This window comes from Ursus arctos, unplaced genomic scaffold, assembly GCF_023065955.2.
Source record: "Ursus arctos isolate Adak ecotype North America unplaced genomic scaffold, UrsArc2.0 scaffold_8, whole genome shotgun sequence".
Taxonomy (NCBI): domain Eukaryota; kingdom Metazoa; phylum Chordata; class Mammalia; order Carnivora; family Ursidae; genus Ursus; species Ursus arctos.
Window position 1 is genome coordinate 73,869,054 of NW_026623100.1, and position 71,277 is coordinate 73,940,330.

At 47.7% G+C, this 71,277-nt stretch overlaps 1 protein-coding gene and 1 long non-coding RNA gene across 2 annotated transcripts; one reads left to right on the plus strand and one right to left on the minus strand.

The window, feature by feature from the left end:
- Positions 1–7,665: 7,665 nt before the first annotated feature.
- Positions 7,666–13,687, minus strand: MYCN (MYCN proto-oncogene, bHLH transcription factor). Its single transcript, XM_048222708.2, has 3 exons — positions 13,518–13,687; positions 11,430–12,333; positions 7,666–9,226 (listed from the first exon to the last, which is right to left on the minus strand). Exons 2-3 carry the CDS (start codon positions 12,214–12,216, stop codon positions 8,622–8,624), a joined length of 1,392 nt encoding a protein of 463 aa, XP_048078665.1. The 5' UTR covers positions 12,217–12,333; positions 13,518–13,687; the 3' UTR covers positions 7,666–8,621.
- A 27,833-nt stretch (positions 13,688–41,520) lies between these two features.
- On the plus strand, positions 41,521–54,218 carry LOC130543173 (uncharacterized). The gene is made up of 3 exons (XR_008958306.1): positions 41,521–42,043; positions 53,486–53,632; positions 53,975–54,218. It is a non-coding gene; the product is annotated as an uncharacterized LOC130543173 (long non-coding RNA).
- Positions 54,219–71,277: the final 17,059 nt, after the last annotated feature.

A 71,277-nucleotide genomic window follows, 5' to 3' on the forward strand; every position in this document is an offset into this window, starting at 1 on the left:
GCCCGTCTCCGTGACAAGCCCACAACCAAAATCTTCAGGAAGGCCATTCCCTCACAGCCGGGGAAGGTTTGGTAATTTGAAAATTGCTCCTTTTGTGTCCTAGCAAAGATCTGAAGAATGGAAGAGTCTTAAGAATGCCCAGCTAGAAGACTGGGGCTAAGGTCACGGTCAGGCCTCCAACTGCTATTATCATCATGATCTAGAAGAAACTCCAGAGCCTGGGAAAAGTCAAGTGGGCAGGCCGGCAGCATGTGGGTCCCGGCATCTGTGTGGGACCCGCCACCCCTACCCTCATTGTCCCTATGGGGCAGACCGGGATTTCTCCTTCTGGGCAGCCTCAGAGTGACTCGCTCCAAGTCACCTGATCATGTTTCCAGAGCTCAAATCCGTGTGCTCCGACACCAGGACAATGTTTTTTCCAGCCCCTCCTTGCTCGCCGGGCCCTTCAACACTGCAGCACAGGTGGTGGCCTGGGAGGTGCGTGCGGTAGGAGTTCCAGCCTTGTCCCCATGCCTCCCACGGGGAGCCTTGTCAAGCTGGTCAACCTTCAGGGAGAAAAAGCAGGCCCTGAAGAGACGGAAGAGTAGGGGACCGTCCTCCCCTTACTTGCCGGAGGCTGACACAGACTTTCTGTTTTAAAACTGGGACAGGCATGAGCAAACTGGGACAAATCAGTTACCCTAGGTAAAGAGGGAAAAAGAAACCACATCTCCCCCTCAAATGCAAGAGCTGCGGGGAGAGCCCTTGAATGGCAGCGAACATCATAATAAGCATTTTATGGCGGTTTCCACTCCAATTATCCAGCCCTCGTCATCTATGCCTCCGATGAAGCCAGGGCTTAATTTGCACTTGAGTTAAATGTTGTTTCTTTGCTCCAACATTTTCATGTTGTGGTTCGTCACTGTGGGCAAGACACAAGTCCTCCCGTGGTTGCCTGGCCAGCAGAATCCATGGCCGCACCTGCCGTGGCAGCCCACACACACAGTTGGCCAAAGATGACAGAGGCTTGAACTGCGGCGACAATGACGTGTGCACATTTATTACCCAGAGGAATTTCCAAGGGAGGTAACACTCCAGGAGAAATCATCTCCCAGAAGTGTCAAAGGAAATGGATTCGCAGCCATCCCCGAAGTTTACAGTTAAAGACGTCCAAGAAAGCCTCCAACGTCATGTTTTTAATGAGATGTTTGGGGGAGAGGGTTTCTGGTAGAAAGATGATTTACCCTCAAGACAGACTATGAAATATTAGTTTGGCAAATTCAGGAGGAGGATCAACTCAGGATGGGAAAGATTTACTCTCAAACCCAAATGCAATGAAACCATTTCCGGCAGTAAACTCTGGTCTCAACCCTGCTCTCTTCACCAATGAAATGCACCCAACTACAGCTCCCGCGATGTCGTATCTCTCGGCTCTGGTATAAATTCCCTGCTCTTCTTGGCTTTGAGCCAAAGAAAAGTGGCTAAACCAACCCAAGCAAAAACTCAAGATGTTAGATGTCTGTTATCATATTCTGTTTTCACTTGAGTAACCCAATTAAAAATTGGATGTATCATAGTTTCCTCTAGTTCCAGGTGAGATGAGCCTTTGTACCCAGTTCTTCTGCACAAACTGAGAACCTCTAGCTGGCTTGGAATGATGAGTCAAGTCTTTTCACTGGTGGTAACTATTTAACAAACATTACGGAGCCGGTATTACGAGCAAAGCCCTGTTCTTGGTACACTGCCCCAACCGGAGGTATGCCTTATAAAGTAAAGGCATTGCTAAAGGCATTTACCACCTGGAGGAAATCTGCTTAGAAGTGACTCCCCGGGTGCCTGGGTGCCTCAGTCGGTTAAGCACCAGACTCCATCTCAGCTCAAGTCTTGATCTCAGGGTCATGAGTTCAAGCTCCATGTTGGGCTCCGTGCCGGGCATGCAGACTGGTTTAAAAAAAAAAAAAAGAAAGTAACTCCAGAAAACAGACGGTGAAGCCGGAGGGAAATGCTGGACAACAGCTGACTATGGTGATCAGAACTCATAGAAGGCTTACATACAGAAGTTTCCAGAGTGCTGTCCCAGCCCTCATAGACTTTCTGCCATCTGATCCTTCTTTTTTTTTTTTTTTTAAAGATTTTATTTATTTATTTGACAGAGAGAGAGAGAGCACAAGTAGGGGAAGTAGCAGGCAGAGGCAGAGAGAGAAGCAGACTCCCCACTGAGCAAGGAGTCCGACGCGGGTCTCGATCCCAGGACCTTGGGCTCATGACCTGAGCCGAAGGCAGCCTCTTAACCAACTGAGCCCCCCAGGCGCCCCTCATCTGATCCTTCTAAGCACCTTGTGGGATGGTCATTATTACTGATGTTGTAGAGATGAAGGAAGTGCAGGTCAGAGGGGAACATCTTGCCCTCAGTCACAGACTTGGGGAACGGCAGAGCCAAGATGCGTGCCCAGGCCTTTCTGACTGGAGGGTGTTCACGAACACGGCAGGCATCTGTAGCGAGTCAAGCCCTCCCTGAGGATCGCTGATTCTTTGGAATGGAAAGGGGGCCTTGGAGATTACCAGCTCCTCCTCATTGCACTTACAGACGTGACGACGGAGCGACAGGAGGTTACCTTCCCATGCCAAGGTTGAAAATAGCAAATGACTGAGCTAAGATCCGAGCTGAGGACTTCTGCCTCCAAACTAGATATCTCTGTTACCCAGGGCTGCCTCCCGGTCAGCTCGGCACCTCACTTTGTGGAGTGGAGAGGTGGCTGGAAGGCCCTCCCTCAGGAAAATGGTAGCCTATGCCAAGAAATTCAACCTCTAGCAGACTGCCAATTTATGAAGGAATGGACTTGTTTCCCCATCCCACACCACCTCCCAAAGGCTGCTGAAAATCGTGGGTCTGCTAGAAAGCAGAAGAAAGCATCGTTTTTGTGTTGCGTCTTCAGAGCGCGTCCCACAGTGAGTCGTCTGTATTTATCACGGGAGTTCGTGCTGTGTACGTTTCTCCAAAAGTGCATTGTACCAATCGGTCTGTCTGCTTCCACCATAAAAAGGCTCTGTTAACTACTCCTGGTCAAAGGTTTCAGTTTGAATGTCTTGTAGCATGATACGTCAATATCAAAAGAGATCAGGTAACCCTGGTCAGTGGCCTATGAAGAGATTTCCTTTACAAGTAAGGAAAACTAATAAACCATTGTAGAAGGGGTAGATGCTTCGAGGCCCTCGAATTCCTAGGCTCCGTCTTAAAATAGGCTTCAAAGCTCACATTCATTTGTTTCCAAGGTACCCGTTTTTAGGTTTTGTAAGGCCTCTTTTGAGAAACAAAAGTCCACAAACTTCTTGTGGAGCTCAGGCTCGAGTTTGTTCTCCAGCAAATGTTTCTTAGAGATTCTTTGCCCTAGTAACATACCGGGGGAAAGGCGAGAGGAAGGCTTCTGTCTGCAAGAAATCAGATTATTTAACAGCCGTACGTCGCACCCCATCATGGGCCAGGGGCTATCGCAGGCGCCGGACGGAAGTTCGTTTGTGATCGCCCCCCTAAACCCCTCTGTGAAATGGGGGGGACCGTCATCCCCAGTTATACAGGTGGGGGAACTGCCCAACCCGGAGCCTGTGGGTGTGGGAGTCACGTTCACACCGGGGAGTCTCACCTCAGAGCCACTCTTGCTTCCCCTTGAAGGAGTGAATGAGAGGCTGTGGAGGCATGTGCCAATGTCCAGAGGCAGATGCAGGGGGAAGAGCCCCGAAGCCTGAGGCCCGATGTCTGGTGGCCAGCCGAGCAGCCACCACAGTGCTCAGAGCTGTGTGCTGTCCTCCTGGGGCCCACGGCTCAGCCCAGGACACCTTCCCCACCATTGACTCAAAGTTGCCACCTGCCTCCCTCCCACTGTGCTTCCCTGATTCCCCCTTCCCTTCTTCGCTTTCAAAGCATCCACCAACTTACTGAATGCTGTTTCACTTACCTGCTTATTAGCTTTCTTTTCACTGTTGTCACTCTCTCCTAGACCATAAAGTCCACAAAAGCGGGAATTTGGGGGAGTTCTGCCTCTTTTTTTGTTGATGTCTCCCAAGTGCCTGAAATAGTGCTTGACACAGGATAGATGCTAAATAAATATTTGCCGTGAGAGAGCAGGAAAGAGAAGAAGGTAGGGAGGGATAAAGAGAGAGATGGAGGGAAGGAAGAAGAATGAGTGCCCATGAGCGGACTGTGTGCTCTTACGCACCTCTGAAGTGGGAGACTGAGCTAGATAGATCCTCAGCCTATTCCAAACCTAATAACCTCGGCTTCTAAAAACAACCCGAAGTAGGATTCTCCAGAGAGCCACCACAGAAATTAATGAAAGTCAAACCCGGAAACCCCAACTCCCCAAAATGGGCATATGATGAACTGGTCAACACCACTGAAGGGCGGTGAAACTCAGGTGTAAAAATCACTCGGTGATTGCTATGGTGCTACCCAGGGGTGGGAGGCCTTGTTCTGCCGTCACCACAGTGCAAACAGTCAATGGCCTCAGAGAAGTCTCCAAGACTCCTCAGGCCTTTGGTAGACCAGCAAACCAGTTTCCTCCAACCGAGAGAGAGATCCAAACCAGAGCCCACAGGTGCAGAGTCTGATTCAGCCATGGGACCCCTCTTGTGCTTTGGCTCAACACTCCCCCATCCTCCACCAGTCTCTCCTGCCTCCCCTGCTTCTACACCAAGCCTGGGGACTGGACTCCCTTCCAGACTGTGGGCTTCCTGAAGACAGGCCTCTGTGTGCATTGGCCTTCACTTCCAGCAGTCCATACCAGGCATTCAGCGATGCCTAAGGGATGTTTCCCCATTTGTATTAGACTGAGGAGCTCAAGAACCAAACGGGCTGGCAGGAGGCACGTGCATAAAGGAAATCAAATCTTTCGCTGGCTCCTTCCTCGGCTGCCTCGTCAGCCACCAGCCATTCTGCCAAGGGTCTGTCATCTTCAGTCACCAGGCAACTGGGGCTGAAGGATCAGAGGCGAAGGGGACACAGTACCTGCTTTTGGGGACCCCACAGTCTAGGAGGTCTTGGGCTGATGAGCACTCTTCCATCTCCAGCAGCGACATCAGATCAAGAGCTGGATGAGGCCCACCTGGGGGGATGAGAAAGACCACTTGAACACGACATTGGGTTTGCCATTGAGGTTGAAAAGGATTTCAATAAACAGAAACTGGATAACCTGGGAGGAGAGAAGGTGCCGAAACAAGAGGTAAGAAAGCGTGGCTCTGTCTGGTGTGGCTGGAGCAAGAGCACCTGCGGAGGGGCAGGGGTGACTGAGCTGCTGAACCAGGGGGCAAAGCAGCCTCATGCACCAGGCTGAAGGATCTGGACTTCATCTTCTATGTGGGGGAGGGCTCCTGGAAGCTTTTAATGCAGGATCGATCATCTAGAATTAATACAGACACATGCTGTGGGTGGACGGATGGCCCAGGGGGTAGGGAGGCAACAGGGTAAGCAGCGGGAAAGCCACCACCATGGAAAGAACACTGCGTCCCTCATCCCGAGATCCGACTCCAGTCCTGGGTTTGGCCACTCATTCGATATGGGATCCCACGACTCCCTTCTATAAACGAAAATAATTCAATGAGATGATCTCTGTGCTACATCGAAGTCCTATAATTTCTTGATCTAACTCCTGTAGAGCAATTCCTCAGTCTCAAAACTGCTCTTGGAACACAGAGATGGTTTCCCATGTGCTTGAAACGATTGCTTCGATTCTTCTGAATACAGCAATTACCTTATAGGTAAGCGCAGAGCTCAATTGGGTGACGATTTCCCTCAGCTGGTCCAGGAAAGGCAAATAAGTGGCATTTCACCTTAGCTGTAATATTATAATTCATAAATATGATCCACCTAATACAAAAACTTCTCTTTTATGTAACAAAATAAAGAACATAAAAAGGGTGGTTAAACTAATAATGAAAAACAAGAGATGGTGAGCTTTAGAAGAAAAGAGAGGATGGGCACCAGGTATGTAGAATGAGACCACAGAATTTGTCTCTGAGCTTCCCAGGGGCCAGAGTGAAAACAGGGCCTGGTGGGAATTATTTTAGAGCCTAATTCATCACAAGTTTTCCTCTTCTGTGGCTAGAGTTCCATCTCATCCAAAGCACCTGGTTAGGCCCCTCATGGACCCAGAAATAGAGAAATTGGGGTGATAGAGTTGAGCTTCAAGAATCTCAATGACTTTTGGGCACCTGGGTGGCTTAGTGGGTTAAGCATCCAACTCTTGGTTTTGGCTCAGGTCGTGATCTCATGGGTCTTGAAATCAAGCCCCACAGGGAGGCTCCACACTCAGCGGGGAAGTCTGCTTGAAGATTCTCTCCCTCTGCACCCCCCCCCCCCTTACAGCATTCCCGCTCGCTCGCTCTCTCTCTAAAGTAAATAAATCTTTTAAAAAAAAATCTCAATGACTTTGAGGTCACTTAACTTTGTTTTGGCTCATGGATACACAAGGTGCCGAAGCTGCAGGGTGATTGGGGACAGGAAGTCTTTTGGAATAATTCAAAAGTACTTTCAAAGAAGTTTCATGATTTTCTAGTGTGGGGATGGGGGCAAGTGGAGAGATTATTAAACAAGACTCTCATGGTTCTCAACACGCTCTGACCATCAGAGTGTCCAAGGCAATACCGCCAACCTCATTAGCTTTAGGACGTGTGGGTGTAAACCGGGATGAAGAGGACCTCGAGTCCTAATTCCCCCCTGGCTTTTACACAATAGCCGAAGCAGACAGGGACCCACAGGGTCTGGATTCTCCCATCACTGCCCCTCACAAGCCCTGTGACCAAGACAAGCATTATCATTGTTGCACCTGTCTTCTTGGCAAAGCAAAGGCCTTTTTCTGATGAATGAAACCTTAGACAAGTGACCGGAGTACTACTTTTCAGTCCGAAAAGAAATAGATTATGTGTAAGCTTTCAGTTCTGAGCTGAATGCCTCGGAGGCAAAGGTAACACCTTTCCCATCAGGGAAACTCAGAACTGCCTTCCTAGCTGAATTGTGCCTCCCTCCATTCCACTGAGCCTGGCCGTCCTCCAGAGCCCGCAAAGGTTAATCCTGCTACCACAGGGCAGCCCAAATACCTGTGTGAAGTCCACAGAGCTACACGCACCCCGGTGTGTCTCCTGAAGGTACATGGCCCTTGATTCGAGCCATACACCCGTTGCTTCATGAGGTCCTTCTGGGCACCAGGTTGAGCGCTCCTCCAGGGGAGGGACCAACATCTTTTCATTCTGCTACAGTGCCTGACGCAGAACCTCAAGTCCTAGTGCATTCTGAAGAATATTCTTGGAGACAATCTACACGAGCTTCAAAGGCCATCCATCAATGGAACAAATATTACCAATATAGCCAGGTTTCACAACCCTGTCTTGATCACACTCACTCTAAATTTAGGGTTGACCGAGACTGCTGTCTGAGTTTAATGCCATTAAATGGCCAATATACATGAAAGTGCTTTCTTTGTAAATCACTGAATGCTAGCTGTTAAGATGCACAGTCACGAATGTCTCCATTCTGTGTAATCTGGAAGAAATACCTTCACCTTCCCAAACTCCGTTCTCTCCACACCAAGTGGGGAGAGTGGCCCCTCTCCAGCCAGGGCTGCAGAGACGTAAAAGGGCTGCCTAGGGAGCCCAAGTTCCCTCCACAACGTATGTACTATTTACACTTAAGGGACAGAGTGCTTAGAGTTAAACTAGTGTTATTAAGGAAAAAAAAAAGCTGCATCATTTAATTGCTATTTATTTTCATAAACATGAGGTATTTCAAAGTGCTATAAGATGCAGCACTAAATATATACATTTTGAAGAAATTAAACACAGAACTTTGCATTTACCCAGTTCTATGCACCAAACATGAACAAATACATTAACAGGAAGAAACAGGCTAGGAAAAAGGCATATATATATAGTAAATTTCTTTACAAAAGTTTCTTAGTTCAAAAAGTGATAAAGTAATATCTACTCAAAACTTTCACAACTCATTTTCATACGAAAATATAAGTATCAAATTTAGTTATGTATCCGCATCATACTAAAGTATACAGGCAGTGTAAGAATTAGTACAGTACATAACAGAGATTAACAATATATTTGTATACAAAACATGCTCCTCAAACATTGAGGTATTACAGTACTTAGGTATGAACTTCCGGTCTAATACTGGCCGCAAAAGCCACCTCTCATTACCCAGGACGTATACAAAAGGCGGGTGTGTCCATGGTATTTACAGAAATGTTCCCCAGGGGTATCCAATGGCAAACCCCTTCTGTGACATCTGCTGGAACTTAAGCACCATTTTAAAAAGAAGGAATGACTTTCTGTTGTTTGGAAACTTGGAACAAACAAGGTGACTTCAACAGCCCAGAGGCTCCCAACTGTCACGAACTTCGACCGCGGTCTCGGAGGGGACACGGAGGACACCGCAAGGGCCACCCAGCATCCCATCACGCAGGCCCTCTGCCGAGGTCCTGGCAGAAACCCCCACGGGTCCTGCCCCCCACCCGGATCCAAACTCGACAGGGGACCGATTTGAAAGTAAACCAACATTCTTAATGTCAACACAATGTTTGTTTAAAAAAAAAAAAAATCAAAATGTGCAAAGTGGCAGAGTGACTGTCCGGTTTCGAGAACGTTTAGCAAGTCCGCGCGTGTTCGATCTTCTTTAGCAACTGCTGCTGCCTGGCCTGCAACTTCTCCTTCTCCAGCAACAGCTGGTGCTCCTCGGCCTGAAGGGAGTGGACGTACTCGGTGGCCTTTTTCAAAATGACCACCTTGGCGGCCTTCTCGTTCTTCACCAGCTCTGGCACGTGGTCCCTGAGCGTGAGGAAGCTCGAGCGCAGGTCGTTCCGGCGCTGGCGCTCCAGAATGTTGTGGTTCCGGCGGCGCTCGCTGTCCTCCGAGTCAGAGTTGCGGGGACTCAAGCTCTTCGCCTTCGGGGGGATGACGCTCTTGAGGGGGCGGGGGGAGGCTTCGCTCTTGATCTTCTTCTGGGGCGGCACATCCTCGCTCTCCACGTAGGGAGACGGGGCGGCATAGTTGTGCTGCTGGTGGATGGGGACACAGCGCTTGAGGATGAGCTCCCCCGACTGCACCCTCCCCGGGCCCAGGGCTGCGTTCTTGGGGCGCACGGTGATGGTGAAGGTGGTGACAGCCTTGCTGTGGGAGGAGGACCGCCGCTTCTCCACGGTCACCACGTCGATCTCCTCCTCCTCGTCTTCCTCTTCGTCATCCTCATCATCTAAGAACAAGATGGGAGTCATTCGCTTGGTGAGACACACAGGGACTACCCCGATCGCTACACTCGGTCTCTTCCGGCAGGTGCTGGCCCATAGCTTGCAAGGGGGATCCACCCGCACAGACGCGGACAGGATCCTACCGAACGTCTGGAAATTAAATACATCTGGAAAGGCCACCTTGCCCACACTCCTCAACCCTTCAGCCTCCACTCTGACTTCAGCAAAACACAGGTGGCAAAAATACAAACTCGGGCTTTGGGGTTGGGCAGAATCTGACTCCATCGTACACGAGCTGGGGGACCCTGGGCAAGTTAAACTTTTGAAGTCTCAGTTTCAAGGGGGCTAACCACAGGGTTCTTGAGTTGGACAGGGACTACAGAGAACCGGGCCTAGCAGGCAGATGCCAGCAGACGGTAATAAGCTTTTATCATCAGTGTTTCCCAAAGACTCGCTCATATTTCTCGCTCCACACTTAAGAAATGAGGATCCCCATTTCAGGAGCCTCTCGTTTAGCAACTGACACATAGTTGAGTTTGATTTTAAGTCCTTACGCTGAAAGGGCAATTTAATGAACCAAGGCAGAAAAAGAACCTGCCTGCCCTAAACCTGAGTTAGGCATAGTAAGCAGGTGTTCATCTAACAAAGACCATATCCAAACTACAAAGTCGGAATCCACAGGAACTCTCAACCCCAAAGTGGGGGCGCCTCTTCCCAAAGTCTCCGGCAATAACAGCAACACAAAAACATGTAGCATCGTGTCTGCATTTCCCCCTCTCTCCTCCTTTACTACCTCGCTGAGATAGAAAATTATTGTTTAAAATACAAGCATGAAAATCAAAACACATCTTCTGCTTGATCTGAAGGGGGCCGGAAAGCTGAACAATTGTGGGATTTGTTCTAAAGCCGAAATGTGAGGCTGTTCCAGTCTGTGGGTCCCTTTAAGCCAATGTTTTGGTTTTCTGCCAAGAAGACAGCTGTTGGAAGGAAGTGCTTCCTCACCGAGAGCTGTCAAGGCACAGACATTAAAGGGACAGACCCAATTCAAACTGGAGGCTTATCACCAAGTTTCCTTCCAGGAGCCTTAGAGGGATCCATCCTCGGCCCTCAAGGAAATATAGGCTTTTTATCCACCTGCATTCTGAGAGCACTGGTTTTCAAGATCCAATGGGGCCCCAGTTCCCCGCCGCCAGGACAAGGGCTATTCAAGTGTTTGGACAGAGTTCTTTACCTCCAGGGTCCCAGACAAAGTCTGGGTTTGAACCCAACCCTACAGTCTAAGGCAGACACAGGCACACAATAGAAGCAATCAATGGGTGCCTTCCCGCGCGAGTGTGCATTCCTGGAGGGCCTAAGTGCCGGCCCTCCTCACCTTGAAGGGCACTGGGTCACAAAGTAACTCCGAGCTGACATTAGTCTCAGAATTCTCGCCGGAGACTAAACGGAACCCAGTTCGCAGCGCACCCTGTAAAGAGGCAGCCCCTCGAGAATGTACACAACCGCTGCTGTCCTTGCCACCGGCTGCTGAATGAAGGGCGGGCGGGAGGGGTGCCCGGTGCCCCCGCCACCCCCTGCCTTTCCGATCCTCTGCGGGCCCGCTGGCCAGCATATCGCCGCCTGCTGGCCACGGACCAGGAGCAAATGGCCCACCACCCACCGAGGGCGGGGAAGACTACCCAGGCTTGAAAAAAATAAATAAATAAAAGCGGTAGTAGCCATCTGTGCAACCTCCCTCTACCTTCCTGCGCCCTACATAGGATTTTACACCGCCTTTGTGTCTTCTCCCGGCGCCTGCCCTCCCCCGACCCGGGAGGCAGTCCCTCTCCACCTTCGTGCTAACAGGTTTCCGCCCCGAAAACGCACCCAGCGCACCTCTACGCTCCCCCCCAGCTTTCGCCACCCAACTTTTCCTGAATTTATCCCTAGACTGGCCGCAACCGAGAGGTGGGGGACGGGTGAGGGCAGTGATCGAGTGGGGCTCCCGGACAGGGTGGAAGGAACTTCAGCGAGGGTGAGACTTTGCGGAACACCCTCCTGGCTGCTTCCACTCCCCCTCTCCTCATCCCGGGGCTCGGCTTGGAGGAGGCTGGCCCTCTGCCACCAGCACCACCTCTAAAATATCCCCCCAAAGCCACGAAGAGTAACAAAGGGAGCGCGACTCCGGCTCCAGTGCCCCCGGAGACAGCCGGCCTCTGGCACGGTCTTTACCTGAGTCGCTCAGGGTGTCCTCTCCGGAGGTGCTGAGAGCCTTGTGGTCACCGCCACTGGCCGGGCGGCCGCCGGGGCGCGGGGGGACGGCCGCCGGGGCGCCGGCCGAGGCTGCGGCACCCGCCCCCGAGGCGACCGCAGCGCCCGCCGCCGGGGCACCGGCCGGAGTGGCGGGCGCGGGCTCGCGCTTGTTCACCGGGAAGGGGAAGACCACGGCGGGATCCACGCACTCGGCGGCCGGGTGGGCGAGCTCCGCTGGCAGGGCGGCCCCGGCGCGGCCCGCCCCCGCCGCCGCGCAGTGCCCGCGGCCCGCAGGGCTGGTGGCGCCCGCTCCCGGGGCCGGGGCGGCGGGCCCGGCGGCCGGCGGCCCGCGGCCGTGCTGCAGCTTCTCGCTCACGGCGCGCTCCAGCTTCTCGCGGGCCGAGAAGCCGCTCCACATGCAGTCCTGGAGGATGACCGGATTGGGGGTGAGGCCGCCCAGGCCCCCCAGGCCGAACGCGTCCTCCTCGGCCGGGTTACCCCACAGGTCGGCCTCGGGCAGCAGCATCTCGGTGGCCCAGTTCGGGGGCTCGGGGCTGTGCTCCGGGAAGGCACGGCTGGGCGACAGCGGGGGCGTGGGCAGCAGCTCGAACTTCTTCCAGATGTCCTCCCCCGGGGGGGTCGAGTCGGGGCCGCCGAAGTAGAAGTCATCTTCGTCCGGGTAGAAGCAGGGCTGCAGAGAGTCAAACTCAAGGTCTGGGTTCTTGCAGATCATCCCCGGCATGGTGGACGCGGTGCAGCTCGGCATCGGCTCGCCTCCTGACCGGCGAATGAGGGCTTCTTTCCGCTCAGCTCTTTTTAGTTAGGGGGGTGCTTCCTTCCCGTGGGGGGCGCGGAGGGCGGGGGCCCGCGCCAATCTCCGACACTGCAACCGACAGACACACCGGGAGAGGGTTGGCAAGCGGAGCCGAATGGGGGGGCGGGCAGTGGGCGCCCCCTCTCACCCGGCTCCTCCGTCTCCCCTACGAGCCCCCCGCCACTCCGCCTGGTGCTCCCGAAGGTGGAGGAAGTTCTGGCTCTCGCTCTCTCCCTCCCTCCTTTTGTGTACAAGCTGTCTACGACAGGGGGTGGGAGGGGGCATGCAGATGCGGGGGGTGGTGGCGTGGCTCTGCAACTTTGGAAACTGCCATTTCATTCACACTCGGCAGTGCCTGGGGGAGGGGGCTGCTCCAGGCTGCAGAATCCTAGCTCTCTCCAGCTCCCCGACAACCCAGTTGCACCACGTAGGTCCAGCTGCTCAAAGGAAGCCCAGGGCTCCAACCCAGCTACTGGGCATAAGATCTGGAGTATCCTCAATCCCTCCTTTGTAAAATTGCAACCTCGGGAGTGCAAAAGATAGCGGGGGATTTAGGAAACTTTGCAAATGGAAAACGCCTTTCTCCAGACCGAGACCAACGTCGGGCACCCAAACCCACAACCCCCCCACCCCCAAATGAGAGCAGACGCCCCTCAGCAATCCGTCCGCTGCAGGGAGAGTCCTGCCAATAGCTTATTTTGAACCTCTCTAACCCCGCCCCCACTCTTCCAAAACCCCAACAACGTCGTCTTCCTGGGAGAGGGGAGCGCCTGAACCCCACTTCCCAGAAATGGTGCAGGGTCGCCAGGAGAGCCGCGTCTCCTCCGGGCTGGAGCAGTCGTGACCCAGATTACCACCGCGGCGGCCTCGCCCTGTCTAATCCCCCTCTTCTTCCTCCAGGGGCACCCTTTGGAGAACCCCAGCGTCGGGGTGGGGACGCACCGGCTCCCCGTCAGCTCGAACACTGATAAATGTTCTAGAGAAGGGCGAATTTCTTCCCGATGAAGCCATTACACCCCCCTGGCAAAGGCTGTAAAAAGGATTAGGGCGGGTCTCTTCCACCCGGGGTGCCTTCGGGGCTGGAACTGGCTTTTCAGGGAAAACCCCGAGACGGTTTTGTTTCGGAAGCAGAAACAGTCCCCCGAGGATATTCGAGCGCCCAGTGCGCTAGCCGCGATCCCGTCCAGGGCTTGCCTTCCCGCCGCGCTCCCCGCCCGGGGGGCGCGGGGCAGTTTGCAACCCCCGCTCCTTACCTCCCGCGGACTGCTGGGGATCCAGAGGCGATTCTGCGCGGGGGTCTCCGGGTGGCCCGGGGGTGGTGGTCTTCGGGTGGCTGCAGTCTGTGCGCGCTTGCGCCTGGCTAGCGCTAGCTCGGCTCCAACCCAGTTCCCAGGAGCCCCCCGCATCCACCCAGCGCGTCCAGACAGATGACTGTCACTGGCTGCGCTTTGAAGCTCGGGGGATATTATTAACTGAAAAATCTGACACACCCGGGGGGCGGGGAGAGAAGGGGGCTGCGGCACAGACAAGGGGGAGGGAGAAAGGCAGAGGAAAGCGGCTTTACCCCGCCCTCTTGATTTCCATAAAAATCAGGGGAGGCGCCAAGGCTTTCGCGCCAAAAGCCACTTGCTTTTCTTCTTTGCAGAGAGAAGGCTGCAAAGCTGGGAAAGCCCGGGGTGTGCTACTCCCTCGCTTTTAGACCCCCGGGCTTGCACCCGGTGCACTCTGCGAACCAGCTGCGCGCCGCGCGGTGCAATGCAGCACCCACCCTGCGAGCCTGGCAATTGCTTGGCATTAAAATATTTTTTTCCGGAGGGCTCCGGGGGTGTGTACTGGGGGAGTGGGGCGGGGGGTTGGGGGAGGTGGAAGCCGAGGCTCCTCACCCAGCCCCCGCCCTGACTGCGTTTGTGTTCGGCTGAGCGCTACGCCTACGTGGAGCGAGGCCTGGCGGTGGGGTTGCTTGTGTGCGATCTGGAAGGGAGGCTAGACCTCGGTGCAGAACGGGAGGAGGAGGAGGACGCGCCCGTTGAGGAACGAGACCGCAAGATGTTTCTAGTTTTAAATTGAAAGGAGAGGGGCGCCCCCCTTGTTTGAAAATAAATAAATAACTTCAGGACGCGAGGGTGGCGCCGCGGCGGTTTCTTCGGCCGAAGGCGACACCTCGCGGAGACCGAGCAGAAAGCGGAGCTGCTGGGCCGGGTCTTGGGGACGCGAGTGGGGCCCCCCCGCCGCCCCCGCGGCACTGTCACCCAGGCCTCCCCACTGCGCGGCTTCCGAGGGGAAGGGGCGTGAGACCCGTCCCCTCGGGCTCCCAAATTAGCCTTCTCAATGCTAGTATTTTCCCGAATTATGGGGGAGCTGAGCAGGTCCGCATCGAAGTTGTGGTCCACCCCTCCTGGAGACCACACCTCGGCTCAAAACCCTGACTCCAAATGGTTGGAGGCAAAAAAGAAAAGCTGCTATCGCTGCTTCGCCTCTTGGGACCTCAGTTCCCTCACGTGTGAAGTTGGGGGTTAGTAATGGTGCTTACGTCACAGGGTGGTTTTGAGAAAGGAGCGTTGTAAGAGCGCTTCGAACCCAGCCCCCGGAGTGAGTGTCAGCCTCGGACTGCTACTACCAGAATCGGAGTCTTGCGGGGAAGTGAAGACCCCCATCCGGCTGCAGGGCCCTCTCTTATCCCACCGCCCCTGTGAAATCTTCATTTCATTCTGGTCAAGGTTATTTTACAGGTGTTAAGGGTAAGGGGAGCAGAGATCATTGCCCCTACCCCAAACCTCCCCCAGGAAAACCCCGGATCCCTTGGGCAGCCCCCTTCACAACCAAATACACCGAGAGGTGGGTTTTCCCTGGGGAAACATTCCCGCGAGTGTTTGGGGTAGGGGAACCTAACCCCCCCCCCCCCCACACACACACACATTGGGGCGGGAGAGCTGCTCCACCTCCCTTTTCCCAAAGTGGGAATGCGGCTCATCCCCGCCATTCACCTAGTATTCCAACTAGTTACGGATGAGGATGCAGGGGTCAAGGGGCAGCCTGTAAAATGCTCCCATATTAGCATTTGTGAAGGGCTCTTCCAACCCTTACCCTGGATGCCTACAGAATTCTGGGGAGAGAGGCAGATTCCCAGAGTTCTAGGAAGTGGCCCATGAATGAGGATGAGCTGCCCTTCTAAGCACCTTTATTATTATTATTTCTTTCACATATGTAAAACACTTCACCTTTGCAAAAGCCTTTAACACCCTCACGTCTGCTTTCCCTAACCCCCTAATCTAAACCCAGCCCTCCTGCTGTATTCTCTGCAAGCATCCTGGATTTTCCTTCAGAGCATTTACTGCCATTTGTAACTATATATGCCTGGGAATGTTTGCTCAATGCCCGCTTCCCCCATGAGGCTGCGGGGGAAACAGGCTCTGCCTCCCTCACTAAACCTGTGAGCTCTGGAAGGAGAGGCCTTGTCTGTTTTGCTGAGGAGGGGTCCTCAAAGGCAAAGCAAGGTACCTGTGTACAGCAAGTCCTTGATGAAATCGTTCAAGGCAGAGGTCCCTGAATGAGTCCTAAGGCGGCCACCTCTTCCGAGATAGTTTCTGTTTATTGGCAACAGTGGGAGAGAGAAATGAGTGTTACTCCAGAACCTTCTTCAGGCCCTCAGCAGCAGCAGCAGGGCCCAGGAAAGACACTCAGAATAGCCTGCCCTACCATTTTACCAAAATGAGAGGACTCTTAAAACAGGCCAACGTTACGACGTTTAAAAGGCCTACCCTTGTCTTCTCTCACCAGTTGTATGCCCTCCACCAGGCCGTTAAGTCTTTCGTCCCTTGATTTAAAAAAAAAAAAACAGAAGAGGAGGGGACAGGGAGACAAGAGACCAAGTTACACCGTGTGCCTCCCAGCAAATCAGGTATCCTTCCAGGACCTCAATCTCTAATCTCCTCCTTTTAATGCAAACCAGTAATTACTGACAAGTCTGAATTTGAAGGTTAACAGAATGATAAAATTCAACAAGTATTTATTGGTGCCTTCATTTGCAAATGGAAAGATAAAAGACTTTTTCCGCCAAGAATCCTGGCTACTGCTGCTTCCTAGTCTGCTTGGAGCGAAACCTCACATTTCTTTTTAAAACGTAGAAACACTCTCAGGCTACATGAATGCACGTTAAATAAATCTTCAGGTGGTTTCTACTCTGTCTCAACTCAGAGCAGAGATGAGTCGAAGAGCTCACCGTGGATTCAGAGGGACACACTCTTGAAGTAGACGGATAACACGGAGTTTGGCACAGGATTGGGTTTATAAATAAGGAGAGTTTTGAGGAGAATGTTTTGGTCTACAAATCCCTTTCTTAAAAACAAGACAAAACAAACACACATTCAGAAGGGTCCAGCCCATGACTGGCTAGGAGATCCACAACGTCTAGGTATCCCCCTTCCCCCACCTCCTGATCACGAGTGAAGGGTCTCCTGGGTCCAGGGGCCACAGTTTCTCCTAGGAACTTCACTGGGTCCCTTCCCCCAACAACAACAAAAAATGCATCTATTTTTGCTGATTAAATCCTTTTAAATCCTTGACTCTTCATTTGGAGTAAATAAGTCTAGCTCCCTGCCTTACCCAGTTGCAAAACAAAAAGCAAACAAACAACGACGACAACAACAACAACAAAGAAAAGCCTGGATTGAGTATTTAAATAGAAGTAAGAATATAAAAGTACAAGAAGAAAACAGAGATTGGAGTATTTTCTGAGAGACACAGCCCAGAAACAAGGAAGGAAAAATGGAATATATTTGACTATAAGAAAAATTAAAATTTACAGTTAAAATACACCGTTGGCAAAGTCAAAGGACAACAGTGTGATGGAAAATACTTGCCTCTTATAGAGGAGACAAAAAGTATATCCCATGTATTCAAAGAGATCCTACACGTTGAATGGAAAAAACAGCCTGATAGTAGTAGGAGTCCAGGATAAGAGTAGGTAATTCACTGCATAGGAAATGCAAATTGTTCATAAACATATGAAAAGATGCTCAGATTCACTAGTAGTCAGGGAAATGCAAATTAAATCTCAAGGAGATTAACATTTTTTTGGTCTAGCAGATTGGCCCAAGTGTTGGCAAGGCTGGGGGTGGGGGGGCGGCTCTCCCCCAGGGCTGGTGTTCTAGCTCCAGGAGTAAAATCAATCCCACTCTTCCATCTTACAAGATATAATAAAACAAAAATATGTTTACAAGAATGCGTGCTGCGGGATTTTTCCTTATAGCAACAATACTGACAACACTCTAAATGCCCATCAGTGGGAGAATGGTTGAATCCCTTGTAATGGGTCCAAGCTGCAGAATAATAGGCAGCCACTAAAAGTAATGGATTAGCTCTCTAGGTAATAACCAGGAAAATACGTGTTCTTAAGAAGGGAAATAAGCAAGGTATAGGTCAATGTGCCTGGCATTTTAATATGCACGCCCTTGAATCTGTCTCCGCAAACCCAGAGCCAATTGGGTGGAATGTGCCACAAGTTGTTAATAGTGGTTTATTTTGAAGAATGGAATCAGACAGAGGGGGAAACTCTTCTCTTTTATGATTTTTTTTAACCAGTGGGATTAGGAGCAAATTTAATTTTTTGTTTTGGTTACTATTTTTCAAAAAATATTTTTGTTACACTCCAGGAAACTTAATCATGAAGCTAATCATTTGGGGGGGGGGGAGTAAAGAATCTTTTTGTGAAGCCTAAAGTCATTTCCCAAAGTTCTCTGTCGTTTCCCAGGCTAGTTGGCATGCTTTCAGACCAAAGTGGTGCTGAACTAAGGGAGCTGAGGGGGTTCAGAGACCAAGATGGGACAAAATGGCACTGGTTTAATTAGGATTAGAAGCAAGCCGACCAAAGCCATTTCAAGTACATGATGTTGTATGTGCCCAAGGCCGGACCGATTTTTTTTTTTTTTTTTTTTTTTTTTTTTTTGGTGACTTCTGAGGCTGGAGGATAATTTGAGATCCAGCAATGAGAGGGTTTTGGGGTGGAGAGTGTTACTGGCACAATTATGTTGAAAACAAAAATGATCCTCATTGAATGCCGATAATCTATGGATTTAGAAAAGGAGAAGTATCCGACAGGCCCTGCCCTCCCTTCACAGACTGTGATTCTGCCTTGTTTGAGGCGGGTCGAGCAGCCCCTTGCCCCAGGAAGCCTTCTCCAGGCTGAGTACATCACAGAGCCCTGGGGAAAGCGCAGAACCAGGCTGCGTGAAAATACTCTGTAAACCGCAAAGAACCATGTGGATGGAGGTGTTCTTGTTACCGTAGAACCGAAATTTCCGTTTACCTTAGGTTGTCCTGTGAAAGGCAAGCCGGAAATGCTGTCCTGGAAGGTTGCCCAGGGCCCCGGAGCCCTGGGGATGGATGAGGGCGCTAGGCTGCCCCTTTGTGAGCTCAAGGGTCTGCGCGGAGGGGAACCCAGTCTTCCAAAGAGCCCAGAGGGCTGCAAGGAATCCTCACTGCACATCCGCTCTGTGAATCCACTTGGCATTGCCCATCAGAACAAGCGAAACTGTCTACATCCCACCTTCTTTCTTGGGGACTACGCTGCCATCTCCACGACTGAATTTGGGTGTATCCTCCATCTATCACTTGAGGTTTTCAGATCCCCTCTTCAAGGGATTCGACAATAGGCGGTTGATTTGCCCATTGATTCTTGGGAATTTCAATTTCCTTCAATGCTGATGACACTCCCTAGAGCTCCCGGGACCACCCAGGCCCACCTTAACATCTGCCTGGGGGCCCTTTCAGTTTCCTTGTGTTTAAATAGTGATCAGTGATAAGCGTCTATCTGTCCATTTCCAGAAACTGCTGCTTCTGGCCTAGAAAGTCTCTTTCTTTTCTGCTTCCAGTCCTTTCCTCAGAGATCAGCTGGAGACTCCAGAAAGGAATGCTGATCTTTCCCCCAACCCTGCTTTTCCCCTCCAGCTGTCCACTGATCGCACAGACAGCCGCCAGTTTGCACAATCCACTTGTGTTCTTTATCGGGGTCCTGCTGTGGGTCACTCCCCTCACAAGGTTAGCAGATCCTGAGTGGCAGGAACCCATCCCGCCTCACCCCGGCACCTTGCACGGTGTCTGCTGCCATGAAGAATGGCAACAACCGAGCTTGGAAGCCAGCCGGGCCAGCGAGCTCTGCCAGACTGGGGAATGAGGATAGCCACTCTGAGCCTTGATGTCTTCAGCTCTAACTTAGCACTTAAGTGAGGATGACGTGGGGTAGCACCCATAAAGTCCTCGGTTTATAATGAAGGTGCAGGAATACTCGAGTTCCCTCCCTTCATTCTTGCCCCAGCCTGCCTGTGATGGGGTTCGGGGAACCCTCCATCAACAGATCACAGCATTCGGGTTCCAGGTTGAGCTCTCTGGTAGCTGATCCTCCGAGGTCCTGGGACTAGTTAGTGATCCCTTCTCCAACCAGAGCCACCCCTGGGTGGGCCCCCTACCTCTTCTTAACTTGTCCTTGACCTAAGTAACTTTGCACTTGGAGGAAGGCACTGCCAAGTCAAGGTAGCGTAAGGCAGAAACAGAGCACAAGACCACAGGGGAGAAAATGAATGTCTTCGAGCCTGGAGTTGTGAATTACTTGTTGAAGAATCTCACATTGGTCTTTTACCTCCTCTTGGCTTTACTTTCTTGGTTCATAAAATGGGAATAATGAGTCCCATTCCTGCTCTTCTTCTTCCCCTCCTCCTTCCCTCCTCCTCCCCCTCCCCCTCCTCCTCCTCCTCCTCCTCTTCTTCTTCTTCTTCTCCTTCTCCTTCTTCTTCAAGATTTATTTATTTAAGAGAGAGAGCCCCTGCAAGTGAGCAGGGGGAGGAGCAGAGAGAGAATCTCAAGCAAACTCCCCTCCGGGCTCCATCTCAGGATCCTGAGACCTTGAGATCTTGAGATCTTGATCTGAGCTGAAATCAAGAGTTGGAGGCTTAACCGACTGAGCCACCCAGGCACCCCTTCTGCTCTTCCTTAAGGGAGAGATGGTATGCATGGAGTGGTGGGTTTCAATTCAGAAGTTAGGTTTAACATCCTGACACCATATTGTTTCTGTATCTCAGGCAAGTCTACTTCCATCAGCCTGTTTTCTAATCTACTAATAGGGGTAATAATATCCCTTTTATTGCAACAGAGCAGATATGAGACCCACAATCAAAATAAGACCATGCATGTTACCTTGCGTTATATTATGAGCTCCAAGAAACCGTGGGGGTGAAGGGCTTTATTTTAATGTAGCAAGTGCTTGAGAAATGGTAAAATCTCTGCACAGGAACAGTGTGGGATTCTGTGTGAAGTTACTAAGACAGGGCTGTTTGGGATGGACGCTAGAATCATCTCCCAGTATTTATGACGGTCATACTTCCTGGTGAGTGGCATCAAATCCCAAAACCTGTCAAAGGGACAGATGGCATTCTTAGCACAAGAGAGGAGACCAATTAGAAGTTAAAATACAGAAAAATGGGAACTTGTAAATGCGAACAAATTGTTTCAGTGTGGAGGACTGTGCTATTTTCCCTGACACTTGCTAAGGAAGGTTTCCGTCTGGTTCGGCAATGCTCATGGGGCACTGGCTGTTAGCGTCTAAAGAAATCTCACAAACCCTCTCTTCTAATCCCCTTGATTTCAAACTTTCATACCTAACCCAAGCTGTCAGGCAGATGCTGACAATTGCACCTTGTCACTTGGACATCGACAGTTTCTTTGCAGCTCAGAAATGGGCACTAAGTGCTAGGCTTTAAGAAGCAATTTCGAAATACGATACTTGTATTCATTTAGTCTATCAACAAACATTTATATATGATTTATAACTTCTGCGCTCAAAGTACCAAAAGCCAGTGGGGGTGATAGACAAAGACCTTTATAGAAAAGTTCAGGTGAACTTACTTTGTGCTATCACATATTGTGTGCACAGAGGAATGAGCTTTCGCCTCGACACAGGGGAGTGGAAACATGGCTTCACAGACTGGGAGACATTTAAGCTGCAGGATGAGAAACAGGAGTTTGCCCAGGAGGTAAGGGGAGACAGAGTTGTATTGATCAGGAAGGGTGAGGGTGCGCTGCAGTAACAGACAGCCCCCAAATCTCACTGGCTTCATATAACCAAGGTTTAATTTTGGTTCCCATTACATGTGACAGCGTCCTTATTAGACAAGCAGCCCCTCATGAAAAAAGACCACGGCAAAAAATATATCCAGAGTGCAGCTGTTAAACTTTTTGTTGAAACTTCCCATTGGATTAAGATGGCCACCAGCTGGCCAAAACAGTATGGGAAAGAAAGAGGAAAAGCGTGGCTGGACCAAAGAGTCCTCACAAGCTGAAGGTACTGAAAGTAAGCTGGAGAGAAAGAGGTATTCTGAAGAGAGTTGCGTCTGTGGCTAGAGCTGATAGGAATCCGATTATTCCCGGGGGTAGAAGCCCAGGCCTGTCCCTGAGCCCACTGCACTCTCACCGTTCCTCTGAACTCCCTTGTGCCATCGACACAAAATTCACAATTGACTCAAGAGTGTCACTTATTAGACCTTTGAAGTTTTCATGATGTATAGTCATACCTGGCACAAAGGAAGTGCTCAGTAAATATCTGTGGAATGAGTGAATGAATTCTCTTCTCCTCAAGCAAGACTGACTGATCTTCTCTAAGTATGCGTGGAATGTCAGGACCAGCATCCTAATGAAAAGTGAGGCAACAGACCTGTGGTTCTCGAATTTGGTTTTAGTAGCAAAATCCTTTATTAAAAAAAATAATAAATAACGTTTACACTAAGCCCAGCTTTTTAAAGAATGAGATGAAAGTGGACTGGTTGGGGTGGATTGGGAAGAGGGGACCCTGGACCCCACGTTCTCGGCCTCCTTCTGGCTCCCTCTAGAGGAACTTCAGGGCATCTTGAGGATTTTCAAACCCAGACTGAAGGCCACTCCTTTAGATAAATCCAATCACACAAACAACAAAAGCCCAGCACTTTCTCATGAAACCAACAGACCCGTCTGGCTTCCATCTCTTCTTCCCGTTGAAAGCTGCAGTTGTCCCCATTCCCCTCTGAGGGGCTTGGGGTTGTGGTGCATTTAGCTCCACAATAAGGACTGAAATGTTCCGAAGAGCTTATGTGTGTTTTCAGGAGGAGAGGGCTGAGAGAAGCCACGGGCTGCGGCCTCCTCCTTATGGCTCGCCCTGCAGGCCCGGGGTCTGGGCCTCCTCCAGAGAACAAACTCACTAAGCAAGGCTCCCTGTGCCTCCTGAGGGCAGGAGTCCTCGTATCTGTCACCTTTCCTGCAGAGTCGACTTCAGGTCCAAAGGAAGACAGTGTTTCTCTCCATCTGAGACTCATTTCTCACAGTCCAGGCTGCAGAGAAGGGAAGGCGGCTTGCCAGGCAGCTCCCCCCGCCGGCCCACACCATTACAGACGACAGTGGCAGTCCGTTCCATGAGCAGCCTTCCAGGGCCTGCTCCCAGCACTGCCAAGGACAGCCAGACCTGCAGGGCTCTTATCATGCTCTCAGGGGGGCAAAGTCGGCTTGTCTCCTAGCCGTGGCAGCTCCCCAGACCTCTGCTGACAGGACGCGGTTCACATCTCCGTGAACTTTATGAACATCACCGTCTGTACCAGAGGGAGTCTCTCGTCCCCTCTTCCTCATTCTGCTCCATGAAAACCCCAGGTCAGCCTTAGATGATGCCAGGCTCTCCACTCACCTCTGAAACTACTAGGACGAGGGTGGGGATTTTCATGCTGGGAACTCGGGGTCGACTGAGGTTCCCTCCCCTGCTCTGCACTCACCGAGGCCCCAGCTACCCCAGTGTCACACCAGGGAGCGCTCCTCTGGCTCAGGCCACGCTCCAGGCAGCCAGGACAACAGCGTCCCACACACACGGGGGGGGGGGGGGGGGTAGGGGGGGAGAGTGGATGTGCCCAGCTTGGGACAGAAGCCCGGATGCCAGACCCGTGCAGGGTCCACTGTCCTGCATTTGGTGATTTCTAACAGGGCACTGGCACCTCAAAGGTGCTCACGAAACACTGGACCCTTTACGAACAGTGTTTGGATGAAGAGAAGCCCAGCCCTCAGCCTGATGTCCTGGACCGGCATTCCTCCGAAATAGGAAGTAGCCTCAGCTCTGCATTAGACACGAGGTCAGAGGCCAATCTACAGTCCTCATGGGTCCATTTATTGAGCACCTGCTACAACATAGGCTGAGTGCCAGGCACTTGATAGATTTTTCTCACTCAACCTGCTCTCTAACTTTGCAAGGTTAATTATTTTCATACCCATTTTCCATCTGAAGAAGCTAGGGCCGAAGGTCACCCTGTTAATAAGTGGCAGAGCCAGAATTCAAAACCCGCACAATCTGACTCCATCTGACCAAAGTACACATTTGTCTCTAAAAGCACCTCTCTGCACGTTCCCACGTGTCGTCTGAAAGACTGCATTAAACCTCATAAATATAATTAAAACTTTCTACTTTCTTTTTTTAAGATTTTCTTTTTTTAAGTAACCTCTACACGCAACGTGGGACTCAAACTCACAATCCTGAGATCCACAGCCACATGTTCCACCGACTGAGTCAGCCAGGCGCCCCTAAAAATTTTAAAATGAATATATATATGTATATATATATATATATTTGTGCATGCAACCTGATTTTTATTTTATTTTTTTAAAGGTTTTATTTCTTTATTTGAGAGAGAGAGAGAGAGATAGCAAGACAGAGCACGAGTGGGGAGGCGAGGGAGAAGCAGGCTCGACGCAGGGCTCGATCCCAGAAGCCTGGGATCACGACCTGAGCCAAAGGCAGATGCTTAACCAGCTGAGCCACCCAGGCGCCCTGCGCCCTGATTTTTGAGTGAATAATCAATATAGCATGTTAACTCTCTTCCCCAGCCATTGACCTTGTCCCCCCTAATGAGCAAGGGCAGAGGTAAATCTTAGGGTCTGCTGTCCTTTATGAAAATGACATCAAAGGGAAGGCATGGCAACTTACTTACCTGTTCAGGATGCCTTCTCAAAGATTCCTCAAAGCCTGCAAGTCTGTGGACTTCTAGCCGCACAATGTGGAAAGAAGTCTGGTAGGGAACTCCTGAGAGCCCCATCCTCATGTCATCACCGAGGGCAGAATGTAGTATCTAGAGGGTCTGTTAATTTCACTATAGGACTCAGTTCTCAAGGGACTCCTCAGATCAGAAGGGAAGTTCTCTTTCTTTCTTTTAAAGATTTATTTATCTATTTGAGAGAGAGAGAGCACGAGAGGGTGGAAGAGGGAGAGAGAATCTCAAGCAGACTCTGAGTTGAGCGCAGAGCCCCACCCCGGGCTCAGTCTCAGGACCGGGAGACCACGACCTGAGTCAGAAGCTTAACCGACTGCCCCACGCGGGCGCCCCAAAGTGAAGTTTTCCGTGTTGTTTCGGAGTGTGAAATGTACAAGCGACGAGAGGAAGTGACTAGGAACTCCTTTCCGGTACAACATAAAGAATTTGGTAACCATTGCAAGAGGCCAACAGTGGGTGGGACTGTCTTGGTAGGCATTGAGATGCCTGTCCCTTAAAGGATTCAAAAAGAAATGAGTGGAGCCTCAGACCTGCTATAGAAGGAATTTTGCACAGAATTTGAGAATAAATTCTGTGATTCTCAACTGCGTGCTTTGCATTTTTATTCATCGTTGATAAGACTAATACGTGGCCTTAGGGGAGGACGACCCTGAGGTGAGACGTCCTATTGTTCAAATTCATTCTGCAGTTGTAGTGCTGGGTTATGAAACCGGTTAGTTTCTGAAGGTTTGGATTTTAAAGACCATCAATCAATTGTTTGGTCCTAATTAATTTTGCTTGAGAACATCTGACATGTTAACAGAAGTAGCAATTAAAATTGAATGGTGGTGTAATCACCATCTCAAATATTTAAACAATGTGATTATATAATATCTATCAACAGAGTGAAAAAAAAAAACCCGCACTCAGGGAAATAGATGTGAAGGGAAAATAAGTATTGCTTCAGGGGTTGGAAAATGCAATTTCTTCTTATGCCTCCCAGATCTTCAAGGTACAAGACAACAAGACAAGCTCTTGCTGGCCCCTCATGCTGACTTCTGACAGTGGTGAGCCCCCAGAGGCCCCACACCTTGGGTACTCGGAGCTGAAATACGCCCCGCAGTTGTCTGCTCCGATCCTAATCAGACAAAGGATGTTCTGTGTTTTCCCTGAATGTGTCAGACTGCGTGGGGTCCTCCAGATCATCCCCTGAGCCTGGGGCTGAAATATTGGGGGCGGGGGGAGGTTCTCATTCAGCCCAGGACAGATTTATTGAGAGTTTACTATGCACCCACGGAAACTTCCAGATGTCTCTTTGCATCCCTACCTTATTTCCTAAAAACATCACACCCATCTATTTGATGCTTACAGGGATTGCCTCCTGGAATCCCGGAGATACACGGCAGTCAGCGTGTTCCAGACTGAGCTCCTTACCTTTCCCCTCCAGCTTGCTCCTCCTGCTGATTCCCTTTTTCAGTCATGGCATCACTTGTGACCCACATCAGAAGCCTGGCAGTCAGGCTCATCTCCTCCTCTTTCGTTCTTTTTTTTTTTTTTTAAGATTTTATTTATTTATTCGACAGAGATAGAGACAGCCAGCGAGAGAGGGAACACAAGCAGGGGGAGTGGAAGAGGAAGAAGCAGGCTCATAGCGGAAAAGCCTGATGTGGGGCTTGATCCCGGAACGCCGGGATCACGCCCTGAGCTGAAGGCAGACGCTTAACCGCTGTGCCACCCAGGCGCCCCTCTCCTCCTCTTTCTTTATCTTGCCTTTTTGCGGTGACCATATTGTTTTATTTCTACTTCCACCCAGGGCTTATAGAAGGTACCAGAATGTCCATGCCGTATCTGATGCTAGCTCTACTTTGGGCTAACCCTAGACTATAATGGGAAGGACAGAATTGTCCTGGATGTTGGTAGGTCAGTCCTTCCATACCAGTTGGTAATGAGTCACAATTGCCCTGGAACCTCTGGCCCTTCCCAGGATCTAGCCACCAAAGGACTAAGGTCCGGCACAGCAAGGGCCCTGCAGGGACTTGAGCCTGCAAAGGTGAGTTTTGATTGGCTGGTGCCTAAGTGGGACCATGTATCCGTATCTGACCACCATGCTCATGGCTCATGGATGGCTTACCTGCTAGGGCATAGTAAGCCCCTTGCCTAAAACCCACTGTACCTTAAGGGGCCCATAAAAATATCTTATGTTCAATGTCTTTTAGAATCAGAAGGGAAAAAACCCTTGAAGATAACAATAATGAATATATAATCATGAATTGTGTCCAGCTTACATTTGTCTTTGTACCAACATAGCCATCAAATATAATTTTTAAGTGTTTTTAGTGGGTGGGGCCTACAAGAACAAGAGCAAACTCAGTTCACAACCCATCCTCACTCTCCCCACCCATCTCTCCTCTCTGCAAATACGGGATTTTATTTTATCATGCCTCCCTTTGTTTACTGCCTTCCTCTTTGCCTCACTTTGCCACCAGCCACATGTGCTGACCAGCCACTGGGTGCCCATTCTGGGGATCTGGAAATAAACAAGACACTCTAGTGTATTGGATTTTGGAGGGCTGACGAGGATTGGATTGTGGTGAATCGCCCGGGCTGTGGGAAGTGTTTGGATCCGGACGGAGACCGACTCCCAGGTGAGCCATCCATCTAGAGAACTGCTGCTACCCACCTCAGGGGAGCGGGTCCATGGCATCCGCTGAACAGTCGCCTTGTGAGGGGTGGGAAAAGCGTAGCCAGGGGTGCTGGGATGTGCTATGGCTGTGGACGCTTCGGTGAGCCACCTTTTTCCTCGTGGCCCTCCCCTCTGCCCAGGCCAGTCGCCGGACTCGTGTTTAGACCTTGGCCAGAAGGAAGGCAGGCATGTGGATGGTTGGCCAAGCATGATGGTGGCCTGCTAGTCCAGCAGCTCCTGCATCCCGAGACAGCACCCCTCAGTCCCCGTCTCCCCACCCACACTGCATTCCAGCCCCAAAGGCTGTTCTTACTCCACACATTGCCCGTGTTTTCACATCTCTGGGCCACCTCTTCTCTAGTTCTGAAGTCTTACTTGTCCATCAAAGCCCTCGAAGGTCTTCAATGAAAGTCAACTGTATTCCACCAGTTGGAATGATTTAAAACTTGCCCTGTGTTTGCAAAATCCACAACACATTCAAAAAGGTATGCGACAGTTCTTTGATATTTTGTCACGACTTACAGTTCATTGTATGCAGGTGTCTTGCTCACTAGGAGGACCTCTTTGAGAGGCATGACCATGTGTGATCTTTGCCTCTGCAGAGACCGGCCCGACCCATCAAGGAAGCTTATTCTCAGCAAATGCTTGTAAATGACTCACCCCTACCGGGGTCTAGAAGTGCAATGAATCCTGGACCAAGTTGCTCATGCTTCATTTGCCAAATTCTGCCTGTATTGTGGCTCTTCTTCCTCAGAACCAACCAGAAGATCAGAAGTAGGACTGAACTACTGGCATCCAAGACAAATACATCCTTTCCGTTACATTCTACGTTTAGCCCAGCATAGAGCTTGCATCAGATAAGACCTCACAAGGCTCTCAGATGATTAACGTGATTCTCCATCAGCAACAGGTGAGCAAGGAACCCCACTCTTCCTTTACCTCGAGGCACGATGGAGATGCTCTTCCCAAGGCCTCCCAACACTCTCCTAATGGGAAATTTCTACTCACCCTTGAAGACCCATTTCTCCTCTGGGAAGCCATCCTGAGCTTTGTCAGAAACAGTTAATTGTTTCTTCCTCTGCGTTCCCAAAATACCTCCCTCTTGCCTCTGTTACACTGTTCCGCACATTTATTAAAATGACCTCCCTGCCTATTTGTTTTTTTCCAGTATGCCAGACGCATATGGCAGTTACTTCTGGGAGCAATGATTTAAAAGGAGACAGACTACAAAACACCCAGAAGAGAGCAGCCAGGGGTGAGGAAGGACCTGGAAACCCGTGCCCCATGAGGTGACCATATGTTGCGGTCGGCCCAGGACATCGCTGGTTTACGCGTGTTGTCTTGGTGTAATTATTAATAGCACTCACTCTGACTCTCAGAAATGTCCTAGTTTGGTCCATAAACTATGTAGTCAGCCTACTGTGAGGAAGAAGTCAAAAGTTGTTCAATCCAAAGGAGTTTTGGGGAACCCATCCTTGTCTTCAGGTAACTACAGGGCCACATGCAGAGTGTGGCCAGGGTGTTCTGTGTGGCCTCAGAGGGGACCCAGGACCCACAGGCAAGGATGATGTAATGACAGGCTCTCCACCATCTGTTTTGTTTACTGTTGGGCACCCAGGACTTGGCATCATTCCTGGAATACATTAATCTCTTGATAAATATCTGTGGGAGGGAAGCAGGAGAGGAAAATCTCCAGCAACTGAGCTCAATACATTGAAGGCCAAGTGCTCCCGTCAATGCAAGTGCCCATCAGAGGCTGAGAGGCCCCTCGCTGGAAGGGGCAGGACAGGTGTTATGGGCTAAATGATGCTCCTTCCTGCCTTCCGAAAAAAGACACCCTGGAGTCCTAACCACCAGTACCTCCAAATGCAACTTTCTTTGGCGATAGGGTTGCTGCAGATGTCGTTAGTGAATATGAGGTCATACTGGAGTCGGGTGAGGCCCTAGTCCAATATGACTGATGTCCTTCTGAGAAGACGGCCATGCCAAGACAGCGACGTGCAAGGAGGACACCATGTGAAAACAAAAGCAAAGACTGGAATGGTGTCGTTGTAAGTCAAGAAGTCCCAGATGTTTCCAGAAAACTACCAGAAGCTAGAAAAGGCCAGGAAGGATTCTCCTCTATAGCTTTCAGAGAGAACCTGGCCTTGCCAACACAGGGATTTCGGACTTCCAGCCGCCAGAACTATGAGAGCATACATTGCCGTTGCTTTAAGCCACCCACTTTTTGGTGCTTTGTTTGGGCAGCCCTGGGAACGTCAGACAGAAAGAATATGCCTTGGGTGGGCAGGTGAGTGCAATGATCCCAGGGGTCTCTGTCCCAGTGGCCTGGCTGCACTTCTGTCTCCGAGTCAGGCTGGCAGTGATGGGTTGGCCTGTCACGCTGCACGGTCCCACTGAGGCTCTGTCTAGCTCTGGATAGGTAGCCTGCACTGGGGAGCAGGGCACAGTGTCCTCACCCCCTTCTCTGTCCAGCTGGCCATGGGCTCGGCGATCTTTGACTCCGAAAACGTCATAACTTGAGCAAATTCATAAAGGCAGCCAAGTTCACCCCCTTCTTGGCAACCCAGATTCCAGGCCCAGGAAGGGATGCAGGGTACACAGCCCTTACTCCTTTCTTTCTGCACACATTCCAAGTTAATTCCCACCAAGGATTGCCTCCCACCTTGTTGCCCATGCCCCCCAGATCTCATCCTTCTATTCCCTCTGGACTCCACTCGGAGGCATGTATTCCACAAGCGTCGTATCTAAAACAGCATCCTGCCACTGTGTCCCTTGGCCCTGTCCCGTTCTTCGTAGCCCTTACTAGCAACAGAAATTATATACGTGTGAGCTTGCTGCTTGACGGTCTCCCTGCTAGAACGTAACAGCACACTGTTCAGAAGCTAGCCAGTGCTCAGTAAGCACTGCGGAAAGGAATGACTGAGTAAAGTTATATTCGAATTGAACTTTTTCAGCTTGTTGGAGTGTGTTCCCGGCAGAGGGAAGAGCAATGAAGATGCTCAGAGGTAAGACTGTCATGGTCAGGACAGAAGTTCAGCGTGGGGGGAGGGGAAGAAGGGACTGAGACAGGCTCTCGGAGAGAAAGCAGAGTCCTGGGGGCCGTGCTCAGCTCCGCTGGAGCTCAGCCTGGCCCTGGTCGGTCCAACGACTGCCTTGTACATCTTTCTATTTCCTGCCTCTTTAATGACCTACCTGCCTGGGGCAAGGGCCAAAGAGGACCAGGCTCTGGCTTCTTTGGGCTTATCCTGGCATCCCGCTGCCTCAAATTCGTTTTAGAAGGCAGGTAAGGGTAAGCGTTGAATAATGATCACGTGTCTGTATAAGGATACCGTACATCTTTAGAAAGGGGAAAGAGATGTAGGACTTATTTCCAACAGCCCAGGCTAGCTTCTTTACAGCTGTGGTATCCTTTAATCCCCAAAACAACCTGAGGCAAGGATTACTCCCTCCATTTTACAGATGAGGAAACTGAGGCCGGGAGAAGCTAAGTAACTTACCTATGGTCACCCAGCTAGTAACCCAGGATTCCGATCTAGCTTTTCTGACTCCAAAGCCTGTCTTCTCTCTCCTGGATTACACGGTGCCCTCCCAGATCTCTGGCTCTGACTCCATGGTCCTGCAGGAGGCCTTCAACCTGGCGTTCGAAGGTGACCCTGGGCACATCAGTTGCTTTGCTGAGTCTCACTTCCTTTATTCAAAATGGGACCAGTGATCCCAGCCCTGACAACTTCACTGGGTGGAAAAATGTCTCTGAAAAAGTTCGGTAGACTAAGTGACCATCCATCCAGGATTTGACATTGAACCATACACCAAACAAAGAGGGTATTTATTTCCAGCACTTCATTGTGTGCTCTTAACTTCTGGGGTGAAGGTGGGCTGTAGGACCCTCCCTTCTGTCCCCCGTCCTATCCTATCCTTTTTTAAAAAAGATTTTATTTATTTATTTATTTTAGAGAGAGAGAGAGCAGGGGGAGGAGCAGAGGGAGGAGAGAATCTTAGGCAGGCTGCGGGCTCAGCGCAGAGCCCAACATAGGGCTTGGTCTCATGACCCTGAGATCCTGACCTGAACCAAAATCAAGAGTCCAACATTCAGCTGAACTGAGCCACCCAAGCACCTCCATCCTATCCTAGCTCTAGCTCTATCCTAGCTGTAAAGGAAAGCCCCGAGGGGAGAGCTGAAACAACCAAGGCCATAGAAGGGACACCCAGACCGCCTGCCACTGGCAGTCTGGAGAGTTCTAGATTTCTCGAGTTGGCCGAGAGCGCCAGGCCCCTCCTGAGAAGCAGATCTGCATGTCACACTGTAGACCGTGGAAGCAGACACAGGGCCATCAGAGAACTCATCTACCGAGTTTCTTGGCTTCACTAGACTCTGTGATAGATGGAAAGCCCTTGAACTTCACTTGATTAGGTTGCTTAATCTAGACCAGCCTCCATGTCCCCTTCTAGACGACTGGGGTAATTTTGGCACCCATCTACCTCCTATAGTCCTTACAAGTATTATAACGTCTGCACAGTGCCTGGCCCACGAGAGGCAGGGACAGGTGATCATTGCTATTAACTACCTGTTAATAATAATAATTACTGTTAGTAATAATAACTACTGTTATTAACTACCACTGTATGGGCCTCATAGTAGGTGCTCAATAAAAATGTATATAAGGAATGAAAAATAAGGTCAAAGTACTCCCTTTAATTCCCATTTGTATTCCCCCCAGAGCCGGGGGGGTGGTGGTGGGGGGAAATCCAACATATCTGATGTTTAGAAATGTGACATCCAAAAATGTCTGTTTTCAAGTCACATTGCTTTCCTTTCCTGAAGCTGTCAGAGCTGGAATTACGTAGTAACCGTGGCCAGCTTTTTGGGAGATGGGTCTGTGGGGGAGAGATCTACTCAGATGAAAAAGATAGCACACCAAACACGTGGCCCCACGTGGGGATTATGTCATCCGGCACGGCAGCCCAAGTGAGGACGAATTTCCCTTGTACCTGACAATAACATTTTTTTCAAAATAAAATATGTCGAGGTTGAGAAGTTTATCTTGGCGGAGCTTTGTACCATTAACTCAAGATTAAATGCATCCTGTCCAAATTCTTTTGCTACTTGTAATTGGGGCCTCAGGCTCTTAGTCTCCAGATGTTGACTCTATGGATGTCTCAGGAAAGGAAGCTAATTGTTTTTCCCATTAGAAGTGTCCAAAGTGGGGCTACGGTGGCTGTCCCCGTGCACGCCTGCACTCCCCCAGAGCCCCTTCAGGGCCAACGTGCTCATTCCCCAGCTACCCGCAACGTCGCCTGCCGATGGCTCCCAGCTGAGCACCCCCTACACACACTGCCCTTGGCTGAAGGACATCGTCATCTTGGAAGTCATGGCCCCTCCTGCTTCAGTCTGTGGAGAGCCACCTCAGCTCTAGACTTCCCACGAGATGAGCTGGGCCCTTGTTGCCAAGGTGCTGGAGTTCAAGTTCCCTGGCGAACTTCCTTTACTGCCCCCCCCCCCCCCGGGGGGTTGATCCCGACAGCATTCACCGATAAACTTACCGCGCACATGTGGTCTGGGAAGCCGACTCTGCTTGGGATTTTGGAGTTAGACCGCTCACCAGCCAGTGGCCATGAGGACCCCGTCACCGTGGTGGAGCCTGACGGCCAGGTGAGCCGAGCAATCGTTCCGAGTCCCGTGATGAACTTGAATGGAGTATCTATGGACAGGGAAGCCCTTGGAGCGCAAGGTCTCAGGTCTCTAGGAAGCTGGCAGTGGGGAGGAACAACGGAGCGCGATGGCCGTTGCTGAGAACCACTGATGCACTTGAGAAGGACGGTGGAAGGCTGGGGGCGATTAATCAATAAGGTCAAGTGTGACAGTCGGAGGACTCTCCTGGTCGCAGATAGAGACAATCATCTCCTGTAGCCTGAGGGCAGAAAAGGCTGAGTATCAGGTTCGGGACTTAATTATCAGGTAGTAGAGCTCCAGAGATGACCGAATTCTCAAGCCCAGTGAGGCCACTGTAGCAGGGTCAGGGTCCTCGCGCAGGGGGCCAGCATGGTTCAAGCACCCCCACTGCCCGGCTGCTGCCATCCCTCCTCACAGGTGCCGTTCCCAAGAGCCCTCGCCAATAGTCTTCCGGCACCTTCAGGGTCACCCTCCCAGGGATCCCCCTCCCACCCGATAGACCCCCCACAGCCGTCCGCAGGCTGGAACGCTCTGCTCTTCTGCCTTCCCCCAGCTTGTCATTCAGGCATTAGCTCAGACATCGCGTCCTCAGAGGCCCTCCCTGACCACCTGCTCCCTTGTACCCCGTGCCACTCGAGCCCGGCTGTCCCTCACGGCGCCCCGTCCGGCTGGCTGCACAGCCCTAATGAGCACCTGAAACCTTTCACTCACTTACTTTACTTCTCAGATCGCTCCCGCGAGTGCAAGTTCACCAAGACCCAGCCCAGGTTCAGTGTCATCTGCGGGCCATGTCAGGGTTTTGGAAAGGAAAAAAAAAAAAAAAAAAAATAGCGAAGGTGGGAGAGAAAAAAGAGAGGGGACAAGGAAGGACGGAAGAGTGTTGGGTTCAAATTCTGGCTTTGGTGAGCTCGGAAAGATTCTTTGACCTCTCTTGGCTTTGATTGCATTTCTGTTAAAGGGGGATATGAATTATTTTTGGAATTCAATGAGATGTTATGTGGGAAGGACCCATTTTCCAGCCTTTTCCCTGGAAACTTAGGATGTTCTCTTTAGGATGGCATTCGACTCCTTCTCATTTCCCTTCTCACTCAGTCTGTCCCCTTTCACTTCTTGCTTCCTTCTGAAGGAGAAATAGCTAGAAAATGGAAGTTTCCAAATGGAGATGTTTTTGAGGTTAAGTTGTAGGCACGAGAAGGCAGCCTATTAGCAATATTAGCAATGTCAGGAATCTTGTATCAGCCTTTGACGTGTGTGTGTGTGTGTGTGTGTGTGTGTGTGTGTGTATGAGATTGCGATGTGTGTGTTGTGTGTATGTCATTGCTGGTGGTGTGTGTGTGTGTTGGCAGTGGTGGGGTGGTGTGTGTCTGTGTTGGCATGGTGGTGCGTGTGCACACACGCGTGCACGGCGGTGCTGGAGGGCTCTAGCTCTTCCCGTGCTCACGGGTACCAGCTCTCAGGAAGCTGGGCCCCCAGCCCGGAGGGGCCGCGGTGATTTCCCAGGGAAGGCCGTCCCGGGCACTGCGGACCAGGAACACCGCCAGCTCCTCACGACTCTGGGATTTTCCACCACGGTTTCTACTTTCTTTTCCAAGGCTTTTCCTCTGCCTTCCCGAGCACTGTAAACAGGATGGGTTTTTTGTTCACTTGCATTTATTGACTCCTTTTTTTTTTTCAAATGAAAGTAATAAATAGACTTGGGGAAACTCTGGACAAGTACAAATAAGTAGTGGAAGATAGTCAAGCCCACTATTTTCATTGTTACTGGTGCTCTCCCAGGATTCTTGCCATGCATTTTCTTAGGTTTTGTTTTGTCCAAGGGATAGTTACACATAGTTTGACAAGCCAGAGGACATTGGCTGTGATGACAAGCAGCAGTCTCCTACCCCACTCTCTCTGACCTGCCCTGGGTCCAGCTTCCTAGAGGCAACGGCTTTTCTGTCCCTTAGCTTCCCCTCTGCTAGTTACCCCCTTCTGTCTACATGATACGTGATCTCTCCATTTCCTCCCAGCTCCACTGAGACGTAATTGACATATAACATTGTGTGTGCGTTCAGTACAACATGCTGATTTGACACGTGTTAATGCTGTGAAATCATGACCATAATAAGATTTGCTAACACACCCGTGGCCTCACCTAATTATATTCTTTCTAGATACATTACTTTGAGACTTTTGTCTTTTGACTCTTGGTTTGGGCGTTGAGATTTGGTGCCTCTGGGACACTCTCTCCCCCGCAGCTCAGCTGCACACCAATTCCTACCTCTGTCTTTCCATTTCTTCCGGTGTATGAAATTGGCTAACTGATCTTGCATCTTCATGCCTGTGTAAGTGTGTTTAGAATAGAGCCACTTTTTTGTATTTCCTAACTCGTGCAACTTTCTGGTTCCCTTGCAATTAAGAACTGCCTCATTTTGTTTACTTAGCTCCACGTATATTGTTGACCTTGTTTTATGTATCTAATTCATGCCCAAACTCTCCAGTAGAACTGGATTTCCTTAGTGTTTCAATTAGCACATTCAAACGCACAAAGTATGTCTTTCATTTGTTCCTGGGGAGCTCCGTCCTCCTGCTCCCGGTCTGATTGACAGTCCTCTCTTGCTCAGCTGGGTCCTAGGCCTTCTACCAATTGGCTGGCATTCCCATCTCCTCCTATGTCTTGTGTTGGATCCCCCAAATCCCATATTCTAGGTCTTCTTTAAAAGGGCTTGATGCTCTTTTTCTTTTGAACAGCTTTATTGAAGTATAATTAACAGACAGTAAACTTCGCATGTTAAAATGTATAATTTGATACGCTGACATATGTAAATTTTGACATCACCACAATCAAGGTAATGAATATATCCATCACTTCCTAAAATTTCCTTGTGTCTCTTTGGAATCCCTCTCTTCTGCCTCTTCCCTATCCCTAGGCAACCACTGCTCTGTTTCCTGTCACTGCAGAGTACCTGATATTTCCTAGGGTTTATTATAAATGGGTTCATAGAGTATGTGTTTTCAACCAGCTTTACTCGCTCAGCATAATTATTTGGGGGTTTATCCCTGGTGTTGTCTTTATCAGTAGCTCATTGCTTTTTTTTTTTTTTTTTTTGAGTAGTATCCCGTTATATAGATGGAGGATATTTGTGTTGCTTCTATTCATTGGTTATTTAAAAATAAAGCTCCTATGAATATTCATGTGAAAATTATTGTATGGACATATGTTTTCATTTCTCTTGGGTGGATAGCTAAGAGGGGAAGGACTGAGTCATATAGACTTTTTTTTTTTTTTTTTTTTTTTTTTTAAAGAAACTGCTGAATTGTTTTCCAAATGGTTTGGACCATATTACTTCCCCACCAACAGTGATATAAGGGTTCTATTGTTCCACATTCTTGCCAATATTTGATACAATCAGTCATTTTAATTTTAAATATTCTGTTATATGTTTAGTGGTATCTCACTGTGGTTTTAATTTCTTATAGACCATTTAGACCATTGACTTTCAAGGTGATTACTGATAGAATTGGATTAATATCTACCATATTTGCTACTGTTTTCTATTTGTTGTCCTGGTTCTCTGTTCCTCTCTTTCTTTCCTCCACTATTTTTCTGGCTTTTGTGGTTTTTTTTTTTTTTTTTCTGCCTTTTGTGGTTTTAACTGAGCATTTTATATGATTCTATTTTCTCTCCTTTCTTAGCATATCAGCTATACTTTTCTTTTTTAACTATCTTTAGCCAATACCCTAGAATTTGCAATGCACATTAATAACTAATTCAAGTCTACTTTCAAATAACTCTACACCACTTCCCAGATAGTGTACCTTATAATAACAAAATAATCTGGAATGTCTCCCTCCTGCCCCTTGAATAATTGAATAATTGCTGTCACTCATGTCCTTTATATACAAGCATACATGAGTATACACACACACATATATGCATATACCTAATCAAATACATTGCTGGTATTACTTCGAATAAACTGTTATCTGTTAAATTAACCAAGAATAAGAAAATAAACATTTTAATTTTACCTTCACTTATTCCTTCTTTGATGCAATGCTCTTTCTGTACGTAGCCCGGAGTTCTGATCTTTTTATATGGTCGTATGAATTTTAGAATCAGTATGTCAATTCCTACAAAAAACCTTGCTGTGATTTCGATTGGAAGTATGTTGAATCTCGAGAGATTCAGTATGCACTGGACTCTGGAGAACACTGAGTGATTGGATCCATGAACCCATCTGTCTCTCCATGTATATTTGGTCTACTTTGATTTCTCTTAGCCGTATTTTGCCATCTTCAGAGCATAGATCTTGCACAACTTTTGTCAGATTTATCTGTAGGCAGTTAATATTTTTGATGTTGTTGTAAATTATATTGATTTTTAAATTTTTAAATTTCTGATTCTTTGTTGCTAGTCAATACAAATCCATTGATTTTTGTAGGTTGATCTTGTATCCTGCAAGTCTGCTAAACTCAGTAGTTCCAGCGGCTTTATTGTGGCTTCCAAAGACTGTTGTGTGTAGGTGATCCTGTCATTTATCAATAAAAACAGTTTTATTTCTTCCTTTGCTATGTAGATGCCCTTTAATTCTTTTCCTTGCCTTTGCGCAAGGGCTAAAACCTTCAGTATAATGCTGCCTGGAAATGCTGAGAGGGGACATCATTACCTTGAACCTGATCTCAGGAGAGAAGCATTCAGTCGCTGTGGGATGTTAATTTTAGGGGTCTTGTAGATGTCCCAGATCTGACTGGAGGAGTTCCCCTCATTTCCTAGTTTGCTGAGACTTTTTTTTTTTTTAAAGATTTTATTTATTTATTTGACAGAGATAGAGACAGCCAGTGAGAGAGGGAACACAAGCAGGGGGAGTGGGAGAGGAAGAAGCAGACTCCCAGCAGAGGAGCCTGATGTGGGGCTCGATCCCAGATCGCCGGGATCACGCCCTGAGCCGAAGGCAGACGCTTAACCGCTGTGCCACCCAGGCGCCCCTGCTGAGACTTTTTATCACCAGGTTCCGAGGGTCAGAAATCCTGAAGCAGCTTAGCTGGGCATTCTGGCTCCGGGTCTCCGATAAGGTTGTAATCAAGCTGTCTGCCCGGGCTGCAGGCTCCGAAGCTTTGACGGAAACTGAAGAATCCACTTGCAAGCTCACCACGGAGGCTGTTTGCAGGAGGCTGCCATTCGTCACCATGTGGGCCTCTCCACAGGACAACTCACAATATGGCTTTCCCTAGAGCCACTGATCCTGGGGAGAGGGAGAAAGAAAGAAATGTCACCCCGCCTTTTACGACCTAGTTTGCAATCACACCATCCCATCTGCCTTATCTTGTCTGTAGTTAGTCTTTAGTAAGTCGCAAAGCCCAGTCCACCCTTAATGGGAACGGTTTATATGGTGATGTGAACACCAGAAGGGAGGTCTTCATGGTGGCCATCTTGGAGGCTGGCTATCACAAGGTCTCGCTAACTGGCTATCACATCTCACCAGTTATATTTAATGTGATTATTGAGGTGTTTGGGTTCAAATATATGATCGTACTCTTTGTTTTTTATTTCCATCATGGTTTCTTGGTTCTCCTTCCCCTTTTTCTACACTCTCTTGAACTCATTGAGTACTTTTTGTTATTCCATTCGAATCCCTTCATTGGTTTCTTAGCTACAATTCTTTGTTGTGTTATTTTAGTTGCTCATAGTCCATGGTAACCATCTTTAACTTTCCACAGCTACCTTCAAGTGATATTACACTACTTCATGAATAAGAAACTTGCAACAATGTCTTTCTCGTCTTCCCTCTAGACCTTGCTGATGATATTCTCATATGCTTTCCTTCTATAGATTTTATCAACTTCATGATATATTCTTAATATTTTTACTGTAGTTTTATCTTTTAAAGACATTTCAATGATACTGATAGTCCGTGTATTTATTCATAAATTTTATTTAGCTGGGTGCTGGGTGTTTTTGCATTCCTAAATGCATTCTTGGATTCTGTTCTGGGTTGAGGTTAAATTACATGGAAACAATCCTTTTGGTTTTCGCCTCTAATCTTTATTAGGCTGGAACAAAGCAGCAGTAAGATTGGGGTTCATGATTCCCCACCATGGGGGCAAATCCCTGCTTGTTCCTTGGCAGATGCCTCCTGAATCATGAGACAGCGCAGGCTGACTGTTGGGAACAGACAGGATGCCAGCTACGCTCCCTCCAGCCCTGTCACGGCTCTTCCCCTGACCCTGGCTGGTTTTCTTGCACAGATGCACAGATCCACACTGGAGGGGACCCTCTTTAGATCTCTAAGATTCCCCTTCTGCGAAGCTCTCTTTACTCAAGCGTTCTGCCCTGTGAATTTAAGCTGCCTTGGTTTCCCCAGACTTCCAGCTCCATCTCTGGATGTCACCTGGTTCAGCCTCCCTGCCCTATACCATGCTTCCTGTCTCCCAGTGATTGCTGGCCTTCGTTACCTGCATGTCCAGTATCCTGAGAGCCATTGTCTCCTACAGTTTGTTTTGTTCTTTGTTCGTTTCAGATGGGACCATAAATCTGGTCCCCACTCCTCCATCTTTGTCATTGTCCATGTCTGTCACTTCCCTAACTCTTTTTGGTGGAGAACATTCTACAACAACTTTCTGATGGAGGGTTCATGGGAGATGAGTTTTTGAGATCTTTCAAGTCTGAATTTTCTTCTCAACTTACATCTGATTGATAATTCAGAAGAGTGTTATGTTCTGTATTTGGAAAATATTTTCCCTCTGAATTTTTAGTTCTGAGGGAAACTAGTACTTTAGTTTCTAATTTTCTTGCTGTTTTTTTTTTCCCCTGAAAACTTTAAGGATATCTTCTTTATACCTCCTATTATTAAGGTTTATAACAAGGTGTCTTTTTTTAAAAAAGATTTTTATTTATTTATTTATTTGAGAGAGTGAGAGAGCACGCACACAAGCAGGGGGGAGGGGCAGAAGGAGAAGCAGACTCCCCGTTTAGTATAGAGCCTCATGTGGAACTTGATCCCAGGACCCCGAGATCATGATCTGAGCCAAAGGCAGACACTTAACTGACTCAGCCACCCAGTCACCCCATGTCCTTTTTCATACATGGTGTTGGGCCCTTGAAGGACCTTTTCTATTTAGAACAAACAAACAAAACATCAAATCCTTTAGTTCTGGTAAATTTTCTTTTGTGATTTCTCTGAAAATTGACTCCAGACTTGCTAAAATTCAAATAAGGGTCTTTTGGTTGATCTGGGTTCCCTTTTTCAGATTGTTTTGGCTTCTCTGTCATTCTAGAGGCTTCCTACAGAAATGATATGATCTTTGGCTGCACATCCTTATTTAAGATGGAGGCCGTAGATAGCTTTGTGCACATGTGTGAAGTTTGCTAACTGATAGGCTTTATTATAATATGATCATCGGGGGACCCGACTGCGTCTTTGGGTAAACTTTCAAATGCCAATACTTATAATAGATTTTCTTTCTTGTTTTCATCTGTCAATTTCTGCAATGACAATTTCTCCATTCTCTTGCCAAAAACGTACAGGGGCAGATGCGGCGTAAGCGGCGTGCCACGCTCGGAGAGTCAGACAGAGATAGGAGCTGTGGGGCAGGTGGAGCTATTAGTCTGCAGTGTATGTATTTTTCATTTTGTCCCCTTGCTTGCAAGACCAAACAGCACCCTGTTTTCAGCTGTGCCTGGCGTCTCCATGATATTCATCTCTGCAATTCAACTTCTTTAGGGAGTAAACTTTCAGCCTTTTGCCCAAATGGGCACCTGGGGGTTGGGGCGGCAACTGGGGGTGTAACTACTGTAATGAAGCTTTTTCACAGATACTCCAGTGTTTAGTCTCATTCTGAATCCTCACCTCCAGAGAAATCTGGGGCCTCCAGTTTGGAGCCTTTCCATAGTTTTGGGGTTCATGTCAGCTTATTTGGAGTTGTTCTCTAAAGGAAGTCAGATTCACTTTTCTTCTCTCGTCTCTGTCAGATACCTTGAATCCATCTGTTTTTGCGTTGTTAGAAATGTGTTGACATCTCGTTTGAGATTGTCTCCTCTCTGGTATACTCAACCTACTGAAGAAAGACAGATTATTCTTCTATCTGCTAGTCAGTCACCACTAAGTCCTCTGTTTTCCAGCTTCTAAAATTTCGTGGATATCTCTTGTTTGTTGGAGTCTCTTCTCCTGTTCTCTCTGTCCTTGTGGTCTGTGCCTTTTGCATTCCTTTACTATCATTTTAGTGGGATTCCAAGAGGGAGTGGAGATAATGTGTGTGTCCACGGGGCATGCACAGGAAAGAGAGGGCAGGAGTCCAGACAACCAGGCTGGGACGTGTGGGAACCTGGGGCAGTCAGGCAGATCAGAATCCACCCCGCTGGCCAGAGCTCGCTGACCTCCATTGACCAGTCCGGACTAGCTCAAAGAAGGGCAAGGCAGAGACTGCCAAAGCACCGCTGAAACACTTGAATCCTCTGTCACCTACACCTGGGGGTAGGAATTCATTTCGTTTATTCCACGTGCATGTATTGGCCCTTCCTCCAGGCAAGTACAGGCCAGCCGACTCCAGAATCCCCACTCCTGACCCCTTTGATTTGCTCTATATCACGAGAGATCTGAGAAGCAACTTTACCTGTTACCTTGTCCCTCTTTTGAGATGTCACAGTAGCTTCTTTCCTCGAGCTGCTCTGAGACCAGTGGCCAGAGCCCTTGTGTCCTGCCTATGTTAACAGAGGTTTGATATTAAAGCCGATGTGGGAGGCGGGGTGGGACTACTAGCTAATCTAGGTTTTCTGGTGGTGAACTTTAGATGAACAATGCCCCTTTGATCTTCGGAAGCAGGCCACAGGGTCCTGCCTATTTGGGGCTTAGAATGGGCTGTCAGGTCAGTTGGAGGCCCTATGGAGCCCAGTTTCCTTAGCTGCAGGTTGGAATGATTTGCATTTCAAAGGCTTTAAACCAAGGCAAAAAAAAGCGCATTGGGGAAAGATTACTTCTAATTCCTAATGACTCAAAAGAGCTTGGTCATCGTTGGCCACCCAGCTGAAGCCTGTCCAAGGGTGAGTTTTAGGGTAAAACTAGAGAAGGTAAAATTAGAGAAGGTAAAATGCAGCCAAGCACGGGGAAGATGTGAGACACCAGGAGGTTGAAATGAAGGGGAAAGGAAGCACGCCCAGCTAAGATCAGTTAGAAGTTCATGTTAATATTTTACAGCATTTTCATCAATTTCCTTTCATTTCTAATGTAAGAGCAGGAAGGACTTTTCATAATTTTCTGGCTGGACCCTTTGTTTCACGAATGGAGGAACTGAGGTCCAGAAGGCCAGATGCCTTGTTTATGACCCAAACTGGTGCAACTGAGCCAGGATCAGAAGCTAGGCATCGAAGATCCTCGTCCTGGATTCTTCCCTCTGCGGCTCAACCATCTTGGGACACTGCAGGTAAAAGAACATCTGGCCAATTTGGGTTTGGAACCTATGATGATGAGGCACGGAGGAAGTGGGTTATGGGGAAGAGGTCGGGAATGTTTATCCCTTCAATGTCTCTTGCTTTTTTGTGTTTATTTTGGAAGTTTTAGAGTTTCCCCAGGGACTATGATAGGACTATGTATTAGGAGCCTTAGAACTGCATATCCTTTAACCTAACAGACGCATTTCCAAATTTATTCTCCAAAAATAATTTAGATGTGCACAAAATACTCACCAAAAAAATGACTATCAGTTCTTTTTGGTCTTTCAAAGCCAAAAAAATTGGAAAGAAACATCCAACAGTAGGGGCAGAGTTGAGTAAATTTTGACAAATCCATATAATGGCCAACCACATAGTTACTAAAGTGATTTTATAGAATATATTTAACAAAATAAAAAAAAAGTGTTTCACATATAAATGAAAAAAATATGTTATAGAAGAGAATGTAGCGTGTGTGCTGTTTTTGAAAAAACGATACATGCATGAATACAAAAATAACTAGAAATACATGTCAAAATGTAATGGTAGGGATCTTGGGTAATAGGATTATTGTCTTTCTATATTTTTCTATATTTTCACATTATCTTAAAGGAATGTATATTGCTTTCCAAAAAAAATAAAAAAATTTAAAAGCCTCTCAGAGTGACAACAAATTGCCACAGAATATCAACTAGACAATTTTTGACTCACTCTACTTGTATAAAAGTGTGGTTCTTCTAAGTAACAACTCCTAAACACCTCGTAATAGTTATTCCTCCTACTAATCCTGCTCCATCAGATATTTTGCATGTGCTGGCCCTACACTGAGATTTTTAAAAAATCATTGTACTGAATTATTGTGTTTTTTAAGAATCAAAGTATAATCCCTATCAGATAATAAATAAAAACATTGTAAAGCTTTGAAACAGAAACAAATCATTAGGGATCTTGGCTTGCAAATTTTAAACAAAGATGCCTATAACTGTCCCCATTGAATGACTTCAAAGCAAAGCCTGCAGTATCAATCTTGACGACCTTTCGATGGTTTTACCTCATAGGCTTCAAACCAAACAGTAATAGGAATTTAGAAGAGGCAACTCTGCCAGTGAGATCTGAAGCCAGCCGTTGCCCCAACAAAACCTAGCTGGTGCATTTGCAGGGTGAGCCTGTCATCCAAACCAGGATACTTTTGAAAGACAACAGTCAGAAACTAAGACTGTCTGGTGCAAAATGGGACTTCTGGTCGACCTACGAATTTGGCTTCTTTTTAGACATTTCTGTTTGAGTGGCTGTGCAGTGTGAGAGAGGGTTGGAATGAGGGTCTTGGATGTGCCCTTGCAGGCCAGCCACCAGTTTGCCTGATGGGGAAGCCGAGGTGCCGCATGGGGAGGAAATAACCCCAAGCCACACTGAATTGGTGCCAGAGGCAGCCCCTAATAATGATTCGAGGCTAAATGCCCTTTGCTGATAGTTTTCTGTGAAAGAAACAAAATCCTTTTACCAAAGACCACTCAGAGGGCACTAAGGATCTCAGAGGAGAGGAGGCAGCACAGAGAAGCTGGAGAGACCACCAGAAAGACCTGGCTTTAAATCCCAGCTTTATTTCTCTGGATTTATGACTTTGGGGGTAGTCCGGAACCACTCTGAGCCTCATTTTCTTCATCTTACGATCGGAAGAGTAAGAACTACCTCACAAGGTTGTATTGCTATGTCTTGGGTACTCAGTAAATGGCAACCATCACTGTTACTCAGTTCGTGCATTGACTTTGCTTTTTAATTGTGGTAAAATACATATAACATAAAACGTGAATGGAATTCACCATTTTAGCCATTTTTGTGTATACAGCACAGTGGCATTAAGTGCATTCACACTGTTGGGCAACCATCACCACCCTCCACCTCCAAAACCCTTCATTATTGCAAATAGAAGCTCCATATCCATTAAACATGAACTCCCCATTTCCACCCCCTCCCCTCAGTCCCTGGCAACCAACATTTTACTTTTACTTTGAATTTGACTATCCTAGGAACCTCGTCTAAGTAGAATCATACAATATGTATTCTTCTGTGCCTGGTTTATTTCGCTTAGCAGGTTGTCTTCAAGGTTGGTCCAAGTGGTAGCGTGTGTGAACATCTCTTAACTTTTTAAGGCTGACTGATAGTCCATCGTATGTACTTACCATATTTTCTTTATTTACTCACCCTTGATGGATATTTGGGTTTTTTCTACCTTTTGGCCATCATGAAGGATACTGCTATGAACGTGGGTACGCTAAGTATTTGTTTAAATCCCTGCGTTCAATTCTTTTGTGGATATACTCAGAAGTGGAGTTGCTGGACCATATGGTTTTGCATTGCTGTTGAGTGATGCTTGTTTTATCACCTTGGACAGGATATTAAACCTTTTTGAGCCTCATTGGAAATAATAACTGTCTCAGGCCCTACCGTAAGCGTTAAGTCACTATATGCATAATAATGATAAATAATAATGTTAGTAAAAAAAAAATTAGTTGGTTGCTCCAGGGCTGTGAACAGGATGGGGTGACCAAAAAGCATTTGTCCTCGAGAGGAGGCCTGAGCTGAGCTGCTCTTGCCCTTGCAAAATCTTAAGTTCCAGAGATTTCACCTCCCAGCCCGAAGTGCGCCTCACTTCCTTTCAGCAGACTGTGCTCCTGGAAAGTTGTGTTTGGTAATATTTTAAATGCTCATTATTCCAGGAACCCTGTGGTGGTTCCTTCTGTAAAAACAAGGCTTCGTTGGAGGAAATAACAAACTCTAAATTACTTGTAATAAATTAGAGCTTTGATGTAAAAAGTTCTGACCTATGTGGAGGACTTCACAGTTTACAAGAGGCTCTTGCCTCCGCCAGTCCCAGTCATCTGGTGGGTATGGGCTGGAGCCACGTAGGGAACCTTTCACACCAAGGAAGATGGGTTGAGTATGGCAGCTAAAAATAAGACTCTGGAGACCCAAAGCCCTCCTTCATATGCCTTCCCTGCTACCTGCTATGCAAGCCTAGCTAAGCTACTTCTCCCCAGGCCTCCATTCTCTTACCTGGAAAATGGGGGTGATCACCACCTCGTGCCACAGATGAAAGGATAAAATAGGACAGAAGAGCTTAGCCCATGGTAGGGATTCCAAGCAGGCTGTCCTGCTCAAGCAGGAGTGTTACATTCATATGAAATCTCAGAAACCATGTGCTAAAAGTAATTGTTTCCATGAGGGTGTCAGACCAGCAAAAATAAAATTATTTTTCCTGCAGAAACATCAGTAAAAAAAGTCTTCCACTACCATATCTTTATAGCTCCCAAGCAATCCCTGTGTCCCATTCCAGCGGCTCTGGAGAGCCAGCGACTTCCTTTTACTCTCTCCGCTGAGGACCATCAGTCCTTTGTCACCCGTTCTTTATATCAAGAAAGTACAGACTTCTACAAGCAACAAGAAACTGTGATGGGTATAATGTAAATTGTGCTCCCCGAGCAATGGCTTAATAGATCATCTCTAAAATCGAAGTCGGAAGTGGTTTCCTCTAGTGGGGGCTGTTCCTGCCCAGATCAGTGGAAGGGCCACTGTCCTGTCATCTTTTTAGCACTTTATGGAACCTGCACATTCTTTAGATTCCCCCAGCCCTCTAGATAGACAGCGCAGGGACCATTGTCCCGATTTACAGTCCAAAACCTGACTTCCAGAGTGGTGAGGTCAGTTGCCCCAGGAGACCCAGCTGATAGGTGGATAAGGTGGTGTCTTCTCTCTCCACAGCAGGTCTGTGCGCCCCAGAACTGGGGGGGCGGGGGGTGTCCCTGGGCGGCCCCTCTTTCCTGCTCCTGTCTAGGGCCACCCTTGCAGCCTCCAGTGGGGGGACCCCCATGCCCTGTCCAACTTCAGTCAGTGACAGGCTGCGGGCAGAGGGGCCCCTCAGGGGGCCTGAGGCTGAGAGCTGGAGAGAGGGGTTCTTCCAGGGAAGACCCCCGTTTGTGGAACCAAGCAGGTCCTGAGTTCATGAATAAATAATAATTGTCATTCTTGATGTTTCCGAGGCATTTGTGCCGCCCCCCCCCCCCCACCTTCCCCCAGGAGACAGCCAGCAGCCTACAGGCCTGCATGGAATTCCTTGGTGTAGGAAATAGCCCGGAGTACAAAGCCCCCTTATCTCTGGCGAGGCAGCTGAGATTCTGTGGGCTCCTGCTCCCTCCTCTGGGCTTGGCTGGCCCCACCCTCCAGGGCCCACCATCTGGGTGCAGAAGTCTGATGGATGAGGGCCACCAGACCAGCTGGTTGCCCACCTCGGCACACATGTCCCCTAAGTATGATGAATGAAGACAGGGAGCCCTCTAAGCTCGATGTATCCACCTGTGAAATGGGGATGACAGAAGTACTCAACTCAGTTCTACTCTGTGTGCTGAGTGAGAGCAGTCAGCGAAACAGCCTGGTAATATGGGACCGTCCAGTGGGTTGGCAGCCCGCACTATTCTGGCTCTGGCCAGGAGGGGTGAGGGGAGGAGGGCTCCATCTTCTGGGCCTACCCAAGGAGACCTCCTGTCTGGGACTGGCCTTGAAGGAGACGAAGTATGGGACCCTCTGGAAGAGGGGACGAGGAGCTGGAGGGGCCCACAAGGGGCAAAGGCAGAGCAGAGAGGGGCCAGGAGGAAGGGAGGGGGGCAGAGCTGGCTGCGGGCTGGCTGCCAGGCCCTCTCCCTGGCTCTGTGCTCAGAGCCCAGAGGACAGGTGCTCCCTGCGGCTCCTCCTGTCCTCCCGAGCTCAGTTCGCAGCGTGAGAGTGGAAGGGCACACTCGGCCTGTCGGCCTCAAACTTGCTGCCACCTAGAGACCAGCACCGTGAGTCCGAGCCACACTTCTCCTGCGCCATGTACACGCGCATCTCCGGGGACTCTTGTAAACACGCACGCTCGGACTGTAGGCCTGGGCGGGGCGGGGGCTCTGCCTGTCCAGCGGTCCCGGAGATGTCGTGTCGAGGCTCCTCGTGGGGCTTGGTGGTTGAGTAGCTGGCTGAGGAGGCCCCCAGCTCCTGGGAGCCACGGTCGGTGGGTGGAAATGAGTCTTCGTTGTCTGCCCCACCCCCCCGTGTGTGTGTGCATGTGTGTGTGTGTCCCTGCTTTCTAGTGAACATCTGTCTCTCTGCTCCTCTCCTGTTGCTCTCTCTTTTTCTCGGATTCCCACTCTCTGACTCCGTTCCTGTGTGTCCGTGGCTCCGTCTCTCCGGCTGCGTGGCTCTGCGGGTCTCTCACCGGGGTCCCCCCCTGACTGCGGGGTGCTCAGGTCTTGAATGCCGTCTGTCCCCGAGGCTGCCTGTTGGAAAGCTCTTCTGGGCTCTGGCGGGCGAGGGGGGCTGTCACGTGGCAGAGAGGGGAGCCAAGTGCTAACAACTGGCTGACAGCTGGTCACAGCTGGTGACAACTTGGGCAGGCCCGGGCGTGGGAAAACACAATTCAGGCAGCAGCAGATGGAAGGGGACCACACTCAGAAGGCAGCCGACAGACCGCCAGGCAGCGCACAGAGGGCAGAGCCTAAGCCCCTCCTGCCCGCCAGGGCCACACGACCATCCTGCCTTCCCCACTCCCGACCTGCCCCGCAGCTCCTGCCCAGAGTGGGCCGTCCTGCTTGGGGTCTCATGCAGCCGCTCCCTGCTCCTGCCCAAGCAGAGTGTGGATTTTATTCGGCGGGCTCGCGGAGAGGAAGAAGCAAACATCTGCGTACATCGTGAGTGCGCTTCCTTGGAGGCTCTGCGCATGTGCGTGGTTGAGCGGGGGAAGACTCTGGAGGAGGTATGCTGAGAAAGGGGGTGATGGTGTCACGTGGGTGACATTTCTAGAAACCTAATGCCCATCGTGAAGATTAAGCGGGTAAAACACGGTGCCCGGAAAACGGTAGCTAGTGTAAAATACACGTGCCGGTCATCGTCGTTATTATTGCCGCTTTAAAAACCCAAATTTTATTCTAGCATTTTAAATAGAAATGATTCTAGAACATGCTATAGACACTGTGTATTGGTTTTACATGCTTTAATAAAAAATTTTATTGAAAAATATTAAAATGCTACAAATGGCCTTGCTTTCTTAATTCAGGGATGCTGAGCTAATTAAACCACGAGCATGTCCTGCTGCTGGGAGAGACAGGCACTCAGGGGTCCCACCACCCGACCCTGAAGCTCTTGGCCTCCTCTCCTACTCATGGCTGTCAGCCGGGATTGCTTGTGGCTTCCCCCAGGAATCCCTCCTGGGTTGCTGCTGCCGCTAATAGCTCAGCAAGCAGAGAACCAGGGTTGCCAGAACTGGGGGTGAAGTAAGAATGGGCTCCGTGAGGCCTAGGAGGCTTTTTGAACAGTAGAGGTGTGGTAATTGTGTGTCCACTTGGTGGTCATGAGTCAGTTGTTCAGAAGATCTTTATTTCTTATTTACCTACTTTTGGTTAATATTGTGTGGGTGTGCTGTGTGCGTGAGAGAGAGAGAGAGAGAGAGTCACAACTGGCCACTTCCTCGGTAGCTAAGAGCGTAAGGCCGTCTACACTGGCACGATGTTGGAGTTCAGTTCACAGCGGAGGGCTGTCCTCCCTGGGCACCTGACCCACACCCTTTAGAGGAAAGTCCAAGCAGGCTGTCGTGGCCCGCCTGTCCCACCTCTGAAGCCTCCAGCCCTGCCCTGGACCCCCACACCCCACCGCACTGGTCTCACATTTCCCCAAACATTCCTGGCCCTTCCCTCACGCACGGGCCTTTGCGTGCATTGTTCATCCACCTAGAATGTTCTTCCCCTGTCCCCCGTGATTATCTTCAGAGAGGCCTTTGCTCACCATTCAGATCCCTCCTCTCGGGACCATTCACCACGTTCGCTCTGTGTGTTTCCTTCAGTAGTGTTCATTACAACTTAGAATAGTTGTGTACCCCCTTTGCTTATAACTTGTCCCATCCACTCCCAACCACACTGGAAACCCTGCATGGGCCACGGCCATGTCTGATTTGCTCACTGTCTTATCTCCAGCACAGCCCTCTGGCCCGTCACACATTCAGCGAATATTCAACGAAGGAATAAACACCTTTGCAGACCTCAGAAGTCCCGGCCTCCCTGAGCACAGAGGCTCTCCAAAATGACTGAAAAGAGTCAAGCGTCCTTAAAGAAGGACCAGGCTGCCACCATTTACTGAGTCCTCGGCGCAGCTTGCTAAGGATGAGGCAGATGAGACAGTCTTCCTTCTCAAGGGGTCTGTGGTCTACTGGGGAAAGGTCCCAGGTGCGATGGCTCCCCCAAATGTTACTCCGAAACTTAGCAGTGCAAAGCAACCACCGATTATGCTCGCTGATTCTGTGGGTCAGGAGTTGAGACAAGGACAACTTGTCTCTGCTCCATGATGTCTCAGCTGGGACACCCAAAATCTGGGGTCTGGGATCATCTAAAGGTTTGTTCCCTTACGTGTCTGGTGGTTGATGATGGCTATTGGGGAGAGGAGGGCGGGCCCTGAGTCCCTTTTGACGGGCTTCTCCATGTGGACCCCCCTGTGCTAGTTTGGGCTCCCTCACGGCATGGTGCCTGGTTTCAAAGACAGGCATCCCCAGGGTCCTAGTAGACACCACATTGCCCGTTATGAACCAGCTTCCAAAATCACGAGGCATCGTTCTGCCGTATACTGCTCAACAGAGGCAGTCACAGCACCCCAGCCACGTTCAAGGAGAAATAAATTCTATCTTGACTGGGAGTGGCAAGGTTCTAGAAGGCTACAGGGGACTGAAAACATGGCTGTCGCCATTTTCGGTAAGTACAATTGGCCATAGGAAGATAATAAGCAATAATATAGGATGAGCAGAGGTCTTACTGTCCTCTGAGATTTCACATTGTGCCAGTGGTCTTGAGCCACGATAATATTCATAGCAGGACTATCAGAGGAAATAAGTGAAACTGGTTTTAAGCCGACCATCTACTTGCATAACAGGCCCCAGGTAGGTCTTTCAAGCACAGTGTCTCGCTCAATGAGATAACGTCGGCTGAGTCCGTCACAGCTTACAAAAAGATTTTTACATATGATATTTTAAAATCCTCATCACAGAGGTGCCTGGGTGGCACAGCGGTTAAGCGTCTGCCTTCGGCTCAGGGTGTGATCCCGGCGTTATGGGATCGAGCCCTACATCGGGCTCCTCCGCTATGAGCCTGCTTCTTCCTCTCCCACTCCCCCTGCTTGTGTTCCCTCTGTCGCTGGCTGTCTCTAATAAATAAATAAAATCTTTAATAAATAAATAAATAAATAGATAGATAAATAAAATCCTCATCACAAACCTCCCAGGCCTGAAGTGCCAGCTTTACACAGGAGAAAGCTGAGCATCAGGGCAAGCGAGGGGGCTCGGCCCCAATTCCCAAAGCCCGGAGACCGTGGCGTCTGCTGTAGGTGCCCAAGGTTCTGTGTCGTGGCCCCCTCGCCCCACCACAGCTCTGATGACAGACAGACCCAGATAGGATTTCAGATTCTTTAGACCAGGGGAAAGATGTTGACAATTGAATATCATTTTGCACTTTGCAGCTGGTGTGAAAACAGACGTTTGGCTCTGGGAGGAGGTTTCTGCGATTTCCTCCCACAGACACCCTGCTGTCCCCCAAGTGGCTTCTCCTGGGCCGTGGATAATGAGGCCATGGCAGCTCAATCTCCGAGCCAGATCATGAAGTCCTGTCCCGTCCGGAGAACCGGCTCCCCTTTCTCACGAAGCATGGTTTCCAGAAAAGCGCACACTGGCTCCTGGGGCTCCGGTGAGCCCCTTGGAGTTAGCGCACCTCTGTGGCTCAGGGAAAAGAGGGAGGACAAGTCACTTCCCCATGTGAGCTTCAGTGTTTTGCTCTGAAACGGGAACAATATGAGCCTCCCTGCCTTGCCCCCGTGTTATTGGGGGAGTGCAATGAGGAGGTGGAAGGCAGGGTGAGGCCTGAACCAACCAAGCCCTTGGGCACATTGCTGCTGGCCAACAGAGGAACCCATCGGGGGAACCCACACTCTTCTTTTGGGGTCCAGATGCTGAATGGGACTCGACTGGGAAACCCACGTGTATTACTTTAGGGAAAGCTAGCAGCTACAACAAATCGGCCCCAAAATGCACCACGACTCCAATCAAGTAGAAGGGTTTTGTTTTGTTGTGTGTCTCACCCACGTCAAGTCGAAAACGGGCGTTCCTGGTGACTTGCCTCCAAGGGCCGATTCCACAGCCGGGCTCTTTCCCCGCCACCTTGAATACATGGCTTCCAAGAGGCTCCCGGGCATCGGGCCCTGGAAGGAGAACAAGAAGAGATCCCTGCTCTTAACCTCCTGGGCCCCGAGGCGACCCACATCCCTTCTGCGCACGTTCCACGGCGGAGCACTGTCATGGGGCCCCATCTAGAGCCAGGGGGTCTGAGAAAGGCAGTTTCTGCCACGGCTGTAATTCTGAGTACCTTCTCTTTATGATGGGAAAGAGGAAGCTTTCTTTAAAGCTTTTGAACAATTTCTCTCTGCTTCTGTCACACACGCACACAGACAGACACCCAGGCACACACACTCATGCACACACTTTCTGCACTCTAATTGTCTGAGCCCCAGGCCCGGCGACCCCGTGCACTCTGACCTTCCTGGCCTCCTCCCCCTGAGCCCGAAAAACCTACCAGTTGCTCCCTAAGGAGTGGAGCGGGCCATGAGCCTGCTGGTACACTCTTCCTAGAAGCATGAGACAATTCAACTGTAAAAGGCCTGGCTAGGAGCCTTGGGAGGACCTAGGGCCACACTACCCGGTGATCAGACCCAGTTTTTTGGCCCATGAAATTTTTCTGTGCATCTTGGTGGCACTCAAGTAACAACAGTAGGGATGGTCAACAGCGTCTGGGTTTGCTTCCTCCAGCATCCAGGCGGGGATTGGGGGTAGAGGCTTGGGGGGCCGGGGGCCCTGTGGCAGCCATCAAGGCCAGGCAATCCAGAAAGTTAGCAAAGCCACAGTCCTCACAGAGAAGCAGAGCTCCAGGAAGCTGGGAGCAGAATCTGGGGGCCAGCCCTGAGCAGATTGGGCAGAAGAAGGTAGTGAGGACGGGCGCGGGGCAGCTGCAGGAGCTGAGGGCAACACCAGGTCTGTGCAGAGAAGTGTGCCTTCCCTCCGTGTCACCCTCCATCGGCGGCCCCTCCCGGTTGCCTCCTCCCCCGACAGGTAGCCATTTTTATATGTTTTCTATTATTCTTTCTATTTAAAAAAACCGCAGGTAAGCAAATTAGTACAAACACTCACAGCACTCCGTCCCCCGATAAGTGAGAGCATCATGTGCCTTTTTCTTCATTGCGCTTTTCACTTAATAACACATTCTGGAGATGTCTCTATTTCAGTGTTGATAGTTTTTACTTCCTCTTTTGGTCCCATATTATTGCACTACCTGGATAGATCAGAGCTCATTCAATTAGTCCCCTACCGATAGAAATGGGCATCATTTCAAGGCTTTTGGTATTACAAGTGTGATCTATCTTAATTTGGATATGTGATCTCTCTTCCAGAGTATGTACACTTTCTCAGCACTCAGAATTCGGTCATGTCACCTCTGAGATAGAGACACCTGCTCTCACCCCAGGACGGGTGCGACCCATGCATCCTTCTCCACCCCCCCATCTCCATTTGCAAGTGAAGGAGACCAAATGAAAATGTGTTAACCTGGACCCCCAAATGTAATAAATCCCTCCTAAGGGCTATTGAGCTGTGGATTCTGGGCTCCAGCTGCCTGATTTCACTTCCGGTGGCTATATGATAATTTATAAGATCATCTCTGTAGGTTGATTCTGGCTTTGCTGTGGACAGAATTTTAAATGACAAGCTATGTTGTGGATAGAGCTTTAAAATGCATGTCACGTTATTTTTGTGGGATCTGGAGGTGGAGAGGATGTCAGCCTATGTGCTCAGTCTGAGTTCTGACCCAGAACTCTGCAGGTTTCTACATAATTTTTTGTCACGGAAAATTTCAAAGGCAGACATCCCTCCATCCATAACCTGCTGCAACATCATCAACATTTTGCTCATCGCTGCTCATCTGTTTAGACTTTTAATTTTCAACTTGCTGGAGTGCTTGCAAGTAAGTTCTGAACACCATATAATTTTACGTAAATTATGTCGCACTTAAAATTTTTAAATTTAGAATTAGGTATTTTATTTACATGACCTAAAGTATAAGGTTTTCACCTACCTCGTTTCTTCCCAGACACAACCAGTCTTATCTGGCTCTTGTACATCCCACCCAGGATGCTTGATGCATTTTTCTACTTTGTCACCCAAACGGCAACATCTCGTAAGCACCGTTCTCAACCTTTCTTTTTTCCGTCAAATAACATAGCATAACATTTCCATATTGGTTCATAAAAAACTTCTGTGTTCTTTGTTATGACTGCATATTATTTCATTGCAGGAATATATCATAATTCGTTTAATTCCTTCCTTTCAGGGCATTTCTCTGTTCTTGCCGTTTCGAACGCCACCGCACCACACAGCCTGGTCCACATCTTGCCTGGATTAGTATTTTTTAAGCCGCCTGTGTGCCAAGTCCACAATCATTGCCCTATTTCCTGCCACCTCAGAGTCTCCTTCTTCTGTGAGTTTTGGTTTCAGTGTTGTCTTGATTTTCCTTAAGAGTTTTGCCACCTATGTTTGTATCCTTACACAATACCTTGCTTTCTACTTACATGATTCGGAACGTAGGTAAACAGAGACACGCACCATGTATTCCTTGGTGATTTGCTGCATTTCTTCAATATTAAGTTCTTGAGATTTATCCACGGTGTTTCACGCAGCTACCATTCACTCCTTTTCCTTTGTCGTACGAACATGTCACACAGTTAATTAGTCATCATTGACAGACTTTGGGTTGCTTCCGGTTTTGCTATTACAAACAGTGCTGCTATGATTACCCATTTTGGTGTCTTTATATGCACAGGTGGAAGTCTCTCTGGGGTGGTCGCTAAGAAGAACCATTGGAGTCTACGCAGATACTTCTCATGGGATGCCAGGTTACTTTCCAAAGTGGTTATACCAACTCATCCCTCCACCATCAGCACAGAAATATCCTGGCTGCTTCCACATCACCAACAATTAATAGTTTCAGACTTTTAAGTTTCTGCTGCAGGTGTGAAATGTATTTCATTATGATAGAAAAACGCGTTTTTCTAATTGGTAATTAAACTGAGCATCTTTTTATATGTTTATTGATTATAAAAGATTCTTGTTAGGTTAGGTGCCTCTTTAAGTCTTTTGCCGAATTTTCTATGGGGTTTATTTTATTGTGTAGATAATAATTAATGCTCTGTCTGTTACATGTATTTGAAATGAATTCTTCAAGTTTGTGGGCATTTCCCCCCCCCAGTTTGTGAGAATCTTTGCTTTCTCTTTATGGTGTCCTTAAAAACAGGAATTTTACATTTTATAATAGATTTATTTACCTTTTCCTGTTCTTTTTTTTTTAAAGGAAATTCCAACCCTCCACAATTTTAACAACTGGAGGTTTTTTTTTTTTGTTTTGTTTTTTAAGATTTTATTTATTTATTTGACAGAGATAGAGACAGCCAGCGAGAGAGGGAACACAAGCAGGGGGAGTGGGAGAGGAAGAAGCAGGCTCATAGCGGAGGAGCCTGATGTGGGACTCGATCCCAGAACGCCGGGATCACGCCCTGAGCCGAAGGCAGACGCTTAACCGCTGTGCCACCCAGGCGCCCCTCCTGTTTTTTTTTTTAAAGATTTTATTTATTTATTGAAGAGAGAGAAAGAGAGAGCGCAGAGGGAGAGGGAGAAGCAGGAAGCTCAGCAGGGAGCCCGACGTAGAGCTCTATCCCAGAACCCTGGGATTATTACCTGAGCCAAAGGCAAGCTCTTAACCGACCGGGCCACCCAGCCTCCCCTGCAGTGAAGTATAATTCTAAAATGAGGGTAGTTTCTACTTCTGAGGATGTTGTGAGGATTGAATCACATGATGGTGAAGCGTCTACCATAACGAACAGGTACGTGGTAAGCGACTGGGGAATCAGCCCGGTGAAGTCACCTTGAGAAGGGTGCTCTTGCTGTCTGCTCTGCTCCCAGTGTGAGCGATATGACAATCTCCTTCTTTCCAGCAAACCACAGAGTCAGGGGAGCGAGAGAAGAGATGTGAGAACACTGCAAAGTGCCAGTTGTATGACAGTTTGTATTCGTCCCCCAGGGGGAATCAAGCAGTTATGGTTGGGACTGCCCAGCCCTCTGATGAGTGATAACTGACTCCGAAGGACTCACCAAATACTTCGCAAACTTAGAGAAAGTTACCAGTCCCATTCTCTTTAAGAAGCATTTTCTTGTTTCGCGGACATTGCGAAGGCATTTCCATGCCCTTGTTGTTCACCCTGATTCGCACACATGCTTGACTCACTGACATGGTTTCTGCCAGAGCTTGTTCCTGGGCACTAAGCTTGAGGGAGGAAACTCTGGACCAGAAGAATTGGCTGTCGTGGTCCAGCTGACTTTGTTCCTATAGGGGAACCTTCTCAGGTTTTATGACCAGACCTACGCATTAAATGGACATAAGAGAGATTCATAGAAGGGAAGTACACAAGTTTTATTTAATATTCGTATGATTACATGGGAGTCTTCCAGAGGAAAATGAAGACTTGAAGAAGCATTAGGCCCAAGGGCTTATATACTTTTTCCACAAAGGATAATAAATCGTGGAGATGTAACAAGACAAAAGGGCTTGTGCTGGGGACAGTCAATTGCGTGACAGTGACTGGGAAATGTATACAGGAAGCTAATCGAAGATATGGGCCATTTCAGTAGGTTTGTTTGTACACGTCCATTTTGACATTGACGCCAGTCTCCAGTGAAAAGAATGTTCTTTTCCTAGTAGAGGGAGGCCACTTTTCTCACAGGAAAACTTAGGTAGAAAAGGGGAGGTCAGAGAGCCCTCCCTAAATCTACCATTTCTCAAGTGGCTTCAGGTCAAAATAACCATATGCCCAGGTGACATATTCTGGGGTGGCATGTGCGAATCCCTTCACTCCCCAACTCCCAGCTACCTTTAAGGGGCTTCCCAGCTTCACCAGCAGCCTGGGATCCCCATCACTCACCACGAGGTACCAGCCCTGCTTCTGGACCATCTCCCCTGCTGGGCAGCAACCTTTGGTCCTTGTCTGCAAAGCCCATTGAGATGTTGCAGTGCTCGCGTCTCCCACTGTATCCCAGCCAGTCCAGTTCTGACCCTGGAGGCAGTCAGGCCTGGAGGAAGAAGGCTGGGTTAGGAGTTCGAAGGCCCTGGATTCAAAACTCTTCTGGGCTCTGTGACCAGGGCCATATGATTTCTACCCCCTGCAGTTCCTCTTCAGAGAGTTCCACGCTGTTCTTGTCCTAGGCCCCTTTGGGCTGGAGGGGTGTTGCTTTTGACCTAAAGATCTCTTTTCTTACATATTTTTTCACAGGTAATCCATCCATCTTATTGCCTTGAAGGCTTTGCTGTGTCTACTGGATCTAGAGCTGGTGTTTGCTTGTCTGTTTTAATCAACAGAGAATGGCTTTTCTTTCCATTTTCTGTGTCAACTCCCTCTTCAATCCTCTCTCCCTCCAGTCTGAGGGTGAAGTGAGCTGCCTGGCTCTCTCCCCGTCCTGCTCATGGTCTGATGACAGGGGTCGTGTTGCTAAACCCCAGTTCCCGTTGGCTGGATAAGTCCCTTCTGGATTAACATCCAAGCTGAAACAGAGTCCTTCGCTGGGCAAAAATATATGTGGTGAGATAAAATCTCTGGGTTTTTCCTTTTTGCGGTCTCCTCAACTCCCTGGGCTCCTTCTAGGAGATCCAGGCATCCAGCTCTTTGGAATTTAGGGTTGTCCCAGCAAGAATGCAAAAAGAAAGAAACCATGCCTATTCCTTTTACTATTACTTCCAAACTAGGGTCTTGCAAAGCAAAAGTGAAATCCCTTTTATTATTTTAAGCACGTTTGGAAAACTAGCAAAGGAGAGATGGACACCTGGGTGAAAGTCATCAAGCAAGCAGGTAAAAAGAGTAACAAGTAAAACAATATAAGCATTACCTGAGAGGTCTCTGTATTAACTAATTAGTATTAACTAAGACAGACAGCTCTGTAGCACAGACTTGAAGAGGTTTTGGTGAAGGACTGCTCTGTATGAACCTGTGAGGGGCTAGCCCCTTGAACCTGAGAAAGCTACTTAAACTTTCTGCCCATTCTGTTTAAATTATGGAGTATGACGCAAAAGGAGAAAGAAGCCTATCAATGTAGAGCAATAAATACATTTAGAGTGAACACCTGTGTACCCATCACCCAGGTCAAGAATTAGAACACTGGCATCACCCCAGAACCCCCCAGGGTGTTCCCTCCCTGGGCACACTCCGTTCCCCATCTCCTTAAAGTAACCATTGTTCTGACTTTTATGGTGAACAGTTCCTCATTTCTTCCTAGTTCTGCCACCCGGATAGATAACTCTAAACAATGTGGTTTAGTTTTGCCGGTTTTGAACATGATATTAATGGACTCCTACGATACAGGCACTTTCTTTTTTGTTTGTTTTTAATTTAATTTAATTTTAATTCCATTAATTAACATACAGTGTATCATTAGTTTCAGAGGTAGAGCTCAGTGATTCTATAGGCACTTTCTTCTTTCGCTCAATGTGCTTTTAAAATTCATTTGTGCTCTTGCACTGAGCTTGAGTTCGTTAATCGCCACTGTTACATAGTAGGGCATTATATGAACGTACTCTACATTATTTATCCATTCTATTGTTCGTGGAGATTTTTGTTGTTCTGTTTTTTACTCAAGCAACGCAACTATGAACATTCTTACAAGGTCTCCTGTATTTCATTTATTCACCCCTCCTCCCTTCCAAACCCCTGGAATCTCTGAGCTCTTTACCATCTCCATAGTTTTACCTTTTCCAGAAATGTCATACGATTCGAGTCATACACTATGTGGCCTTTCCAGATTGGCTTCTTCCGCTTCTAAATGTGCATTTAAGTTTACTCTCTGTCTTTCCGTGGCTTGACGGCTCCTTGTTGTTATTGCTGTGTAGTACCCCAGTGTATATTTGTGCCACAGTTCATTTAATGCATTTACCTATTGAAGGACATCTTAGTGGTTTCCAAGCTTTGGCAATTGTCAGTAAAGCTTCTACAAGCATTTGTGTGTAGGTTTTCGTGTGGACGTAAGTTTTCAATTCATGTGGGAAGCTTTTTTTATATTTAGAGAGCTATTCATTGCTCTACCTCTCGGCTCTCTCATTTTATTATAAGCAACTCGGAGAAACCTGGAAGCCCCTTTCTGCCTGGAAATTCCTCTAGCTAGATCATAGGCTCATTAGATACGTTTTCTAGTTTACATGTTACCACAGGTGGTAATACCGTTAAATGTTATGTTCCCACATGCAAGTGTCTTCTTTCTTCCAGCTTCTGGTAATACCTTTCTCACATCCCTTCATGTCTACACGATGGCCTCCTCCAGGTCCTTTGGCTTCCACCACCATCAGGGCTCAAAGCCAAAACTGTATTGTTTAGGTTTTTGTTACAACACCAGATTTCTGGTATCAAAACCTCTCAAAACCTCTTCTAGTTATCCACAGCTTCGTAAGAAACTAGCTCACCCTAGGCAGCTTAAAACCACAATGACTTCTTTTGCTCGTGACTCTGCAGCCTGGGCAAGGCTCGGGGAGGGCAGCTCATCTCTGCTCCCTGTGGCTCCTGCTGGGGCATTTCTCACTGCTTTCCTACTAGAGTGCCAATTTGAATGTGCTAGTCCTTCTTGCCTTTTCATTCTTTGTCTCTGTGCTATGTTCCAGATCATTTCTTTATGTTCCAATCTACCAATTTTCCCTATTGCTTCTGGTCTCCTTTTAAACCCACGTATTAAGTTTTCAATTTCAGGGGTGGTGCAGTAGGTAAACCTTCTGACTTTTCGTTTTGGCTCAGGTCCTGATCTCAGGGTCATGAAATCAAGCCCCACGTGGGGCTCTGGCTCAGTGCTGAGTCCACTTAAGACTTTCTCTCCCTCTCCCTCTGCCCCTCCCCTGCATGCTCTTGCACAAGCTGTCGCTCTCTAAAATAAATACACTCCATTTTATTAAAGTATAATTTGCAAACAGCTAAACACATATATTTTAAGTGGGCAGTTTGGTGAGTTTCAACATACGTATGCACCTGTGTAGCTGTTACCTGGATTAAAGCATAGAATGTATCCATAACTTACCCCCATAAAACATTCCTTTATTTCTTTTCACGGTCGCTATCAGCCACCATGGCCCTTCCCTTTCTCCCCAGGCCACCTCTGGGCTCATTCCTACCATGTATTAGTTTGGCCAGCTCTAGAACTTCAGATCAACAGTGTCAAATCCTATGGACTCTTTTATAGTTGGCTTCCTTCCTCCTCAGCAGAATGAGTTTAAGATTAATCCATCTTGTTCCAAGTATCATAGTTGTTTGTTTTCATTGTATGAATATGCCACAGTTCATTTATCCATTTACCTATCCATGGACACTTGTGGGTTTTTCCCAGTTTTTTATTATAATGAATAAAGCTATTATAAACATCACTCACAAGTCTTTTCTGTGGACAGATGTTTTCATTCCTCTTGGGTAATTACCTAAAAATGGCATCGCTGGGTCATAGGGTAAGTTGATGTTTAATTTTTTACAAGAAAAAGCCAAACTGGTTTCCAAAGTGTTTGTCCCAGTTTACACCCTAACCAGCAATAATGAAATTTTGTTGCTCCACACTCTTGCCAATGCTTGGTATTGTCAGTCTTGAAAAAATGTTTCCCTGGGTTACTTGGTTTGCAGCGGTATTTCACCGTAGTGTGGATTTACCTTTCCTTGATGACTAAAGATGCTTAATATCCTTTTATGTGCTTATTGGCCATTTGTGTCTCTTCTTTCTGAAATGCCTTTGAGTCTTTTGCCTGTTTTTAAATTGGATTCCTTGTCTTCTTATTACTGGGTTCTAAATTTCCTTATAGGTTCTAGACGTAGATCCTTTGTTAGCTTTATGTACTGCAAATACTTTCTCTGTGTCCTTTCATTTAAAAAAGCCAACAACCACATTTTTAAAGACTTTCTGTCACTATCACTCCACTTGCTGTTGTTCTTAGTAGCCCTTCATCATCTGACACATTGGCATATACTTGTTTAAAAGAGCTTCCCTGGGGCACCTGGGTGGCTCAGTTGTTAAGTGACTGCCTTTGGCTCAGGGCATGATCCCAGGGTTCAGGGATCGATTCCCGAATCGGGTTCCCTGCTCTGCTGGAAGCCTGTTTCTTCCTCTCCCACTCCCCCTGCTTGTGTTCCTTCTCTCGCTGGATGTCTCTCTCTCTGTCAGATAAATATAAATAAATAAAATCTTTAAAAAATAAAGAAAGAAATAAAGAAATAAAAGAGCTCCCCCCCCAAGATTTATTTATATATTTGAGAGGAGAGAGAGAGCAAGCAGGAGCGGGGGGGGGGGCAGAGAGAGAGGTGAGAGAGAATTTCAAGCAGACCCCCCACTAAGCGTGGACCCCCCCCAACACAGAACTCGATCCCAGGACTCTGACTTTGTGACCTGAGCTGAAATCAAGAGTCCTCCACTTAACTGACTGAGCCACGCAGGTGCCCTGAAATAGACTTGTTCGTCCTTTCTTCCCTATCAGAATGTAAATTTCATGAGCGCGGGATCTTTGTCTCCCAGCTCAGTGCGGGATCCTCAGCACCTAGAAGACTGTCTGGCACCTAATAAGCATGATTAGCTATTTCTTTAAAAGAATGGATAAAGTCCAAAACTGCCTTTCTCCGTGGAATAATAGAGGCTAAACTGAACATTTATTTTGAGTATATGTACATTTACTTTGTCAGTTGATATCCAAAGTAAAATGTGGGAGCACCTACCTACTTAAAAAGGATTCAAAAGAATTACCTGGGCAGAAGAAACATTGGATTCTTACAGGGTTAAAGAAGATGCCTCTGGAAAATTATGCTCTTTTAGAAAGACCTAAAAAGCTATTGTCTTCAATCATTTTTTTTTTTTCTAGCCTGTTGAGCTTTTAAAAGAGGAGTTGAGACCGTTTCCTCACCGGGAGTTATACAGTGAATGAATAGCCATTATCTGTGCATGCACAGTCTGAAAATTGCAGCCTTGGATAATGACATTCATCGAGAGAAGTTTCTGAGAGTCAGAGAGAGGCTGCCATAACAAAATATATTTATAGAGTTCTCTTGTCTTGACTTTGAATAATTTGATATCAGAATAAAACTCTTAGGCATTAACCCTTTGATCATAATTATATGCTTTTTTTTTGAAGCTATTGGACAAAGTGTCAAGCATTCTAATATATAAGCTCTTAATTTATAAATTCAGCAGTGTCTGTAAATTACATTGCAGGATATTGTCATCTTTTTTCCAACAGTTTCACAGGGTAGACCTTGGCTGACCCAGACATGGTTTCACCAACTCAGTGATACCTTGGTAATTGACCTACCCAACCAGGAAATCCACTTGTGTCTACCCAGTTCAGGTTTCTGTCCTTGATGATATCTGTAGGTCTGTTTAACTTCGCACTCAAGGACTTGGTTCTCAAGGACTTGATTTAGTCTACAGATTGAGTTAGGTACAGATTAGCTAAGCTTATTAATACAACTGTATATTTATATACACACAAATATGATAACTTCTAAGTAAAATAACATATATGTATGATTGTGGTGTGGTTCTGGTGTTAATTAAGTACTAATCCCAAAAAGTAGGGCCTGGGTTAAGAACATTTTTACCAAGAGCCACAGTCAATTGCCTGTGCAAGATCCTGTATACACAAACGACAACCCCCTGGAGTCTACAGTGTGAACGGTGCTCACTCACATTGTGCAACTTGGCAGCCCTGGGGATCATAGCGCTTTCTTTGGACACTATTTTTTCATCATTTTGTAACCAAACGCTTTCCAGGGTCACTGCTTATAAGCTCGCTGTGGAGTGCTCTCAGACTCTCCCATTTGTAAATGTTCTAGATTAATCTTAAAGAACAGATGTGTTCTACCCAAACAAAGGAGTATAGCAACTCTTTTTATCCCCATTCCTTTGGCTGTGGACATTCTAAATACCTCAAGATCTGTGAGGTTATGGAAGTCCAGTAGAACCTTCCATCGTTGCTTCCACAGAAGTTATTATATGGTTACCTGTGGTTCTAAGTGGGAAAAAGAATTTTCCAGAATACATCCTACCTGGAAGATATCTTTGCAGTTTTTAGTTACCATTACTTACTGGTCGTTCAATATTTTACTATGGAAGTGAGACTTCTGGTTACTGGCTACAGTTTTTAGTTATTATAGCAATTGAGTAGATGAGTATATTTAGAAATCAAACATGATTCTGTTACTATTGTACCCTGAGCACCAAGCTCAGTGCTTGGCACACAATCAGTTAATATTTTTTAACCGAATTAAAATTGAAATTTTGTAAGCTAGGGAATTAAATTGGTTATGAGTTATTTGTATTGGTTTTGTAGTAGAAATAATAGATTCACATCGAATCAAGACGATGCATCATTTATCTGTTTTGAGTTTATTTAAAAAACACAAAACAAACACAATCTATGCATTTGCATTTAATAGAGATTTCTAGTAAATTGGTTGTAGTCTTGTCTAAATGATTTTCTTTCTGGTGCATAAGGCTGTTAGATAGTAGAACAGTTCCTCAAATTGTGGAAATCAACTGTTTTGGATATTTTTCAGAAAGAAAGAGGCAATTAATGGTTTTTTTTTTTTTGAGTGATTGGGGCATTATCTTAAGATAATCAGGGTGAAATTTCTTATTAATAACTAATAATTTAGTAATAATTGATTTGAATGGCGCTTTTCAGTTTAACATGTGTCGTTATTGAAAGTATATCATCTGAGCCACACGTCAATCTTGATACTACGTGACTTATTTTCTTTCCCATTTTGAAAACAAAATTGAAGCTCAAAAAGATAAAGTGATGGGTCGAGATTTATGTAGCTGGCAAGTGTTCAAATTCTAAAGCAATATTCTTTCCACTACATCCCACCATCCATTTGAATGCCATGAAGGAAAACAGAATGATTCATATTAAGAGCCTGTTAATTACTATTTCAGGTATTATACTAGGTGTGAAAGGGCCAAGGATACTAAGTAAGAGCTCCCTGGAGGACTGCAGCATCCCTGAGGGATACTGATGGTAGAAAGCCAGTAACTGTGCCATGTGATGAGCAATTTCTGTGGAAGTGATTGCTGATGCTGCGTGCAGACAGTGTCCAGGATCTTCTCAAGGGCAGGGCCATGCCATATTCCTCCTTTGATCTCCTTGGAGCCTTGGGCACATCGTGGGTACTCGGACAATATTTATTAGATGTAGAATGGCTGAATTGACATAAGAAGAAATAAGTTAGGTGACTCCTATATTCCAAGGTGGGCAGAAAGTTTTCAGGACATTCTAGGTAGATGAAGTAGTAAGGTCCCTGTGATTTTAGAGGTCACCTATTTTCTATATATTTAAGATTTTATTTATTTGTTTGACAGAGAGAGAGAGAGAGAGCACAAGCAGGGGGAGCAGCAGACAGAGGGAGAGGGAGAAGCAGGCTCCTCGCAGAGCAGGGAACCTGGTGTGGGGCTTGATCCCAGGACCCTGGGATCATGACCTGAGCCGAAGGCAGACAGTTAACTGACTGAGTCACCCAGGCAGCCCAAGAGGTCAACTGTTTATAGAGCAGTCACTTTGGTTAAAGAGATGTCTGTGTTTACTGAGATGATGGGAGATGGTTTCGTGGTACATCATTCCACAGTTAGTGGAGCCCAACACGTGATGTCTAGCCCTGTGCATTTTACCATGGAGGGTGTTGTTAAGTGGGGCAGTGAAGAGCCCACTTCCATGAGAAAGAAAAAAACCAAAAACTGGAAGTTATTTTTTTCTCCCTTTTCTCCCCATTGCTTTAAAATTACACTACCTTTCTGTTTCTGTTCATATTAAGTGCCGCTCTTGAGAGAACGATCTCTGTTTCCGAGTGATTCGTCGAGAACATTGAGTGCCAGACCACATGCTAATTAAGGCTTGTCACATACCATAATGGCACCTTAGTAATACACCAATTAACAGTTACTTTAATTACACCACTTACATGAAATTAATGAAGAGTCTAGCTGATGAGAAATAAGAACCTGTACATTAGAGCAACACAGAACGTTCATCAAGTTTCTGATGAAACAGCCTTTGAGAAATCTGTTCCTCTCCATTGCCTAGTTAAAAAAATATTTTCAGGGGGTGGGGGAACGGCGTTTTGTAAAAAGAGCTGGCAACAAATGGAAAAAAAAATACTCATTCTTGCTGCCGTAAGAGCTGAGCACGTAGGCTTTAGTGTCTAAGAGACTGGGTTCAAATCCTACATCTGCCCTTTCCAACTGTGCTCTCAGTAAACTAGGAATAGAAGGCAGCTTTTCCAATCTGACAAAGTGCATCTACAAAACACCTACAGCTCACGTTAAACTTGATGGTGAAAGACTGGCTGCTTTCCCCCTCAAATCAGAAATAAGACAATGATGTCCCCTCTGACCTCTTCTATTCAACATCATACATTGCAATTTATAGCTAGTGTAATGAGGCAGGAAAAGAAAAAGGCATTCAATTGGAAAGTAAGAAGCAAAACTGTATTTCCAGATGGCATGATTACCTGTGTAAAAAAAAAAAAAAAAGCTACCGGGATTAGTGTTTTGCAAGGTTGCAAGATACAAGATCATATACAAAAATCCGTTTTATTTCTATATACTTAGGCATCTTTCGAGACTCTCTGAGTCCCCTTTCTAATCCGCAAAATAGCAACAAATTGATAAGCTTTATAGAATTGTTTTAACGGTTAAGAGAATATAGGTTCCTAGGACAAGGTTGGAATAAATGTTAGTTTATTCACATTTTTCAAGCATACCAGATAGAGCCCTCAGTAGGCTTAGCGTGGTAGCTTACCTTCCAGACAGGCATGAAAGCATAAATGATGCAAGAGGAGAAAGTCACTCCACCCTGGAGCAACATCCAGGGGACCCTCTAAAGCTGGAAATCCTGCAGATGGAGCAATGTTTAAGAGAAGTGGCGATCCTATAGCCCAGGCTACCTAAATCTGCTGTCTCTCCACCCATACCCCTTCCCTGGACCCGCCCATTCCCGTTTCTTTAGTTTATGCCTGGCCTTTTAAGTCAATCTCCTGAAGAGTCTTCCTACTTTTGATTTTGTCCCTCTTAAAAATTGGATCCATCCCGGGCAGCCTGAGTGATCTCTTTAGAATGCAAATCTGGTCACCTCCTCGTGCTATTTATTTATTTATTTTCCCCCCACCATTTTATTTATTTATTTAATAATATTTTTTTATTATATTATGTTAGTCACCATACAGTAGTACATCCCTAGTTTTTGATGTAAAGTTCAATGATTCATTACTTGCATATAACACCCAGTGCACCATGCAATACGTGCCCTCCTTAATACCCATCACCAGCCTATCCCGTTCCCCCACCCCCCTCCCCTCTGAAGCCCTCAGTTTGTTTCCCAGAGTCCATAGTCTCTCATGGTTCATCCCCCCTCCTTCTTCTTCCCTTTCTTTTCCTACTGATCTTCCTACTTCTTATGTTCCATAAATGAGTGAAACCATATGATAATTGTCTTTCTCTGCTTGACTTATTTTGCTTAGCATTATCTCCTCCAGTACCTCCTGGTGCTATTTAAACCCTCTTGTAGGTCCCTATTGAACTCAGAGTTAAGCCCAATCTTCTTAGCCTTTCTTCTGCACAAACACACTAGGCACTTCTTGGACTGAACCACCTACACTTCTTCCAAGGCACGAAATTTTCCAGCCTTCCTCAGTTTGTTTCTCCTTCTTAAAATTCCTCCAACTTTTCTCTCCACACCTGTCAAGCCTACCCCAACCATCACCTCTCAATGTAGTATGCATCCTTCCAGCCCAATGCAAGGTCATCTCTCTGAAGTCTCCCTCGACTGCTCTAGGCAGAATGGATTTCTACCTCCCCTTACATCCCTCTATCATGGCACTTATCGCATTCTATTGTAATCTCCTGTTTACCTGTCTTTGAGCTCTTTATGGACAGGGCTACACCCAATTTGACTCTGTGTCCTCCTACCCGGCAAAGGGCTCTGTAAATGTTTGCTGAAGATGTTTGGAATCCTTCTCTGTTTCCTGACATGTCTCTTTTGCTCCGCCCAGGCCTGACAATATCCTCCCTGCTCCTTTCTGCCATGATGGCTATCATTCCTTCCATTTCATCCTATCTCTGAGATCTCTGGCCCAGCTGGAATCCAGCCCCTTTTAGGAGCGCTTCATAGAGTTTGCTCTTCACTGGGTTCTTGGTGCCAATTCTGCCATCTTGATAGCCCAGGATAGTTTCCTGGTTTTAGTCTTTGCCCTGCCTTCTTCTCCTAGCACTGTGTTTTTCAGCCTTTTCTGATACGAAGGATCACCCAGGCACAGAGATTCCTGAACCCTTCCCTTGGAGATTCTAACTCCCCAGGTCTGGGTTGGACCCAGGAATGCAGGCAAGTCCTGGGTGACTCTTGTCAGGCTTGGGAAATGCTGCCACCCTTTGGTCCAGGCAGGCACACTGGTCAGTCTTGAATGGTGGTGGGGGGGTGTGTGCATTCTATCCTTCCCTTCCTTCCAAGACTTGCCCTTGCTGTGTTTTTCAAGCCTCAAGGGACTTAGATTTCTCCATTTCTGAAATGAGCAGAGGTTCAGTGCTCACAATCTTGGTGCTTCTTCTCTATCAGTAGGAGGGGGAACTAATTCTACTTCGGGAGATGAGACTCAAAGGAAGCCCCTCCATTCCAAATGCCACATGGGATGTAAGTAGCTGAGGGAAAGACAAGACAAAGCAAACAAACAAAAAATAGAGACAGAGACAGAAAAGGAAAAACTAGTCCTATTGCTTTCTAAAACATAATGATAAAAGGCAAGGTACTAGCATCAATAGGAACAAATGGATCAATGACACAGAAGAGTTGGACCATAACCAGCTCTGGACTACGTAAGACCTTAATGTCTGCTGCAGTGGGCCTCACAAAGGGCAGGTCATTTCGTAGATTACATGGGGACAGTGTGAAGCTGTTAAAAAAAAACAACCTTAAAATTCAGATTCTCATTTCATCTTATCCTCCAAAACAAATTTCAGATGGGTTAAAGAATTAAATATAAAAGCACAAAAACATACGAAATTGTAGGACTTGTAAGTAACTTTAGATAATGAATGGGAGTATCGACTAAACATAGTGGGAGAAATCACAACACGAAAAATCAGTAGATTGGAATACATCAAATATGCATTAAAGATGACGAATATTGAAAAGTTAAAAAAAAAGAGGAAAAGACCCATAACCAATGTAACAAAAAGGTAATATGTAATGTAGAAGGAGATTATACAAATATGTAAGGAAATCATCTTAAGACTTTGATTAAAAGAAAATGAAAAATGGACTGTATTAGACAATGCAGCTGAAGGCAAACAATAGCTGAAAAACAGGTTATAACGTTCAATCCCCTAAAAATCAAATTCTCCAGCAAAACTTTGACATGATTTTCACCAATCAAATTCAAAAAGATTTTTTTTGAAGATTTTATTTTTAAGCAATCTCTACGCCCAACATGGGGCTCAAACTTACAACCCTGAGATCAAGAGACACATAGTCTACTGACTGAGCCAGCCAGGCGCCCCCCAAAAAGATTTTAGAAGGTGATAATAGTCATTACCGGTGAGGACGCATTAAGACAGAAGTTCTCCTATACCGTGTGTTGGTGGAAATATAACTGAACAAAAAGCGATTTGGAAGTACGTACGGAGATCCTGAAAAATAATTGTAAGAAAATAGGCTAAGATTGTATGAAACATCTCTGGCTGGTGTGATTTGATTTGTCATATTCGCTTTTTTCCCCTTTATTTTCCAAATTATCTCTAAGTGTGTTAACTTTTATCAGTAACCAAAAGTTTTGTCGGAAACCTTAAAGAAATATACAGCTTTTGACCCAATCATTTCACTTTAAGAAATCTATCTGAACCAAATAATAAGAAAACAAGACGATGAGGATCAAGATGATAAGGGGGGGGTGGTTCCGGCACGATGCTATTTACAACCACCAACCGATGTCCAAAATCGCGTTAAGCTAGGCTGTATCCACCTAGTGGCATAGAATCTGTAATTAAAATTATGTTTAGGAAGTGCTTCCTGTAACATGGGGACTTGCTCCTACTTTTCCTTTTGTTCTCAGTTTGCAGATGGGGAGGTGGTGGAGAGGAGGGGACATAACGGAGTAGCAGACACTTGGTGGTTTAAACAACAGAAGTTGATTGTCTCCCAGTTGTGGAGGCCAGGAGTCTGAGGTCAAGACGTGGGCAGGCTTGGTTCCTACGAAGGGCTTGGTGTGTTCATTGGTTTGTAGTAGTGTAATTGATATCTCCACGCAGCATTCTCCCTATGCGTGCATCTGTGCCCCCAGATCTCTTTTGTTATAAGGACACCAGTCCTACTGGATTAGGGGTCAACCCGACTCCATATGACCTCATCCCAACTGGACCATCTGCAAAGACCTTATTCTCAAAATAGGTTACATTCACAGGGGTTAGGACTTCGACTCTTTTTGTGTGTTGGGGGTGGGAGGGAACACAGTTCAACCCGTTATATACTGTGATGTGACAAATAAAAAAAGATTAGGATGTAAAATTATGTACGTAAGATCATAACCATGTTTTAAGACTATGCATAAAAAATTACTGGAAATCAATAGAGCAAAACGTGAACAGAGGTCATTTGGGGGAGCAGAATTATGGGCGGTTTTCCTGCTTTTCTTTCCTTATATTGTCCGCATCTTCCCTACTGAGACCCATTCATACTCCTCTTCCCAGCACAAGTCTTACCCGCCCTCCCACACACAAAGACGACTTGCTTTCCCGTGGTAAGCCAGCATCGCAAAAGCCATATTGTCTCTGGCTCCAAGTCTACTTCTGGAATCAGCCCCATGGTCCTAGGGGTGGGACTCTACAAACCACGTTTCTGCATTCCCAGCAGGCTCTTTAGAGGTCTCTGCCAACAGGGACACGTGGGGGAGCCTAAGGGCTTAAGAGACTGGCTCTTCCTCCAGTGTCATCCCCCCCCGCCCCGCCCCGTGCCTCTTCACCCGGTCATGGCAGATCCTTCCAGTAGCGCCAACTGAATCCAGTAACCCCCTCAGACCAACTTTACTTTGCCCTCCACCTCCGAGACCCCAGCACCAGCAAGCAGAGCCCTTTCCTCAGAGAGGTCTGGCTCCCAGAACCCTGCTTCTGGCTCAGAGACACCCCCCAACACACACACACACACACACACACACACACACACACACAGAGACAACCCAGCCAAAGAGTGCTCTACCTTCCTGGGGTTCAGCTCTGTAGGACCCCTCCTCTGAACTTCAATATGTTAAACATCCCAGACTTTCCACTTTGTTCCTATAGCTCTAGGGGTGCTAGGCAGCCTCTCCCATCGCTGCCTCTGGGATACCTCAGAGTTCTCTTTTCATCCTCCCATCTCCTAGTTCATAACTTTATATCTAGTTAACGATTCTTTATATTAACTTCTCTGGGTTCACGAATCGGTGTGGTTTTTTTCTCTTGATGGACCCTGCTTGATGCAGCTTGTCTTGGCCCAACAAAAATGCCCCCACCCAGCTGCAAGAGATGTCCCAACGGCTGAGAAGACCCCCACTCTGATCCCCATAGCTAAGGAGCTAAACCTAATTGTCTTCTAAGAGAAATAAGTATCTTACTCTTTCTTCTGGCACTCAATCTTCCTCTCTCCCTCTTCCTCTTTCTCCATCCCTTCATCCTTCCCTGTCTTCCTCCATTCCTCCCTACCTTCCTCCATCCCTCTATCCTTCCCTGTCTTCCGCCATCCCTCCAACCCTCCCTGTCTTCCTGCATCCCTCCATCCTTCTCTCTCCTCTCTCTCATTCATTCCTGTTCTACTCATCCAGTCAAAGAAAGGATAAAACACCTTTAAATGCTTGGGGGACCTCCCCCTAACTTCACAGGGAATGCCACTCTAGGACTTTTCTACTTCTAACAGGACATAGTGAAAATAAAAGGGAAGAAATGATTTCTGGCATCAGGAACTGGGGCCAAACCCATGCCTGGGACTCAACGAGCTTTGGGCGCCATGCTCTCCCTGATAGAGAAGACCCCTCTGCTCCTCGGGCCCGCCATTGCTCCCAAGGGCAGGATGAAGAGAGGTTCCCTTCAAGGATTTTGCTGGCATTTCAGGCTCCCCAGGTGTTGCTCAGCCATGCCTCGGTAGGAAGGAATGATAGAATTAGACTACGTATTTGGCATTAGGAGATTCAAGAATTGTTCCTTGTTCTCTTTAGTTCCAATCAGCTTGGCCTTCAGGCTGTGGAAGCCATCTTTACTCTAGGAACTCAAGTGATCTTCATGAAGAGGCATTTTGACAGCTGGCTTAAAACCCTTTTGAGGCTTCCCAAGGTGCCTCCCTCAGGGCTCTGGCTGCCGGACCCCGCGCCTCTCTGGAGCCTGGCTGACACCATATCTGCAGGTGTTCCTTTCCCTCAGGAACTTGGCTCACATTGTTCGCTCCCCTTGAGCTGCAAACTCCTACTCTACCTGCAAGGCCTCTGAGAGACCATCCCAAGCAGTTACCATTCCTCAGTCTGTGCCCTCTGATGCACTCCCAAGAAGAGCTGGGACCTCCGAGTGACCTCTCTCCCTGCCCTTCTCGCTGCTGTTGCTAATCCCCCTCTCTCTCCCCGGACTGGGGTCCATTTTCAGGGCAGGGCCTAGAGCCCCAGAACCAAGCCTGGACCAGCAGCCCCTGGGTCTGAGCAGCAGCAGCCTCTGTGGTAGACGAATTCTTGCTGACTGCACACCTGCTGTCCTCACCTGCATGCGGGGCGGGTGTCTCCAGGTGATGGGGGAGGGGGGGCACCTGAGGCCGTGGCTGGTCCAGGGGAGAGGGGCCTGGCTTCTCGCTCGGGCCGGGCTGAGCCTCCCCCTATTAGCTCTGCCTCCTCACTGTGAGATGGGGCCTGCGGCTCCCAGACACATGGTCTTGTTGTAAACGCCTCGGGATTCAGAGCGATTTATGGCAGGACAACCGGTGGCTAATTACCGTCGGGGCCGCGCTGGAGGAGCGCGCTGCGCGCCGGGTCTGGCGGGCTCCTCCTGCCCGGGCTGGCGTGCTGCCACCGCACCGGCTCTCCC

What these genes read in the sequence shown, in the direction of transcription:
- MYCN (XM_048222708.2), bottom strand. Translation starts at nt 12,216, where the DNA reads ATGCCGAGCTGCACCGCGTCCACCATGCCGGGGATGATCTGCAAGAAC. An exon ending in GGACACCCTGAGCGACTCAG is followed by an intron (nt 9,227 to 11,429) that starts GTAAAGACCGTG and finishes TCTTGTTCTTAG; the next exon opens with ATGATGAGGATGACGAAGAG.